This window comes from Chiloscyllium plagiosum, chromosome 39, assembly GCF_004010195.1.
Source record: "Chiloscyllium plagiosum isolate BGI_BamShark_2017 chromosome 39, ASM401019v2, whole genome shotgun sequence".
Lineage (NCBI taxonomy): Eukaryota > Metazoa > Chordata > Chondrichthyes > Orectolobiformes > Hemiscylliidae > Chiloscyllium > Chiloscyllium plagiosum.
Genome location: NC_057748.1, coordinates 8,560,818 through 8,632,906, shown reverse-complemented (window position 1 = coordinate 8,632,906; position 72,089 = coordinate 8,560,818). Strand labels below are relative to the sequence as shown.

Here is a 72,089-nt window from a genome sequence, read left to right as displayed (position 1 = left end):
ACTTGTTGCACACCAAGCACCAAAATAAACTAGCTTAAGCAGTCCCAAATTAATAGGTCAGAAATGCTTTTGTACTAATAGATTCAATAATTAACAACAATAGAGCATCGAGCAATAAAGGAGGAAGAGCTTCTGCAAATCACCCTATACTCAACCATGGTAAGTCCAGCACGTGTGTTTGCAAGAAATTATGCTAAAGTGTTTACATGTGATTTTGACCAAAAATACCAAGTGAATGGCCTCTTGAAGTTGTCACCATCATGGACAACAATGCCCAGGCAACCTGGTTCACGCTACACAGAACAAACTGCACGTCTGATGCTTCAGAGCTGTGAACCAAACTAGATCCCCATCTTGCCAACACTGCAAGTGATTTCTGCTGAAACTATGGTGTTGGCACCTAATGTAGAATAATACCCACGTATGTCATTAACAAAAAGCAAGATTAATCAATTTGGCCAATTTCCACAGTACCAGCTTGCTGCTAGTGATGTGATGGTTATGTAAAGTGTCATCAAGCACTATTTACTAACAAAAAGCAAATACCTGTTCCACTGAGACCACTTGACTCTAGACCATGAATACAAAGTAAGTGATTGATTGCCCGTGGGATCAAGGCCACATTTGGCAGAGGATGGCACCGAGGAATCCACGCAAAACTGAAGTCATTGTGATTGTTTTCCCATGACTGGAACAGGAATGGAACTGTTTGCTTCTGATACTACAACCTAGGGTTCCAGTCTCAAGACCTCTAATGATGCAGTAGCCTCCAAGAAGCATCAAGACTTGGGATGATAAGACATATATGGCATTTGTGTTATACAGTGTCAAACAATGCTGATCACCTACCATTGATATAGCTGATACCTCCACCATTAGCATCCAAAGATTTCTGCATTAGTCAGATGTTTAACAGTGTCAACCATATTAAAACTGCCCACAAGAACCAGGATCCATGTGATATTAAACCTTTAGCATCGACGACTCCAATTAGGAATATAAATGGAATGCTTACTGAGTGTTTGTTGTCATGACCGTAAAGAAGTTTAACACTATCCAGAAGAAAGCATTTGTTCTGTCCCTGCCATTCCTTTCAATATCTGGACTTTCTCTATGACTGCGTACTATCTACAGTGTATGTTGCAGAGGTTCTGCAACCTAAACTTTTTAACTATAATGTTAATAACTGGGCAGGACAATATCAGGGGAATGTCAACATGTTGTAGTTCCCCTGTAAGCAGCATACTATCCTTCTAAGTTATATAACCTGGCCCCTCCACCTCACTTCATGGTTGGATCAATAATGTGGAACTTCCCAACTAATACACCACCATCAATCAGCAGAGATTTGAGGTGGGATTATCAGCACAATTTTGGGATGACTGGTAATGGATAATAAATGCGGGCTTATCAGCATTGTTCACACCTTGAGAAGGCTGTTAAAAATGTTTTAAGAAGTGTTGATGAAATGCTGGAAGATCTATTGTTGCTTGTGATAGATTTCTATTCAACTTCATGCCAACGCACACTGCTGTATCGATATGCTGTAACTACATTTGCTGAAGGGTTTCCACCATTTAACCATAACTAATTAAATACTTAATCTGTGCTGTAACCATTCTATTAAATTATCTGTTTAACATAAAACTTACCTCTTAGATCTTTGAGGTATTGGATAGGTTTATACCATCAAATGTTAGGCATTAGATGTCCATCCTTGGGTGTGTTCTTCGTTATTCATCCTTCATTTATATGTATTTGGAGAGGCAAGGAATGATTAGGGGTAGTCACCATGGTTCTGTGCAAGAGAAATCATGTCTCTCAAACTTGATTGAGTTTTTGTGGAAGTAATCGGGAAAGATTGGTGAGGGCAGAACAGTGAGTGTTATTTACTTGGACTTCAGTAAAGCCTTTGACAAGGTTCTGTGTGTGATTGACTAATTAGTAAAGTTTGATCACGTGGGATTCTGGGTGAGCTTGCCAATTGGATACAAAATTGGCTTAGCGTCAGGAGACAGTGGTGGTGGAGGATTTTATGGACTGGAGGCCTGTGACCAATGATTCCAACTTTTATTTGTAATTTATGTAAATGATTTGGCTGAGAATGCAGAAGGCATGGTTGCTAATTTGTGGATAACACTACAATTGGTGGTATGGTGGACAGTGAAGAAGGTGATCTAAGATTGCAAAGAGATCTTGATCAAGTGGGTCAATCGTCTGAAGAGTGGCAGAGTGAGGAGTTTAATTTGGATAAATGCGAGGTATTGCATTTTGGTAAAACCATTAAAGGCAGGACTTATGCTGTTAAAAGTAGGGCTATGAACAGTGCTATAGAACAGAGAGACCTCTGAGTTCAGGTATATAATTCTTTAAAATTTGTCTCACAGCTAGACAGGGTGGTTAAGAAAGTATTTTTCTTGCTTGCCTTCATTGCTCAGCCCTTTGAATATAGGAATTGGAATGTCATGTTGAGATGTGCAGGATGTTGGTGAGGCCTCTTGTGGATACTGTGCCTAGTTCTGGTCACACTGTTTGCGGAAGCATATTATCAAAATGGAGAGACTTGAAAAAAAATTACCAGGAAGTTGCCTGGAATGGCGGGTTTGGGTTATAAGGAGAGGCTGGATAAGCTGGGACTTGTGACACCCCATAAGAGATTGCGGGGTGACCTTATGAAAGTCTATGAAATCATGAGAGATATAGATGAGGTGAATGGCAAGCGTCTTTCCCAAAGGTTGGGGATTTTCAAAACAAGGGGGTATATTTTTAAGGTAACTGATATAAAAACTACCTGGGGCAACTTTTTTTATAACAGTGGTTCATGTATGGAATGAACTTCCACAGGAAGTGGTGGATGAGGTTACAGTCACAACATTTAAAAGACATTTAGATAAGTACGTGAATAAGAAATGTTTGGAAGGATATGGGCCATACCCAGCCATGTTTAGCTACTTCAGTTTGGGATTATGAGCAAATGAGGACTGCAGATGCTGGAGATCAGAGTCAAAAAGTATGTGCTGGAAATGGACAGGTCAGGCAGCATCCAAGAATCAAGAGAGTGGATGGGACATTCATCAGGATATTCACAATGATGGGCTTATGCCTGAAGTGTCGACTCTCCTGCTTCTTGGATGCTGCCTGACCAGCTGTGTTTTTCCAGTGCCACACTCTAGTTTGAGATTATGGTTGGTATGGACTGATTAGACTGAAGGGTCTGTTTTGTGTTGTATGTCTCTATGACACCGAGACTCAGTTCAGTCACTGACAGCAGAGAAAACAAGCTTTCTGGTCTGAGTGGCTTGGACCACAGATTGTAAAAGTGGTAAATGATAGTTGCAACCAAACTCTACAGCGATTTTATCTTTAAGTAATCCTTACCTTCCTTTGATTTACCTAATGTGTACAACTGAAAAATGTGCAACACACTTTATTCTTGCAGTAACCATTTCAGAACCTTTGTCCAGAGTGCATGCGAAGCCAAGGTCTCAAATTGAGCTTGGATTCCTTTTCACCCTTGGTAATTAGTAGCCTCTTTCACCATCAGGTAAAAATTCTTCAGTTTGTAAATTGGAAGCGTTACTTCATGAATCTTCTTGCTAATTATTACACAGTAGTTTGGTAATGTCATGCAAGATCTTTCAATTTCCTGTGGGTTATCTTCAAAGCCCTAAGTTACAGCTTTGTTTCCTTAATTCCATTGTCACTATGATTTTAATTTTGTTTTTAACACTAGGTGTCCTTTGAGCAGTAGGTCGATTTGGTGTTTTTGGTCATCCATTACTCTGTAGGATTTATTGGTCTGCATTAGTTTCCAGATCTGGCAATGCCATGATTCTCAGCCTTCTTTTAAAATTCATGTTCTGACCTGTCATGACCCAGTTGATAAGAGTGCATTGATAATAGAGTCCCAGCTATCCCATAAGCCATGCCAAATGTATTTGAATCTAATTAAACCACAAATATTACTGACCTCAAATCAGAACCCTAAAGTAGTGCACACCAAGTTTCATCATGAACTGGAAATGTAATTCTGATATAAAAACACTTGTATTTTGAAATTACAAAGAGGATGGATTATAAATTACCAATTACTAAACTATTGCTATCAACTTAAGCTGCATCACTTTTTACTCAAATACACACTCATTCACAAATAACAGAGCAGACAGCTTGACGCATGCTATGAGTAGGGAAATGTTCTGTTTCTATCATATTGATGTTAACTTAATGTTGTTCTGCAAAGCGAGGTACAGTTTTTATTTCATTAGCAGATCACTTGGACCCAGGGTCTCGATTTTTCCTTTCTGTTTTAGAATAATTTATTCAGAATCTCTAAATGCAATTCTTCCTTCTCTTGACAGTGTAGAAGAGACCATTCTAAAGAGAAAGGAAGCAGAGGTGATATTGCACCTGGTTTGTTGAGAAATATAAACACTCAATCCAAAATTGAGCATTTGTCTTGTTGCCTTGAGAACTTTTCCATAATTAGTTTTAATGGACCTCTTACCTCATGACCATAGGTTAATTCGAAGGAACTAAGTACGGTAGATTAATTTGGGAATCTCTGGTAACAAAAATCAGAAATCTAATCCTTTGACCCAATGTTATATGTATTTGTGATAATAGGCTCTAATCAATGTTTTGCTGGTCTGAGGTCCCCCTCGGGTAAACAAGTTCATGTTTGCAGATGAAAGGTGACTTCAGCTGTTTTCTGAGTCTCAATTAACAAGGATGTACTAAATGCTTCTTTAAAAATCACACAACACCAGGTTATAGTTCAACAGGTTTAATTGGAAGCACACTAGCTTTTGGAGCGACGCTCCTTCATCAGGTGATAGTGGAGGGCTCAATCCTAACACAGAATTTATAGCAAATAACTTTTTGCTATAAATTCTGTTAGGATTGAGCCCTCCACTATCACCTGATGAAGGAGCGTCGCTCTGAAAGCTAGTGTGCTTCCAACTAAACCTGTTGGATTATAACCTGGTGTTGTGTGATTTTTAACTTTGTACGCTCCAGTCCAACACCGGCATCTCCAAATCATGACTAAATGCTTCTTGTGTTTATTATCATTAAAGAGTGTTTCAGCAAACCTAACATCTGGTGGTATTGTTTCAGTCTGTGATTGATTGACTTTGTCTAGCTGTTGCTCTGGTCACTACATACAATGAAAAAATATCTGGACCTTGTTCTTGTAATTGTTCTGCCTTTTTAACCTCATTCAGACTTTCTGTGATTATGGGTGAAACTAAAACCATACTCCAGCCATTTCATTCCCTAGGAGTAAGTCGACTTCATTCACAGGTAATTTCTAAATAATTACCATCACTGTTCTGATGATACCTCACAATCTAATTTGATTTTTATGTAATAGAACTAGGTTATATTTTTTGCTTCTGGATCAGTGGTGCCGGAAGAGCACAGCAATTCAGGCAGCATCCAACGAGCAGCGAAATCGACGTTTCGGGCAAAAGCCCTTATCAGGAATAAAGGCAGAGAGCCTGAAGTGTGGAGAGATAAGCTAGAGGAGGGTGGGGGTGGGGAGACAGTAGCATAGAGGGGTGAGTGGGGGAGGAGATGAAGGTGATAGGTCAGGGAGGAGAGGGTGGAGTGGATAGGTGGAAAAGGAGCTAGGCAGGTCGGACAAGTCAAGGGGTCAGTGCTGAGCTGGAAGTTTGAAACTAGGATGAGGTGGGGGAAGGGGAAATGAGGAAGCTGTTGAAGTCCACATTGATGCCCTGGGGTTGAAGTGTTCCGAGGCAGAAGATATCTTTCTACTCGCACTTGGTTTTCTTTGCACTCCTGGAGGAAAGATTGTGTCCTTTCCAACAAAAATGTTTGAGTACCTGCTGTTTTCCTTAATATAGTTATGGTTTTAGCAGTGCCCTTTGAAGGAAGAAGGGATTACTCGTTTGACAAAAAAAATGTATGTCTCTACTGCATTAATAGTCAATGTTTCCTCTAAGCTACATGGCTGTGTACATGCACAACCACTCCAAATGCCTGCATATGGTGATCAGCATGCTGATGCCATTCACAGTTGATTCCAGGAGCCACATCCATGCATGGGTCTTGGAGGTTCTTGCAGAAGAAAGGATATTAACAGGAATTATGCTGCTCGAAGATTTTACCTCCAGTTTCTTGCTTGTAGTTAAAACTATAATTTGGTCTATGGTATTTTCTTTTCGAGTTTCTTTCTCAGGCTCAATCTTAAAAATCCCAATAAGTTCCCTGGTTTTCCACTACTCTGCATGAATGTGCCCCATTTCTTAATGGGAACGTTAAGGCCTTGGAGTTTCACCTCCTCCCTCAGTATCCTGGCAGCATGGTGGCTCCGTGGTTAGCGCTGCTGCCTCACAGCACCAGGGACCCAGGTTCAATTCCACCCTTGAGCGACTGTCTGTGTGGAATTTGCATGTTCTCCCCGTGTCTGCGTGGATTTCCTCCAGGTGTTGTGGTTTTCTCCCATAATCCAAAGATGTACAGGTTAGATGGATTGGCCGTGCTAAATTGCCATTGTGTCCAGGAATGTCCAGATTAGGTGAATTAGACATGGGAAATGCAAAGTCACAGGGATACGGTGGGATGTTCTTCAGACGGTCGTTTTGGACTTGATTGCCTATATGGCCTCTTTCCACACTGTAAGGCTTCTGCGATTCTATTCTCCTTTCTAGTTCGAAGACCTTTTGGGGTATTTCAAGATGTCCCTTCTTTACCCTGAATGCCAATCTTTCTTTCCCTCGCTATTCTACCTTGATTTAAGGGGTGATGGAAACAAAGGTTTATTTTTATGGATTAGCTTACAATTGTCTGTCTTTTCTGCTATCTAGCAGTTGCAGTCTCCAAGTCTTGAACATGGTTGGTAAGATATTTTAAAAATTCTAAGTGACTTACCTCTCTCAGTTTCATATGTGGTACTTAATGACTAATGCCTATATCCACCTTTCAAAATTATTTTTCCTTACCCTTTCACATTCTATATAAATCTGCCCAGACTGTTTCTTAAAATTTCTAAAAATTTGTCTCTATGCTTCAGTACCTGACCCAAGGTACACCTAGAATAGGATTTTGTTACAAAATAATCCTTAGAAAACTTCTCTGACAATGATACATAAACGTCTGTCTGAGCAATGTCAATGTTCTTTTGCTTGATTCAGTTGTTTCAATATTTCTCAAAGAATGTCTCCACATTCTTTTTCTAAAATTATGATGGAGTCTGGACTAACTTAATGATTTCTTTACTGGATCTTAAATTAAGTTCTTAGTCTAACCTTTTCCTCTTAACATTTAATGTCATAACCATTCCTGAATCCATTACTGTGAACATCCTGGAAGTGTTGCCATTCAGCTATATAAGTACTGTGGCTACAAGAACAAGTCAGAAACTGGACATTCTAAGGTGATTAACTCACCTCTTAAATCCTGAGAGCTTGTCCTAAATTTACACGGTACACACCAGTAATGTTTTCTTTCATTTATTTTTTCATGGGATGTGGGCATTTTTGTCCATCCCTAATAACTTCCAGGAATATGGAGCAGTCCAGGAAAGTGACAATGATGTAGATAATCAGGCGTGATGTATTTGTTTGGCGGATCAGGCACAATGCGCTAAATGGCCTACTCTTGTTCCTTGATTATGTTGGATTTTCCTTTGTCACTTACAATGTATTTTTGGCACTGCATGCAATGACTGTGGGTCAGTTGCTTGAGCATATAATCCAGGTTAATGGTCTCAGTGTGATACGATGAAATGATAAGATAATAAGCTGATGCTGTCTCCCCTCGCTAATTTTTGTAGGATGCTTCCATTGTTGACAAGGCCAACGTTTGTTGCTCATCCCTAATTGTCAGGCTTGCTAGGGCTATTTCAGAAGGCAATTTAAAAATCAGCCATATTGCTGAGAGTCTGGAGTCACATGCAAATCAGACCAAGTAAGGATGGCAAATTGCTTCCCTCGAGGACATGAGTGAAACACAGTGGGCTTCTATAGAAATTGCTGATAGTTGTCATGGTCCCCGTGACTCAGGCGAGTTTTAGATTCCAGATTTAATCATTATGTTTAAATTCCATTAGTTACTGTGTGTGTGTGTGTATATATATAAAGATTATATTGCTTTTCAAATAACAACAATGGAATTCTTTCCTTGGTCAATATTTAATTTAATTTAACGCCAATAAAAAATGCAAACTCTCAAGTCATTATCAAATGCTGTTTATGGGATCTTGCTGTGTACACACTAGCTACCATTTTTCTGATATTAAAGCCGTGATCACACTTCTTCTGCAGAACGATTGCATCCACCTGCTGTAGGTTGACCTACAATGCCATTATGGAGGGGATTCCAGGACTTTGATCCAGCCATAGTGAAAGAACAGCAATATATCTCTAGGCAGGATGATGAGTGGCTCTGAAGGGGCTTCAAGGTGATGGTGTACCCATGTATCTGCTGCCTTTGTCCTTTTGGATGTAACTGCTCGTGGGCTTAGAACGTACCATCTGGGGATCTTGGGTGAATTTCTGCTGTGCATCTTGTAGATAGTAAACACTGCTGCTACTTAGTATCAGTGGTGGAGGGAGTGGATGCTTGTGGATATGGTGCCAAACAAGCAGGCGGCTTTGTCCTGGATGGGGTCAAACATTTTTGAAACTGTACCCTTCCAGATAAATTGGGAGGATTCCAGCACACTTCTGACTTGTGCCTTGTAGCTGGTGGGCAGGCTTTGGGAAGTCAGGAGGTGAGTTACTCGCCACAACATTACTAGCCTCTGACCTTCTCTCATAACCACTGTTTATGTGTGAGTCCATTTGAGTTTCTGGTCAATGGTAATCCCCAGGGTGGTGTTAGTGGGGGATTCAGTGATGGTAATGTCATTGAATGTCAGGGGTGGTGTTTAGGGTGTCTGTTATGGATGATGGTCAGAGCCTGGCATTTGTCTTGCAAATTTTACTTGCTACTTGTCAGTCCAATTCTGGATATTGTCTCGACCTTGTTGCATTTGAACATAGTTAAAAATTTTGTACCACCAGGTTATGGTCCAACAGGTGTATTTGGAAGTACAAGCTTTTGGAGCGCTGCTCCTTTGTCAGGTAGCTAGTGGGGTAGGATCATAGGACATAGAATTTATAGTAAAAGATCAAAGTGTCATACAACTGATGTAATGTGTGTCAGTTGTATGACACTTTGATCTTTTACTATAAATTCTGTATCCTATTATCCCACCTCACTAGCTACCTGATGAAGGAGCAGTGCTCTGAAAGCTTGTACTTCCAAATAAACCTGTTGGACTATAGCCTGGTGTTGTGTGATTTTTTAACTTTGTTCACCCCAGTCCAACACCCCCACCTCCACATCATTTGAATAAGGACTGCTTCAGTATCTGAGGAGTCACAAATGGTCCTGAACATTGTACAGTCATTGGCCAATATCACCACTTCTGATCTAATGATGGAGGGAAGGTCATCGATGAAGCAGCTGAAGGTGGTTGGGCCTAGGACACTACCTTGAGGAACTCCTGCACAGATGACCTAGAGTTGAGATGACTGACCTCCAATAACACAACCATCTTCCTGTATGCCAGGTATGACTCAAACTAGCGGAGAGGTTGCCCCTGATACTCCTTGATTCCAGTTTTACCAGAGCTCTTTGATTCCACACTTAATTAAATGCAGCCTTGATGTCAAGAGCTGTCACTCTCAACTCAATTCTGGAATTCCGCTCTTTTGTCCATGTTTGAATCAAGACTGTAATGAGGACAGGAACTGACTGACCCTAGCAGAACCCAAACTGTGTATCACTGAGCAGATGCTGTTTGATAGCACTTTAGATGACAGTTTCCATCACTTTAGAACATAGAACGTAGAACAATACAGCACAGAACAGGCCCTTCGGCCCTCGGTGTTGTGCCGACCTGTGAACTATCCTACATTATCCTATCATCATCCATGTGCTTATCCAAGGATTGTTTAATGTTGCTGAGTTAGCTACATTGGTAGGCAGAGCATTCCACACCATTACCACTCTCTGAGTAAAGAACCTGCCTCTGACATCTGTCTACTTTACTGATGACCTAGAATAGACTGATGGGACGATAATTGGCCTGGTTGAATTTGTCCTGCTTTTTGAGTACAGGACATACCTGGGCAATTTTCCACATTGTTAGGTAGATGCCAGTGTTGTAACAGCACCAGAAGGGCTTGGCTTGGGGATTAGCAAGGTAAAAACAATGACTGCAGATGCTGGAAACCAGATTCTGGATCAATGGTGCTGGAAGAGCATAGCAGTTCAGGCAGCATCCGAGGAGCTTCAGCAAAATCGACGTTTCGGGCAAAAGCCCTTCATCAGGAATAAAGGCAGAGAGCCTGAAGCGTGGAGAGATAAGCTAGAGGAGGGTGGGGGTGGGGAGAAAGTAGCATAGAGTACAATGGGTGAGTGGGGGAGGAGATGAAGGTGATAGGTCAGGGAGGAGGTGGGGGGAGTGGATAGGTTAGCAAGTTCTACGAATGGTGACAATAGTGTCAGTGACGTCTGTAAGGTATGATTCCATGAGTATGACTGTCTCGGACTGTTTCATGATTAGTCTGTGAGCCAGCTGTCCTAACTTTGCCTCTAGTCACCAGATGTTAGCAATGAAGACTTTGCAGAGTCGACACGGTTGTTTCTGCCGTTATCTTTTCCGGTGCCTGGGTTGATGCCAGGTAAACCATCTGGTTTCATTTCTTTGAGACCTTGTTACAACTGAATGGCTTGCTATGCCATTTCAGAGAGCAATAAAGAGTCAGCCACATTGCTATGGGTCTGGAGTCACATGTAGGCCAAACCATGTGAAGATGGCAGGTTTCCTTCCCTGAAGGATGTTAGTGACAATCGACAATGGTTTCACTGTCATCAGTGGATTTTTAATTCCAGCTATCTACTATTGAACTCAAATTCCACCATCTACCATGGTGGATTCAAATCCAGGTCCCCAGAGCATTAGCTCAGTTTCGAGATTAATGATCTAGCAATAATACTAGTAAGCCAACATCTCCCCTGTCGAGCAGCTATGTGACAAGGGAATTCTCTCCGGCATTTAGATACTATCAAGGAGTGCTGTTGGAATTAATGGGATTGTATTTTACTGTGTATTTTAAAATCTTTAAACTCATTTTATATGTAACTGCTTTGGGTTTTTTTTTCTATTTTTGCATGATCTGTCAAGTTAGATTTCAATCTGGAATCTGACTTGTCCAGTCATTACATAAGCTGGGGTCATGACACTTGAGGTAGATGCTTACTATGTGATGGTTGGTCACTGCTATTCACATAAAGCAATGGATATTCCTCAACAGCAGAACATAAGTTCATTGCGTAAAAGAAGGAAAAACAAATCATGTACATGAAGACTGTTGGAATGATTAAATTAGATTCCCTACGATATGGAAACAGGCCCTTTGGTCCAACAAGTCCACACCAACCCTCCGAAGAGTAACCCACTCAGACCAAATCCCCTACCCTATATTTACCCCTGACTAATGCACCTAACACTATAGGCAATTTTAGAATGGCCAATTCATTTGACCTGCATATCTTTGGACTGTGGGAGGAAACCAGAGTCCTGGAGGAAACCCACACAGACATGGGGAGAATGCGCGCACAGACAGTCAGCCGAGGTAGGAATTGAACCCGGGTCCCAGTTGCCTGAGGCAGGAATCAAACCTGGGTCCTTGGCACTGTGTGGCAGCAGTGCTAACTACTGAGCCACTATGCTGCCCACATAACATAAACATGATCTGAACATAAACATCAAAACAATGCTTCAACCTGTTCCCCAATGCCATGTGTTATAGAGACTCAATTTCAGGGAAATATTACTTCTGACTCAGCTTTTTAATTCTTTTCTTAACTGATGCTTTCTAGTTTATTATGCTTGGACTTAGCTTAAGACGTTTTCTGATTCCTTTGTGAAACTGATGACTTGAACCTTTTACAAAATTCCAGATGTCCTAAACTTTCTCGGTTTTAAATAAAAATTTGCATGCAATTTCTCCCTGCTTGGAAACTCCACAAGAGAATCCTTGAGCTGGGATGACTGGTTCCCTTAGTAGGAGAAACCATTATACTTTCTGAACTGCAGTCTGGATTCTTTTGAACTAAAACTTTAAATCTTTCATTCTGAAGTCAAAGCTACGCTAATTGCCTTATTGTGTTTACTGTATCTGTCAAAATCTCACCAGTATAAACATTTCATCCATGAATACCACAGGCACAGGCTAGGCAGATGACTGAAGTCAAATGCCGTCTTAGAATTCATGCACTTGCACCACTGTTCCAAATGACGTTTATCCTGTTTAAAAACAAAACCCTCACATGGCTAATCAAAACCTACCTGCCTCTATTTTTACATCAAAATCAGAATATTTTATACATATTGTGAAAGTTGCTATATAAATTTAAGCCTTGCATTTTTTGATTGATTTTGTTTTATTATTATTGTCACATATACCGAGATATTGTGAAAAATATTGTTTTGAGTGCTAACCAGACAAATCATACTTACTTACATACAGCAGAGAAATAGAACAGAATACAGTATTACAAGTACAAAGAAAGATCAACTCTAATGAAGGAGAGATCCTTTCATAAGTCTGATCACAGCAGGGAAGAAGCTGTTCTTCAATCTGTTGGTACTTGTTTTCAGACTTCTGTATCTTCTGCCTGATGGAAGAGAGCATAACTGGGGTGGGAGGGGTTGTTGATCATCTTGGTTACTCTGCTGAGGCAGTGGGAAATATGGAAAGAGTCAATAGAAGGAAGGTTGGTTTTCATGATGGACTGGTCAGCATTCATAACACTCTCTAATTGCTTATGGTCTCGTGCAGCAGTTGTCATTACCAAGCCACGATGTATTTATAAAACTTGGTAAGAGGCATTAAGGAATGCTGGATTTCCTTAGCCATCTGAGGCTGTAGCGACATTGGTGCACTTTCTTGACTGTAGCATTGATGTGGATGGACAAGGATAGATCGTTGATGATAGTTACTCCAAGGGACTTGAAGCTCTAGACCACATCTGACACAGCACCATTGATACACAGGCGTTTCTCTGTACAATATTCTGAAGTCGATGACCAGCTCCTTCAATTTGCTGCCATTGAGGGATTCTTTTATTTTTATGTGTGCGTGATAGTTATTCTTCCTGTTCAAATATCTTCTCATTTTTCTTTTTCCCAGCGTTTACAAAGAGCATACTTTTTTTTTGTCACACTGTCAGTCTTTCTAAAACCTCCAGACTTTAAAAAAATGCTATGTATGCTAAGCTTTGTTTTATTCCTGGATGTTTTAGCACATAACTTTATGTCCAGCAAGGAGCGACTGCAGACCCTGGCTAAAGAAGAACCCTGGAACTTCTAACTTTATTTCTTATTAACTACTTTTTACTGAGAAGAACTGTAATGTTGAACTTTTAACTTATTTCTTTATTTTTCTACTTTTTAACCGAAGATTTTGTATCTAAGTACCTTGTACCTAAGATGGCACTGTGAATGGTGATGCTGTACACTTTTCACTCCACTCCCCTATCCCTGTACATGAGTATGCATGAAATTAAACCTACTTCTAATTCTAACCTGGAGTCACACAGCTCAGAAGAGGACCGTCAGCATTGAGTCTGCACTACTCCCACTTTCCAACACTTGGCCCATAACTCTGAATGTCATGACATTTTAAATGCTCATCTGTGTACCTTTTTTTTAAAAAGGTTGCAAAGCTTCCCACCCCTACTACCCTCCCAGGCAGTGCATTTGATTAATGAGCATTGCAGCCTTTCTCCACCCATCTTCAGTACTTCGATATGTAATAAATGAGAATAGCCTGAGAATATATTTTTAATGCTCGCTATAACTTATCTACTTGGCTTGATCACAGCCATGGCCAGGAGCTTAATATTCGATTCCTGGAGAATGCAGGGCAAACTTGGATGGTAAGCAATTCTAATCACCTATACAATCCTACTTAATTTACCTGTTTCCTTCCTACTTGTAAGGATTTGTGATGTCCTGAAAAATGGGTCTTAACATGGGTTGCTTAATTTAGGATAAATATGCTGTGGATAGTGAATCTATGGTGGTTTATGGAGAGATCATAATTCGTGGTATTAGAATCTCTGTTAAAATGAGCTAATGTTCTACATTTCTTAAGAAATAGTGAGATCATAACCCCAGTTGTGGTGAGATATGTTTAGAACAGTTCTAAGAGGAGCACATGGGAGGAGAAGTCCTCGTCAATGGACAATGATCGGGGAACGTGTTGTGGAAAGTCAAAAGCTTACAAATTCCATGGAAAGGGCCTGAAGATGTGCAACTGGGAATTCTCCAAACCCCCAGTCTCCCAAGTTACTTCTCAGTGAGCACAGGTGAGAAAAGAGGAACTGGCCAGAATTATTCCTTCAGTCTCAGGATGTGGGGTGAAGTCAAATGAAAACAACTTCTCCAATAGCCTTGCTATTCGAATTGTGTCAGGGCTCCGATCATGCACAGTGTCAGTGATAAACTCTTTAATTCCTTATTTGGGCATTATTGAGCATTCTAAATGTTACAAGTATTGGCTTTCAGTTTAACCCCCATCTCCCTCAGTGGATATATTGGGCCAGAAAACACTAAAGAAATAAAACCAAGGTTTTAATGTTAAGTTCCTGTATATTAAACAAAGAACTTATTTTTAACTTGCAACCATTGTGTGACTAACTGATTTAGTCTATTATGTTGTGAGAGACCGGTGTTAAGAACATTTAACACAATCTCCTGAACTCCTTTCCATTGCCATTTTAACAGAGATGATCACCTATTTTGGTTAAATGCACTAAAGGTTTCCATGCTACTACCCCAAAGCCTATTCTGGGGAAATAAACCACTAGTAAAGTGTTTATAACCAGCACTACAAGACGACAAGAATCAATGCAGGAAGATATAATTTTTTACAAATCAGGAAAAGAACCCACTTTCAACAAAGGGTAATAGTATAACGGAGCACGTTTATCATTAAGTCAGATGTTATAAATGATGAATGAGGCATGTGTGGAAAATGTGATAAATCCAGAATGAACAGACTCAATAGCCTTGCATTATATAGAATTATGTAAACATTTATAGCATTAAGGCAGGCCATTGGGCCTGAGATTTGAGCATCACTGGAGAAGATTTTAATGATGTATAATGGTCCCTCACAGTGCTGCGAATTCTGTGCAATTCTTTGTAAGTAGTCTGTGCTTGTTTGATAATCCATAGGATGCTTATTTAATTTTTAATATCTCCTATTTATTTTTCCCACATCTGTTTTTGCAGCCTTCCTTCAAATGTTGACAAGTAGGTGACTGGAATAACACAGCAAGCCAGGCAGCATCAGGAGGTGGAGAAGTCAACGTTTCGGGTGTAACCCTTAAATGTCAGCTGTACTATTTGTAATGATTGCACGAGATAAACAGCTTCCAGAATGAAACCTGGCTTGTTTGATCACATTTAATTTTTCGCTGTTGGTTAACAGTGTGGTTAGACACTGAAATTACTCAAACAAAGCTGTATGTGTTTTAACAGCAGAACATAAGTTGATTACTCAAAAGTAGAAATAAACTGGCAAGCCATATATACTACCAATTTTAAATTCCTTAATACAAACATCAAAGCATTGTTTTAACCTGTATCCCAAAACAATACATTCAGTGACTCAATCCCAGAGAATGATCACTCTTAGCTTTATAAGTCTTTATCCAATTGGCACTTTTCAGCTTCTTTATCTTGAACTGTAGCAACAATTTTATGGTTCATTACAAAGTCTGCTAGCATAAACTTCTCGATTCTGATACCGAAACCTTTCTGTTTTGACAACTTGAAAATTTCGGTCTAAATTTTCTTGGCTTGGTAGCCTCAGAGATCAGAAGCCATTTCTGCTGAGTGACTGATCACCCTGAACTGGAAAATATGTGGTTCCCCTACCAGGTAAAAAAATACTATTTTATGAACTAAGAGTTTGAACCTTATGTTCTGAAGTCATAACTAACCCAATTACCTTTGTGTTTATTCTGCCTGTCATAAACCCAACAGTCTAAGCATTTTATACATTAACCTCACAAGGGCTACTCGGAAATTGGCTGAAATCATCTCTTCTTGGACATGAGGTATTTAGGTTACAGATTCAAAATGGCTTTCACTAGAAGACAACATTATATAATTTATCAAAATCCATCTGTCTTAATTTTGGGATTTGGATTTCAAAATAATAACATATTATACACTTTTCACCACACCTCCCCTCAAAAAATAAACTGAAGAAGTAGCTTTGAGAGTCATGGTACATCAGTTGTAATAATCTATTTAATATAAGTATAAACAGGATCTCATAACCATGTTCTCTGCAAGTTTATGTTAATCATGGCATACGATTTCATTGAAATTTGGTCTTGACAAAGCATCTGCTATAATATTTTTTCAGAGTCATTGGATACACAAGCATCAAGTTTCTTTATGTTTAACGCATGATTCAGTGTTTCTCCACCATTGAATAAATCTGTTAACAAATATTCAATTTCCTAGAAAAGCAACTGACTATTCAACCTGTGTCTCATCATTTTGTAGTAAAATGGTTCCCACACTAATGTCATTTGCATCAGCAGCTGGTTTGAATGGCTTCTCATAATTACATGCTGTTCAAACTGGTGCAGTTATCAATATACTTTCAAATTGCCAATGGCACTCTGACATTCTTTTCTCCATTAAAATTTCTTGCCTTCAGTAAAGTTATCAAAGGAGCCATGACAGTGCTGAAATTCAGAGCAAATTTCCCATCAATCCAGTCATGCAACTATGTCACAGAATTTCACGATGTGAAGAGCTGGTGTTGGACTGGAGTGGGCAAAGTTAAAAATCACACACACCAGGTTATAGTCCAACAGGTTTATTTGGATGCACTGGGGAGCAAAAATTAGTGTCATGCAACTGAAATGATATATTAAACAAACCTAGATTGTTGTTTCGTCTTTCATCTTTTAGAATGGGTTACAGGTTTCAGTTCATTAATATGTAAATCCCTTCTAAGTCACATTCTCAAGATAAGTTAAGGTTTTATAAAAAATAGTGACATCTCAGCTTAGACAATGCTTTAAAGGTGTGAGCCTGTCTGTATCCCAATCTTGACTCAAATTCTATCCCAATCTCGATTCTATTTCCAAAGTATTTGGAAATTGTATTTTTTGAGCAAAATAGATTGTATCTGTAAATGTAATTCTGCAAATACAAATTCACCCCATGGACTTATGTGTGTGCTCTTGCATGAGTGTGTGTGTGGAAGCTTGGTAAAGTGTGTGAGAATGTGATGGGGTATGAGCCTATGAGAGGGTGCGTGTGAGAGCGTGTATGAGAGAGAGAGAGTGTGTGTATAAGTGAGGGTTTGCGTGAGTGTGTGTGTGTGTAGTGTAGTGGGGTCTGTCATGAATTTATCTCTTGCCTCACTTGAGTACATCTTTGCATTGAGTCTGGAAGGAGTGTTTGCATAAAGCATTAACATCATCTATAACCATACAGCCAAAGATCTTTCTCCTGGCCTGTGCACACCAAATGATTTATAAGAATGTAAATTGAAAAATCAGTTTAGTATTTTCAAGAAGCTAGCAAAACATTCCATATAACTTCCTAATCACCCCTATTATACAGTATGATTATTGAAGGTTCAGTGTTTGAATTTGCATTTGTTTGTTCTCCAATTGTTCTGGTATCTTCATTCCCCATGTCTTTCACGGCAATAAGCACACTTGTTCACTGTCTATCATTCAAATACCTCTTTAACATAGTAACATGACACACTGGTTGCTTTTTTTCTCCTGTCCAGAATACTCACGATGTAATTCACATCATTGAGTTTGTTTTTGGTTGGTAAGATCTGGTGAATCTTGCTGCTTTTGGTTCCCCAGAGACCGATAATAACACTAATGCCTTGATTCCAGTGACACAATTTTCACTTTTGGCCTTTTTATCAGCTTTAGTTATCATTGTTTTTTGAGTAATTTTCAAATGCTTTTTTGGATAACTCTCATGCTGTGCTTAGTTTCTGTCTGAAACTTTAAACATAAGCAAGAAGTGATTTTTCTCTGAGCTTTAGCTATTAAAATTCTGGTTGATCAATTTAAGAGGTTCTCCCACCTCATATGGAGTTATGTGTATCAATTTAAAAGAACTGGGTCCTGTGGACTCATTAGGAGCATACTAACAATAACTTCATCCCAGTTGTTAAGGCATTCCTGAAAATAAGTTCTAATCATGGTTTTCTAAGTTTAATGCCATATTTTTAATGTTCCTTGTGATCTGGATGATAAGCTGAAGGTGTAAATAGTTTTATTTCCAAACTGTTAATTGTTCTTTGAATATTTGTAACACCAAACGTGAACTTTGATCTGATTGTATTTTTTGGGGTAATCCACATCTTGTCCAGTACATTTTTGCTGTAAATTCCCCCAAAGGTAACTGCTTCAGGTAATCTTGTCAACAGATCCATAATTATTAATCTATAATGAGTGGCAGAGCAAAGTGTGTAGAGGACTATGAAACTTTGCAGAGGAAGATAAATACTTTGAGTGAGTGTGCAAAGATCTGGCAGATGGAGTACAATGTTAATAAATGTGAAGTCATCCATTTTGGTAGGAGTAGCAGTAAAAAGGATTATTACTTGAATGGTAAAAGGTTGCAGCATGCTGCTATGCAGAGGGGCCTGGGTGTCCTTGAGCATGAATCATAGAAGGTTGGTCTGCAGGCACAACAAATAATTAGGAAGGCAAATGGAATTTTGTCCTTCATTGCTAAATGGATTGAGTTTAAAAGCAGGGCGGTTATGTTGCAGCTGTAAAAGGTGGTGGTTAAGCCACACCTGCAGTACTGTATGCAGATTTGGTCTCCTTACTTGAGAAAGGATGTACTGGCACTAGAGGAGGTTCACTAGGTTGATTCCGGAGTTGAGGGTGTTAGTTTATGAGGAAACACTGAGTAAACTGGGATTATATTTATTGGAATTCAGAAAAATGAGGGAGGCTCTCATAGGAACATAAAATTCTCAAGGGAATAGATAAGAAAGAAGTAGAGAGGACGCTTCCACTGGCAAATGAAACTAGGACAAGAGGGCATAGCCTCAAGATTAGAGGGAGCAAAGTTTGGACTGAATTGAGAAGGAAATTCTTCACCCAGAGGGTTCTAAATCTATGGAATTCTTTGCCCAGTGAAGTAGTTGATGCTAATTCAGTAAACGGTTTTAAAGATAGACATTTTTTGAACAATAAAGGAATTGAGGGATATGATGAGAGTGCAGGTAAGTGGATTTGAGTCCACAAAACGATCAGCCATGATCTTACTGAATGGCGGAGCAGGCTCGAGCCAAATGGCCTACTCCTGCTCCTAGTTCTTATGTTCTTAAAAGATATATCATATCTAGTTTAGATAGGGTTTCTACACATTCCATTAAGACCCTGCTGAACAGTCCTTCAAAAGCTGATATTGAAATTAAAGGTTTAGTTGAGAGTAGGGGTTTCTTCTAACTGACATGTATGATATATCTGGTTTAATAAAAAAGACCATGTTCTTATATGATATCAGCTAATACGATGCATTAGAATTTTAGCCTGTGTTTTTCTAATATACAAGTGACCTGCCATTGGAACTTGAGCCAATCTTAAAATTTCATTATAATACTGAGAGAGGGCTACCACCTCATTTGGTAATTGAGGCGGACTCAGTTTTCTCATTAACATTTTAACCTGACTGTCAGGTATTGCTCCTGATTCAAGTCTTGAGTAGGCAATTTGATATTACTAGTATGATTCAGAATTCATTTGTTGCACTTCTCTTAAGACATGCTAAACATGTCAAACTCATTTTCTTTTCTTTCATCCTTCTTATTTAAATTTTCAAAAATTGTATCAACACTTGATTTTCCAAATCATCGTCCTTTGTCACTGATTCTACTCTTTCCTGTCTAATTGCGGTGGGCCTGAGATTTAATCATAACACATTCAATATGGTCCTCCTGTAGTGTTTCAGTTACTTTGGTTTCTACTGGTTTTTCCAACAACCTTAGTGAGATCAATATACGTGAACCAGTCAGATCATTCTCCAGGATGAAATCGGTCCGTGCCGACTATGTTCCCAATGTAAACTAGTCATACCTGCCTGTGTTTGACTCGTATCCCTCCAAAACTTTCTTATTCGTGTACTTATCCAAATGTCTTTTAAATATTGTAACTGTACGTACATCCACCACTTCCTCTGGTAGTTCATTCCACACACTAACCACTCTGAAGCAATTTATCAGGAAGTTGCAGCTCACGTCCTTTTTAAATCTTTCTCCTCTCATTTTAAAAATATACTTTTCAGTCTCGAAATCCCGCACCATAGGGAAAAGGTCCTTGCTATTCACCTTATCTATGCCCCACTTGATGTTATAAACCTCTATAAGGTTACCGCTCAATCTCCCACGCTCCAGTGAAAAAAGTCTCAGCCTACTTTTATAACTCAAACCCTCCATTCCCGGCAACATCCTGGTAAATCTTTTCTGAAACCCCTGCAGTTTAATGATGTACAGAACCGTACACAGTAATCCAAAAGAGGCCTCACCAACGTCCTGTACAACCTCAATATCACATCCCAACTCCTATACTCAAGAGGTCTGAACAATGAACACAAATGTGCTAAACACCTCCTTAACCACCCTGCTTATCTGTGATACAAATTTCAAAGAGTTACATTACCTGAAGCCTGAGGTGTCTGTTCTACAACACTACCCAGGGACCTACCATTAATTGTATACATCTGCTGTTTGTTTTACCAAAATAACAACTTGCATTTATCCAAATTAAACTGCATCTATCACTACTCACCCCATTGAGCCAATTGATCAAGATCTCTTTGTAATCTTAGATAACCTTTTTCACTGTCCATTATACCACCAATTTTGGTGTCATCCACAAACTTACTAACGGATGCCTCCTATATTTTATCCAAATCATTTATATAAATAACAAACAAAAGTGGACCCATGCCGATTCCTGTGGAACACCGCTTATCACAGGTGTCTACTCTGAAAAACAGTTCTTGGTATCCACTCTCTTATCTCTTACCATCAAGCCAATTTTGTACGTCATTGGCAAGCTTACCCTGAATCCCATGCAACCTAACTTTACTAATTAGTCTACCATGCGGAATAAAATTGGCCTAACGGCAGGAGACACACCATAATGGTGGAGAGCTTTTCAGACTGGAGGTCTGTGACCAATGGTGTTTCACAGGGATTGGTATTGGGTCCACTTTCCTTTGTAATTTATAAATGACTTAGATGAGAATGGGGAAGATATGGTTGGTAAGTTTGGATGACACCAAGATTGGTGGTGTAGTGGATAGTGAAGAAGATTATCTAAGATTACAAAGGGTTCTTGATCAATTAGCTCAATGGGCTGAAGAGTGGCAGATGGAATTTAATTTGGATAAATGCGAGGTAATGCATTTTGGTAAAACAAACAAGGGCAGGACTCATACATAATGGTAGTGTTGTAGACCTGAGAGACTTAGGGACTCAGGTAAATCATGATTTAAAGTTTGCATCATGTATAGATTGTGTGGTTAGGAAGGCATTTAGCATGCTTGCCCTCATTGCTCACACCTTTGTGTATAGGAGTTGGTTATATTGAGGTTGTACAGGACCTTGGTCAGGCCTCATCTGGAGTACCTAGTCCAGTTCTGTTTGCCCTATTATAAGAAGGATATTATTAAGCTGAGAGGGTTCAGAAGGACTTTGCTGGAAATGGAGAGTTTGTGTTATAAAGGAGAGGCTGGGCGGAATCAGAATTCCTACAGTTGTGGAATAAGGCCATTTGGCCCATCAAGTCAACTCCAATCCAGCATCCCACCCAGTCCATCCCTATCACCCTGCATTTTCCATGGCTAATCCACCTTGCCTGCGTACTTTGGACAATTTAGCATCGCCAATCCACCTAAACTGCATATCATTGGAGTTTGGGAGAAAGGCAGAGAATCTGGAGGAAACCCATGCAGGTAGGGGTGGGGGGGAGCGGAGAAAGGGTGTGCAACTCCGTGCAGATGGTTGTCTGAGGGTGGAATTGAATCCAGGTCCCTGACCCTGTGAGGCAGTAGTGCTAACCACTGTACTATAGCTAGAAAGTAGATGTCAAGGTGACCTTATAGAAGCTTATAAAATTATAAGGGCTCTAGATGAAGTGAATGTCCTTTCCTTCAGGTAGGAATTTCAATACCAGGTGACATTTTTTAGGTGAGAGGAGAAAGATTTTTTTAAACTGCGTGAGAGTAAGATTTTTTTTATACAACAGTTAGTATGTGGAGTGAACATCCAGAGGAAGTGGTGGATGCAGGTACAGTTACAATGTTTAAAAGACATTGGAGTAAGTACATAAATAAGAAATGTTTGGAGGGATATTGGCCAAGTGCAGCTGGGTGTAAATTATTTAGTTTGGGATTTATGGTCAGTATGGATTAGTTGGACCGAAGGGTTTGTTTCCATGCTATATGATGCTATGACTGTATGATAAACTCAAGAGCATTCAGTATTGCTTTTTAACAATTTCATAATTTGAATATTGTTCTTGAAAAGCTGGTGTACACATTCATAGCTGTACTTTGTCAAATGTAAGTTAAAGAAAAACATCATTTGGCCACTTTATGTGTCCATTTACCTTCTCAAATAAAGTGAAATGTCTTTCCACAGCATGATATGTATGTTTAGGCATAAAAAACAAACTTCTAATTGTATCAAATCCTTCACTGGAATCAGAATCAACAGCTGAGCTACTATCCCTTCTTTCGTCCTTTACTCTGAACTCTTCTCTGGTTTGGTCATGTTGTCTGATTTCCTTATCTGTCTGAGGCATAAGTTTTTAAATGCTATTACCATAATGTGTTATTTCTCCTTTCTACTTTGCTTTATCTTCACATTCCAATTAATGCTTTCTAATTTAGTTATTTTCCTCTCTCCTGCCTTTCCATTGTTCTTTTTATTATTTTCTGTCTCTATTGCTTTTTTTTTCTTTTTCTTCTGATTCAAGTTTTTTTCATTTCTCTTTCTAAGTCAAGTTTTGTTTAATTACTATCTGAAATTTAACTAATTGCATTCCTTAGCCAAACACATCAAGTTTAGGTTTCCTTCCTTCTAATTCTATTGCTTGGTAATTACTTTTGGCATCTAATCCTTATGAGGTCCACTTTTATTTTTACCCTCAATTTATCTGCTAACTCTTTCAGTTTAGTCTTTTATTATGCAAGTGTAGAGTTCCTGTGCCATTAAAAGAGTTGAAAAGCTAGCAAGGCCTGCCTGACACAACATAAAGTGTTCTAAACAAGGTAACAATGTAACATTTGGTCGAAACAGCTAGCAGTAGATGGATTGCCTTAGACAAAAACAAATTCAAATTCAGCCAATCAATTTAAGTTATGCCCCAAGATACCAAACTCCAATCAAGTTTGAATTTGGCATTTTGATAATATTAAAACCAACGAAATGATCCGATATTTTGGGGTATAAAACCAAACATTTGCACATTTAGAGGGAGAACTGCCACAGAGACTGCTAACTCAAGAGCTGTTGTGGTTATGTTCGCCGAGCTGGGAATTTGTGTTGCAGACGTTTTGTCCCCTGTCTAGGTGACATCCTCAGTGCTTGGGAGCCTCCTGTTAAGCGCTTCTGTGTTGTTTCCTCCGGCATTTAAAGTGGTTTGTCTCTGCCGCTTCTGGTCGTCAGTTCCAGCTGTCCGCTGCAGTGGCCGGTATATTGGGTCCAGGTCGATGTGTTTGTTGATAGAATCTGTGGATGAGTGCCATGCCTCTATGAATTCCCTGGCTGTTCTCTGTTTGGCTTGCCCTATAATAGTAGTGTTGTCCCAGTTGAACTCATGTTACTTGTCATCTGCGTTGGTTTTGCTCATGCTGGGTATCGGGTCCTTTACCCTGGTGAGTTGTCTGAGAGTGGCTGTTGGTTTGTGTGCTGTTATGAGTCCTAGTGGTCGTAGTAGTCTGCTACGACTACTACGACCACTAGGATCCATAACAGCACACAAACCAACAGCCACTCTCAGACAACAACTCACCAGGACAAAGGTCCCGATACCCAGCATGAGCAAAACCAATGTAGTGTACAAAATCCCATGCAAGGACTGCACAAAACACTACATAGGACAAACAGGAAGACAGCTAATGATCCGTATCCATGAACACCAACTAGCCACGAAATGACACGACCAGCTATCCTTAGTAGCTACACACGCAGATGACAAGCAACATGAGTTCGACTGGGATAACACTACTATTATAGGGTAAGCCAAACAGAGAACAGCCAGGGAATTCCTAGAGGCATAGAATCTGTGGATGAGTGTCATGCGCAAACACATCGACCTGGACCCAATATACCGGCCATTGCAGCGGACAGCTGGAACTGACAACCGGAAGTGGCAGAGACAAACCACTATAAATGCCGAAGGAAACAACACAGAAGCGCTTCACAGGAGGCTCCCAAGCACTGAGGATGTCACCTAGACAGGGGACGAAACGTCTGCAACACAAATTCCCAGCTCGGCGAACAGAAGGGACTTGCAACAACAACGAGCACCCCGAGCTACAAATCTTCTACAAACTTTTAACTCGAGCTTTCTGAGAGATACCTGCCTGGGGAATGAGTTTGCACAGCAGATAATTGAAACTGACCTGGAGAGAAGCTACAGAGGAAATTTGGCAAAGCTGATTGGTTTTGAAACGGGATTTTTTTTTTGTGTAAATCCTAATCGGGATTTTTTTTTATCAGACTAGTATTGTAGAGCGTGAGGTAAAAGATAGGTTTAAGAGAAAGGACTTGTAAATAGATATTGGTTTTAATAATCTCTGCTGGACTTCAAGAGTAAAGTTGTTAATTTTTACTCTAAATAGTGACCTCTGGGATAACTCTTTGCCTCTTGAATTTTAACAGATTACAGCATGAGGTGAATCTTTTCTTTGTTGCTGGCTTAAATTAGCAGAGGGGTTTACCCTGTGTCGTATCAGTTTGGGGGCTCGTCACCAGGATTTGAACAGTTTAGGTTTTGGATTCGTGGTTTGAACAGGTTTAGATAGATCTAGTCTGATATTTGGATAGATTTGGGGTACGAAAAATGCCCAGTAGATTTAAACACTTGCTGGTTAGTATTCTACACCTTTAACTAAAATGTAAGTGAGACGATTTGTTTAATTTCAGTGACTTGTAGTTAGTTAAATTAAAAGTGAGAGAAATGGCTCCTAAAGTTGCTAAAGAGGTTCTGGGGTTTCAAGATGATTCTCAAATTTGCCAACATAGTTTAGAAGGAAAGAAAAAGGCCATACTTCTTGAATTAGCAAAGAAGTTAGATTTGGGTTTAACCAAGGACAAAAGTAAAACTGAAATTGTTAGGCAATTACTCAAACACTTATGTATATCAGAGAAACAGACAAGTGCAGTAGAGGTAGAAAAACTTAAATTATAATTAAGGAAAATGGAGTTAGAAGATAAAGGGAGGACGATAGAGAGAGAAGAAAGAGGAAAAAGAGAAGGTTCTTAGCTGAGCAAAGAGAGAGAGGGAATTTGAACTTGAGACGTTGTGACTTAGTCAGCAAAGTCAAGTTAACAGGATAGAAATTAAAAGAGAAAGTAGTCAAATATACAAATATGTCAAAACTGCCACATTTTGATGTGAAAGATGTTGAGCTTTCTTTATTTCATTTGAAAAATTGGCTAGGCAGATGGAGTGGTCTGAGGATTTATGGGTAATGCAAGTTCAGACTAAACTGGTAGGCAAAGCTAATGAGGCATTTGCCATGCTGTCAGATGAGGGGGTCAAGAAATTATGAAGAGGTCAAACAGGCTATGTTAAGTGCTTATAAATTGGTACCAGAAGTGTATAGACAGCGGTTTAGAAACATAAAGAAGGAACCAGGTCAGACTTATGTTGAATTCAAAAGAATTAAACATAGTCATTTTGACAGATGGGTATGTGCTTTAAAAATAGATAGGACCTATGAGGCTCTGAGAGATTATTCTGCTGGAGGAATTTAGTCCTGAAAGACAAAGGGACTTGCAACAGAAAGACGATAAAAGATATATATGTGGGTGCGTACTCTGAAAAGGGGGCACAGAATATTCCTGAGGGTTATTATCTGAAAGATAGAATCCTAAGATGGAAATGGAGACCAGGGAAGGTTAGTGCAGAGGAGAAATAGGCCAAAGTGCACCACTTTTGTTGCCGATAGCATACAGACAGGAAGTGATACGGGTAGCAAGTGAACTATCTGCAGGAGGTCACCTAGGGGTACGAAAGATTCAGGCTAAGGTACAAAAACATTTTTATTGGCCTGGAATGCACAAGGATGCGGTTAACATTTGCCGTACATGTCATACATGCCAAATGGTAGGTAAGCCACACGCGGTCATAAAACCAGCACCTTTGTTGCCAATTCCTGCTTTTGAAGAACCTTTCATGTAGGTTTATAATTGATTGTGTAGGTCCCCGAGAACCAGAAGTGGGAACCAGTCCTTGTTAACCATAATGGATCTGAAAATGTGTTGCTGGAAAAGCGCAGCAGGTCAGGCAGCATCCAAGGAGCAGGAGAATCGACGTTTCGGGCATGAGCCCTTCTTCAGGAATGAGCAGGAAGGGCTCATGCCCAAAACGTCGATTCTCCTGCTCCTTGGATGCTGCCTAACCTGCTGCGCTTTTCCAGCAACACATTTTCCGCTCTGACCTCCAGCATCTGCAGTCCTCACTTTCTCCAACCATAATGGATGTATCTACCAGATTTCCCGACATAATTCCATTACAGAGTATCAAGGCCAAAATGGTGGTAGAGGAGTTAGTAGCTTTCTTCACGTGGTGTGGGCTACTCAGAGAGATTCAGTTGGACAAAGGGTCAAATTTTACTGCTAGGCTGTTTACGGAGGTTATGGATAGTTTAGGTCTGCAGCACTTTAAATCCAGTGCATATCATCCTGAATCCCAGGGAGCTTTTGAAAGGTGTCATCAGGCCTTGAAGACCATCTTGAGAGCATACTGTCAGGATTACCTGAGTGATTGGGATAAAGGTATCCCATTCGTATTGTTTGCCATTAGAGATACCCCAAATAAATCTACTCTGTTTACTCCCTTTAGTTAATATTCAGATATGAGTGAGAGGCCCTTTGGACTTAATTAAAGAAAAATTGACAGGGCCAAGTGTGAGATCTCACACTTAGATTATGTATCGGAGGTGAGGGAAGGATTAAATTGAGTAGGTGAGTTAGCTAAACAGCATCTCAAGAGGGCACAGCATTGAATGAAGCAGGTGGCAGATAAAAGCTCTGATTTGTTTTCCCAAGGGGGTGACATGTTAGTACTGTTAGCAGTGAAAGGAGATCCCTTCAAAGCCAAAGTTATAAATCACACAACACCAGGTTATATAGTCCAACAGGTTTAGTTGGAAGCACTAGCTTTCGGAGCGCCGCTCCTTCATCAACCACCTGAAAGCTAGTGCTTCCAATTAAACTTGCTGGACTATAACCTGGTGTTGTGTGATTTTTAACTTTGTGCACCTCAAGCCAACACCAGCATCTCCAAATCATGACTACCTTCAAAGCCAGGTTTAGTGGTCCCAATCAAAATGTGAAAAAGTTGAGTCAGGTGAACTATTTAATAAAGATGTCAGGTAGAAAAAAATGGTATCACATATGTCATGTGAACATGTTGAATACTGGAGAGAAAGAACTGGAGAAGCAGGTTCATAGTTACTACCCCACAGAGTGAGGAATCAAATCCAAATGGTGTGGAATTTGATGTGCCTCAAAATAGATTAAAAAATGAAGAAGTCCTTGAGGAGTGGGATAGGTTAGTAAACTGTCTGTCTCAGGAGCATGAACACAGTTGAAAGATTTGTTATTGCAGTATCAGGACATATGTAAGAATTAGATGGGGAGGACTAATGCTGTTGTACATGAAGTAGACGTAGGGAATACTCCTCCAATGAAACAACACCCTTATCGGCTTTATCCTTACAAAGCCAGACAGGTCCAGAAGCAGCTGGAGGCCATGCTCAATGATGACATTATTGAACCGAGCCAGACAGAGCAAGTGGAGTTTGCCAATCGTCTTAGTTCCCAAACCAGATGGGACTCAACGATATTGCGTGGATTATTGGAAGGTCAATGCCGTTACAAAATCGGACTCGCGTCCAATTCCAAGATTGGAGGACTGTTTCGAGAAAGTTGGACAAGCCAGTTACGTCACCAAGTTGGACTTACTGTGTGGTTACTGGCAGGTACCTTTATCAAATATGGTGAAACAAATTTCTGAGTTTGTAACCCCAAATGGGCTGTATCAATTTAAAGTGATGCCCTATGGAATGAAGAATGCACCTACCGCATTCTAAAGACTCATGAACAGAGCTGTGGCTGCGTTAACAAACTGTGCAGTCTATTTGGACAATGTAATCAGTCCTGGAAAGATCACATGGTTCAGTTGGCAGGGATCTTTGAATGACTATGAGAAGCAAAACTGGTAATAACCTTCAACAAAACTGAATTCGTGAAAGTGGAGGTGACGTTCTTGGGACATAACATTGGTCATGGAAGGTTGACAACGCAAAGACAAAGGCCATCAAGGAATTTCTACAACCAAACTCAAAGAAAGAGCTGCTTTGATTCGTGGGCCTTAGCAGATTGTATTGGAAGTTTGTTCCAAATTTCAGCAGGGTAGTGGTACAGGTAACCGATTTGCTGAAGGAAAGCATAGCGTTTCAGTGGACAGAACAACGCCAGGATGCATTTGACCATTTGAAAGCAATATTAACCACCAAACCAGTTTTAGCTACACCAAACTTTTCAAAACTTTTTAAAGTTGCCATTGATGCTAGTGACATAGGAGTTGGAGCTGTACTGCTACAGGATGATGATGATGGGATTGAACTGCCAGTTGGTTATTTTTTGAAGAAACTCAACATCCACAAGAGGAAAATTCCACAATCAAAAAAGAGTTTGGTACTGGCCTTACAACATTTTAATGTTAATGTCACAAACAATGTGTTGGAGATGGTTGTATACACGGATGACAATCCTCTTACATTCTTGGAATGCTTTAAAGTCAAGAATATGCAACTATTTTGTTGAAGTCTTATGTTACAGACTCTTAGTTTACATATCGTACATGTTGCGGGTCGTAAGAATGTAATTGCAGATGTGTTACTGTGGATTTAACTGATAAAGTATAGATAAGACTGATATCTGTTCAATGTTATATTTATGGGGAAGATGTTAATATGAACTTAGATTAAAGTCATATGTATGTCATGGTATTGTAGTTAACGATTAGGGGAAAAAATGAAGCTATCTTTTCATTATGATGGTTCATTTTTTCTTAAGTGGTGAGGTGTTATGAAGGTGTAGAGGTCCTGTGCCTTTTAAGAGAGTTGTAAAGCTAGCAAGGCCTGCCTGACACAGCACAAAGTATTCTGAACAAGGTAACAATGTAACATATGGTCGAAACAGCTAGCAGTAGTTAGATTGCCATGAGACAAAAACAAATTCAAATTTAGCCAATCAGTTTAAATTATGCCCCAAGATACCAAATTCCAATCAAGTTTGATTTTAGTATTTTGATAATATTAAAACCAATGAAATTATCCAATGTTTTGAGGTATAAAATCGGACATTTTGAACACGGAGAGGGAGAACTGCCACGGAGACTGCTAGCTCAAGAGCTCTCTGACAGGTACCTCCCTAGGGAAGGAGTTTGCACAGCAGAACATCGAAACTGACCTGGAGAGAAGCTACAGAGGAAACTCGGCAAAGCTGACTGGTTTTGAAACAGGATTTTTTAAAAATCGGACTAGTGGGAGGTAAAAGATAGGTTTAGGAGAAAGGACTTGTAAATTGATGTTAGTTTTAATATTCTCCATTGGACTTAAAGAATAAAGTTGTTAATTTTTACTTTAAATAGTGACCTCTGGGATAGCTCTTTGCCTCTCGAAATTTAACAGATTATAGAACAGGGTGAATCTTTTCTGTGCTGCTAGTTTAAATTAGCAGAGGGGTTTAGATTTCAAATGTATGGCTTTCACTACCAGAAGAATCTTAGTAATAATCAAAATGTTTTGAAAATTCAATCCATGAAATAAATTTCACCACAACACTTCTCTGTTAAAGGCAGGACCTGTCCGTACCTTTTATTTCTAAAACGGCTGCAGATGTGAATTCTGATTCGTAAAGAAGCTCCACTTTATGATCCCAGCCAATGGTAATATTTGGCAAGTCAGAATTAAACTTGGCTTGATAGATCATATGTTTAAGTTTTAAAATCATTTAATTTTTGCCCAACATAGTGTTTAATCACAGAAACCATCACAGGAGACTGCAGATGTTCTTTAATGACAGAATATAAGTTTGTTACACAAATGAAATAAATAGACAAAGCTAGATACTATGTACACGAAAAACAGTAAGATCAAAGTCGAAATATCAAAACGAAGATTCAACATGATTCCCAACACCATCTATTAGAGACTTAGTCCCAGAGAAATATCACTCCTCTCTCAAGGTTTTATATCTTTACTTGATTAGCATTTTCTAATTTCTTTATCTTGAACAATTTTTTGATCATTTTTTTGAGTTTACTGAACCTCTCACATTTCTAGGCCTAAATCTTTTCAGTTTTAACAATTTGAAGATTCCTTTCCAAATTCTCCAGCTTGGAAGCTTCAAAGAATGGAAACCACTTTCTGCTGAAGTGACTAAACTGAACTGGAGAAAAAAGGTTTTCCTCATAACTACTCTGCCTTCTGAAGTGAACTCCAGATTCTGCTAAACTAAACCTTTGAAGCTTTTTTTGTGGAAGTCAAAGTTAAAGTAATTGCCCTATGAAAATCCAACAGCATAAATATTTTATCCATTAACACCTCAAGGGTCTGCTATGAATTTGGCTGAAGTCATCTGCCGCTTTGGAAAATATGTATATCAGTTATTGTTCCAAATTGACTTTCTGACCTATACGAAAACAATATTCACAGATCTGACCAAAATCCACTTGCCACTATTTTGAAATGAGTATTCAAAAGTACAATATATATGATCAACACTTCATCACATATTCACCTCAACTACTATCTGCAGCAGCAAATTCTGCATTCTTGCCATCTCAAGGTAAAGATCTTTCTCCAGAATTCTTTATTTCAAATGACCATTGAAGTGAAATCAAGAACAAGAGTGTTGATTAATGTCATCTTTTATCCACTTCAAGACGCTAAGGTCTATCATTAGTTGCAAAAGCCTAATGAATGCTCCAGTACCTCAATGAGACAGGGTGCCCTGTTATAATTATGGTCTAGTGCTAAATAAAATAGGAGTTTCAAATTTGTTGACTTAATACAGCAAGCCATTTATTAAGTGGCACCATAGGACCAAGAGTGTACAATTGATTAAATATACCAGTTGATCAAGAGTTCCATGTAATCAGTGTAAAAACACATACTAAGTAAAAGAAACGTAATGGCAGGGGTATACACATCACTTTTAAATTTTATTTACAGCACAAATCACTTAAATAATAAACCAACTTTACCATAAGTAAAACGTCTCAGCACAGAGCGTTCTCCCTTGCACCCTCAACTGAGTACTCGGATATTGCAGAGATCGTGATAATACAGTAAACTCTGGTAATTTAAATATATAATTTTTGCCAGTTTATCAAGCGTGCCAGGTCATAAGGTACTGGTTAAAACAAATTTTGCAGTACATTATTTCTGTGGAAAGCTGGGATGAAAGGGTTGTCTTCTGAGGAAAGGTCTAACACGGAGTTTCAGAGAAATGATCTTATTGAAATATATAAGATCCTGAGAGAGATTGACAATGTAGATGTTAAGAGGATGTTGCGAGATCCAGAACTGGGGCCACAATTTTAAATTAGACAGGGGAAATTTCTTCTCTGAGGGTTGTTAGTCTTTGAAATTTTCTTCCTCAGAGTGCAGTAGAGGCTGGATCATTGAATATGATCGAGGGCAAGATGGAAAAGAGACTGGTCAATAAAAAGGAGGAGGGATATGGCAAGTATGGACAGCTAGAATTGAGTGAATCCCTTGGACTATAAGAGCAATGGAGTATACTCAAAAATCAGGAGGGCAAAAAGGAGACATGAGATAGAATTGGCCAATAAGGTAAGGAGAATCCAAAGAGATGCTATCAATACATTGTGCAAAAGAGTAGCTAGGGAGACAATAGGGCCCCTTAAAGATAACCCAAGCCAAATCATTTGAGGAACTGCAGGAGAAGAGTGAGATACTAAATGAGTATTTTGCATCAGTATTTTCAGTGGAGAGGCATATGGAAGCTACAGAACTTGGAGAAATAAACATTGATATCTAAAAAGTGTTCATAATAAAGAGGAGGAGGTGCTGGATGTCTTAAAATGCATAAAGGTGGATAAATCCCTGAGACCTGATCAGATGTATCCCAGAACTTTGTGGGAAACTAGGGAAGTGATTGGTGGGCATCTGGCTGTATCATTGATAGCCACAGAAGAGGTGCCAGAAGACTGGAGGATGGCTAATGTGGTGCCATTATTTAAGAAAGGTGGTAAGGAAAAGCCAGGGAACTGTAGACAGATGAGCCTGACGTCAGTGGTGGGTACGTTGTTGGAGGGGATGTAAAGGTAAGGACTGATTATGGATAGTCAACATAGCTTTGTGCTTGGGAAATAGTGTCTAACTAAAAGTGATTAAGTTTTTTGAAGAAGTGAAAAGAGTATTGAAGGCAGAGTGGTGGATGTTGACCATATGGACTTCAATAAGGCATTCGACAAGGTTTGTGCATGGTAGACTGGTTATCAAGGTTGGATCACTTGGAATCCAGGGAGAGCTAGCCGTTTGGATACAAAATTGGCTTGCAAGTAAGAGACAGAATGGTAGAGGAGAGTTGTTTTTTTAACTGGAGGTTTGTTACCAGTGGTGTGCTCCAAGGAGAGGTGCTGGGCACAATACTTTTTGTCATTTCTATAAATGATTTGGATGTGAATATAGGAGGAATGGTTAATAAGTTTGCAGATGACAGGAAAAGTAGTGATGTAGGGGACAGTGAAGAAAGTTATGTCAAAGTACAATGGGACCTTGATCAGATGGGCCGATTGGCTAAGGAGTGGCAGATGGTGTTTAATTTGGATAAAGTGATTGGTGGGCACGTTTTGATAAAGCAAATCAGGGCACGACTTATACACTCAATGGGGAGTGTTGCCAAACAAGAGACCTTGGGGTGCAGGTCCATTGTTCCTTGAAAGTGCAGCCACAGGTAGACAGGGTAGTGAAGAAGGCGTTTGGTATACTTGCCTTTATTGGTCAGTGAATGTTGTGATTGACCAGGCGACTTTTGGAATACTGCATTCAATTCTTGTCTCCCTGCTTCCAGAAATATATTGTTTAAAGTGAAATGGTGCAGAAAATATTTACAAGGATGTTGCTGGGATTGGATGGTTTGAGCTTTCAGGAGAGGCTGAATAAAGGCACAGATGTACAACATGGAAACAGACCAACTTGTCCATGCCGACCAGATATCCTAACCTAATCTAGTCCCATTTGCCAGCACTTGGTCCATATCCTGCTAAACCCTTCCTAATCGTATAACCACCCAAATGCCTTTTAAATGTTGTAATTGTACCATCCTCCACTGCTTCCTCTGGCAGCTCATTCTATACAGACACCACTCTCTGTGTGAAAAAGTTGCCCCTTAGGTCCCTTTTATATCTTTCCCCTCTCACTCTAAGCCTATGCCCTCTAGTTCTGGACTCCCCGACCCCAGGGAAAAGACCTTGCTATTTTTCCTACCCCTGCCCATCATGATTTTATAAACCTCTATCAGGTTTCCCCTCAGCCTCCAACGCTCCAGGGAAAACAGCCCCAGCCTATTCAGACTTTCCCTATAGCTTAAATCCTCCAACCCTGCCAACATCCTTGTAAATATTTTCTGAACCCTTTCAAGTTTCACAAAATCCTTCCGATAGGAGGGAGACTAGAATTGCTCACAATATTCCAAAAGTGGCCTAACCAATGTCCTCCCAACTCCTATACTCAATGCTCTGACCAATAAAGAAAAGCATACCAAAAGCCTTCTTCACTATCCTATTTACTTGTGACTCCCCTTTTCAAGGAACTATGAACCTGCACTCCAAGGTATCTTTGTTCAACAATGCTCCCCAGCACCTTACTGTTAAGTGTATGAGTCCTGCCCTAATTTGTCTTTGCAAAATGCAGCACCTCAGATTTATCTAAATTAAACTCCATCTGCCACTCCTCATCCCATTGACCCACCTGATCAAGATCTCATCATACTTTGAGGTAACCTTCTTCGTTATCCACTACACTTCCAATTTTGGTATCATCTGCAAACTTACTAACTATTTTCCTATTTTCGCATTCACATCACTTAAATAAATGAAGAAAAGCAGTGCACCCAGCACCGATCCTTGTGACACTCCACTGGTCACATGCCTCCAGTCTGAAAGACAACCCTCCACCACCACCCTCTGTCTTCTACCTTCGAGCCAGTTCCAAATAGCTAGTCCTTCCTGTTTTCCTGAACTCTAATCTTGCTAAACAGTTTATCATGATGAACTTCATCAAGCGCCTTACTGAAGTCCATATAGATCACGTCCACCACTCTGCTCTCATCAAACCTCTTTGTGACTTCTTCAAAAAAACTCAATCAAGTTAGTGAGACATGATTTCCCATGCACAAAGCCATGTTGACTATCTCTAATCAGTCACAGAATCATAGAGATGTACAGCACGGAAACAGACACTTCGGTCCAACTCGTCCATGCTGACCAGATATCTCAACCCAATCTAATCCCACCTGCCAGCACCCGGCACATATCTCTCCAAACCCTTCCATTCATACACCCATCTAGATGCCTTTTAAATGTTGCAATTGTACTAGCCTCCACCACTTCCTCTGGCAGCTCATTCCATACACGTACCACCCTCTGTGTGAAAAAGTTGCTCCTTAGGTCTCTTTTATACCTTTCCCCTCTCACCCTAAACCTATGCCCTCTAGTTCTGGACTCCCTCATGCCAAGGAAAAGGCCTTGTCTATTTACCCTATCCATGACCCACATGATTTTATTAACCTCTATAAGGTCACCTCTCAGCTTCCGACACTCCAGGGAAAACAGCCCAGCCCATTCAACCTCTCCCTATAGCTCAAATTCTCCAACCCTGGTAACATCCTCGTAAATCTTTTCTGAACCCTTCATAGTTTTGTAACATCCTTCTGATAGGAAGGAGACCAGAATTGCACGTAATGTTCCAAAAGTGGCCTAACCAATGACCTGTACAGCTGCAACATAACTTCCAACTCCTATACTCAATACTCTGACCAATAAAGGAAAGCATACCAAACGCTGCCTTCACTATCCTATCTATCTGCGACTCCACTTTCAAGGAGCTACGAACCTGCACTCCAAGGTCTCTTTGTTCAGCAACACTCCCTAGGACCTTACCATTAAGTGTAGAAGTCCTGCTAAGATTTGCTTTCCCAAAGTGCAGCACCTTGCATTTATCTGAATTAAACTCCATCTGCCACTTCTCAGCCCATTGGCCCATCTGGTCAAGATCCCATTGTAATCTGAGGTAAACTTCTTTGCTGTCCACTACACCTCCAATTTTGGTGTCATCTGCAAAGTTATTAACTATGCCTCTTATGCTCACATCCAAATCCTTTATGTAAATGACGAAAAGTAGTGGACCTAGCACCGATCTTTGTGGCACACCACTGGTCACAGGCCTCCAGTCTGAAAAACAATCCTCTACCACCACTCTCTGTCTTCTACCTGCGAGCCAGTTCTGTATCCAAATGGCTAGTTCTCCCTGTATTCCATGAGATCTAACCTTGCTAACCAATCTCCCATGGGGAACCTTGTTGAACACCTTCCTGAAGAACATATGGATCACCTCTACTGCTCTGCAATCAATCCTCTTGATTACTTCTTCAAAAGATTCAATCAAGTTTGTGAGACATGATTTCCCACGCACAAAACCATGTTGACTATCCCTAATCAGTCCTTGCCTTTCCAAATATATGTACATCCTGTCCCTCAGGATTCCCTCCAACAACTTGCCCACCACTGACATCAAGCTTACTGGTCTATAGTTCCCTAGCTTGTCCTTACCACCCTTCTTAAACAGTGGCACCACGTTTGCCAACCTCCGGTCTTCCAGCACCTCACCTGTGACTATCGATGATACAAATATCTCAGGAAGGGGTCCAGAAATCACTTCCCCAGCTTCCCATGGAGTTCAAGGGTACACCTGATCAGGTGCTGGGGATTTGTCCACCTTTATGCATTTTAACACATCCAGCACCACCTCCTTGTAATATGAACATTTTTCAAAAAGTCACCATCGATTTCCCCACTTGCTATATTTTCCATGTCCCTCTCCACAGTAAACACTGATGCAAAATACTCATTTAGTATCTCCCCGATCTCCTGCGGCTTCACACATAGGCTGCCTTGCTGATCTTTGAGGGGTTCTATTCTCTCCTTAGTTACTCTTTTGTTCTTAATATATTTGTAGAAACCCTTTGGATTCTCCTTAACCCTATTTGCCAAAGCTACCTCATGTCCCCTTTTTGCCCTCTTGATTTCCCTCGGTGGCACAGTGGTTAGCCCTGCTGCCTCACAGCGCCAGACACCTGGGTTTAATTCCCACCTCAGCGACTGACTGTGTGGAGTTTGCACGTTCTCCCCGTATCTGCGTGGTACTCTGGTTTCCTCCTACAGTCCAAGAATGTGCAGGTTAGGTGAATTGGCCATGCTAAATTGCCCGTAGTGTTAGATGCAGGGGTAAATGTATGGGAATGGGTCTGGGTGGGTTTCGCTTCAGTGGGTCGGTATGGACTTGTTGGGTCAAAAGGCCTGTTTCCACACTGTAGGGAATCTAATCTTACTGCCTTTATACTTTTCTAAGGATTCACGCAATCTCTCCTGTCTATACCTGACATATGCTTCCTTCTTTTTCTTAACCAAAACCTCAATTTTCCTTGTCATCCAGCATTTGCTGCACCTCCTAGCCTTTCCTTTCACCCTAACAGCAATATACTGCCTCTAGATTCTTGTTATTTTGCTTTTGAAGGCTTACCATTTTCCAGCCGTCCTTTTACCTGCGAACGTCTGCCCCCAATCAACTTTTGAAAGTTCTCACCATCAAAATTTGCCTTCCTTCTATATTGGAACTTCAATTTTTAGATCTGGCCAATCCTTTTCCATCACTATTTTAAAACTAATAGAATTATGGTTGCTGGCCCCAAAGTGCTCACCCACTGACACCTCAGTCACCTGTCCTGTCTTATTTCCCAAGAATAGGTCAAGTTTTGCACCCTCTTTAGTAGGTACATCCACATACTGAATCAGAAAATTCTCTTGTACACACTTAACAAATTCCTTTCCATCTAAACCCTGAACATTATGGCAGTCCCAGTTTATGTTTGACAAGTTAAACTCCCCTACCGTAACCACCCTATTATTCTTACAGATAACTGCAATCTTCTTACAAGTTTGTTCTCAATTTCCCTCTGACCTATTGGGGGGTCTATAATACAATCCCAATAAGGTGATAATCCCTTTTTTTATTTCTCAGTTCCACTCAAATAACTTGCCTGGTTATATTCTCAGGAATATCCTCCCTAAGTACAGCTGTAACACTATCCTTTATCAAAAACGCCACTCCCCCTCCTCTCTTGTCCTCTTTCTATCCCTCCTGTAGTATTTGTATCCTGGAACATTAAGCTGCCAGTCCTGTCCATCCCTGAGCCATGTTTCTGTAATTGCTATGATATCCCAGTCCCATGTTCCTAACCATGTCCTGAGTTCATCTGTCTTCCCTGTTAGGCCCCTTGCATTGAAATAAATGCAGTTTAATTTATCAGTCCTACCTTGTTCTTTGCTTTGTCCCTGCCTGCCCTGACTGTTTGACTTGCTCCTTTTCCCATCTGTACTAGTCTCCCTGGGTCTCCCCCTCCCCAGGTCACTTTTACCTCAGAAGAGATTTCAATGATCCAAAAATGTGCAATTTTTCTCCCATACACCAGGTCCTCAGCCATGCATTCACCTGCTCTATCCTCCTATTCCTACCCTCACTAGCTCATAGCACCAGGAGTAATTCAGATATTACTACCCTTGAGGATCTTCTCTTTAAATTCCTGGCAAACTCTCTATATTCTTTCAGAATCTCATCCTTTTCTCTTCCTATGTCATTAGATCCAGTGTGTACAACAGCCTCCGGCTGGTCCCTCTCCAATATAGGCTGGGACTGTTTTCTGTGGAGCATTGGAGTCTGAGAGTGACCTTATGGAGGTATAAAAAATCATGAGGTTCATGGATTGGGTGAATTGTCAAGATCTTTTCCCCATGGCAGGGAGTCCAAAACTGGAGGTTATAGGTTTAAGGTGAGAGGGGAAGGGACCTAAGGGGAACTTTTTCATGGAGAGGGTGGTGCATGTATGGAATGAGCTGCCAGAGTAAGTGGTGGACGGCTGGTACAATTGCAACATTTAAAATGCATTTGGATGGGTATATGAATAGAAAGGGTTTAGAGGGATATGGGCTAAATGCTGGCAAATGGGACTAGATTAATTTAGGATATCTGGTTGGCATGGACAAGTTGCACCAAAGGGCCTGTTTCAGTGCTGTTCAACTCCATGACTCTATAACAGGTAATTAATCTGCAATTAAGGAAATCAAGGAGGACAGAGTGGAAAATGAACAATGAAATCAGTTACTGTCTTATCAAAAGGTGGACCAGGCTTCCAAAGGCAGAGGATTCCATTCCTTTTCCTAATACTTCTTCAAACCAATCACTTTGGGTGTGTTATGACGGATTTCAGAGGCAGCCTGCCCTGAGGTGGGAGTTGAACACACATTCTCAGGTAGGGACACTGCGCCACAACACTCTCTTCCATTGTCTGTGTGGTGAACAAAACTCTTCAATGATAGAAGCCACTGAAAGTCAGGATGGGAACAGGTGTTGTTTTTACAGTATCCACTGAGGGCTCCTGTGAGTGTGTGGTCTGCAGCGGGCAGGGGGAGGTGGCGACATTATTTGTTTGGGAGGGGGCGTGGTGTAGGATCGACATTGAACATTTTGCAGGATTCCCTGGAAAATGTGCACATCTGGGCGAGGATTGAAAAGCAAGTGCAGTAGCGGCTTGAGATCACTGGGGAAATCAGACGCGAGTACAGTTTGCGAGACGATTTGGTTTGCAATTCTGGCTAGTTTACATGGTTGGAAAATCTAATATAAATGTTTCTATTGCTCTTTGGGAAAGGGGGAGATTTTCCGTTCACACTTTTAACTTTTTCAGTTTGTCTTTCCCAAAAACCGACAAAAGACTCTTAACTCCCAGAAATGTTGATTGTGCAATGCAAAAGGGGATTTTTGAAATAAACTCCACAGGCTCCACCCACTTACATATGGATATTTTAAAAGCACGCAACGACACCAGACTGGGCTCAGAGAGGAAGCGGGAGTAAAGAGGTCGTGTTCATAAAGCACCGCTCTGTCCACCAACATGCACACGCTGGAAACACCGCAGTAAGTACTTGTAAACATAGGAAAATCCAAAGCTCTATTTAAAACGCCTCCCCACTAAACACTGCATCAACCACTGGCCTATCCAGATGAACCTAACACCACCAAAACATCCCTTGTTTTTAAAAAAAAGATAAAGTTTAAGGCTTACTTTTTTTCAATGTTGAACTGAAAGATGATTTTGAATTGTCATGGTGAGAGTCTAAAAACATTTTTTTTTGAAGTGATAAACTTTTAATCGGTGCGAGGAATCTAGCTGTAAGGGTATTTTTTTAAATTGGCAGATGGACTTGGGGTGCCAAGATTACTGTCAGTTATGGCTGCAATGTTTCATAGCGTTTCAGTAAGAGTGAAGTTGCTGTTTCATGGGGAGTAAAGTGAATGATAATCAACGCGTTTGAACTTCGAAGATTGGATTGTTTCGAATAGGAGTTAAGGACAAAATGTTTATGATCTTTTCGACAGGTTGCTCTAGATAGTTGCACTCCTGAGCTGCGTGTTTATGTGTACAGTACGGAGGTGCCTGTTTGTAAATCGAGTTGTAATCTTGGCCGAATGAGTTCTGGCTAAATAAATTGACTCACACACTGGTTCCCTCAGAGTTACAGGTTCCATTTGTCTGCTTTCGATTGTGGAACTGCAGTTTTGGGACGCTGGAAGCTGATATCTCCAGCATGTTTTAAATTGGTGAAAACATTCTCATCTGGAGCACCATTCTGTACAATTTGAATAAATTCTGCGTCTTTTCTCGCACTAAAGAGGCGGCAAGAGAAGGAAATAAGCAAATGTGATGAGCAATCACATTCCTGACATTGCCAGGGTTTATGCCAAGAAGGTTAATTTCAGTGTAAGGCAAGAAAATAGTGTTTCTGTCACCTATAGGCACACTATGATAGTATCGATACACACAGCCTACTAATTGACACATTCTTCGATGTCAAATGTTCACAATAATTAATTAGATTTGAAGATTCGAGAGACTTAAGTTAGTAAATACAACATTATGCTTTGCCAGGAACTTCCCACAGATAGCAACAAGCTTGACCTGTTAATCTGCTTTCTGATGATGTTTGTTGAAGGGGAAATTTTACTAGAACACTGGAAGAGAATTGTGTTCTTATGAACTGTTTTGTTTTATCATTAATATCGGTGATTATAAATAGACAAGTATTTGCATATGCTTTTGTTTCTTGTAGAGGTTCCTTTCTCGAAAATACTTTTTTGCAGTCACAAATATGTTGTACAGATTTTCCATCTAACTTGGCAATACTTGGGTTTGCTTCTGTATTATTCAATGCTTTGTAATGTTAATAAATTATCAGACAAGAAAAAAATTCAGGATTAACAAACAAAAAGTGAAGGGAGGGTTTTTCTTTTACCTCCACCTTGTGGGCAAATTGGGAACTGCATGGGTTAGTGAGTTGTAGAGACATGCGGGTCTCTGGCTCAAGCCGTAATATCAGCTGAGCTAATTTAGGATGTTGTACCTGGCCTCAGTCCGCAATCACTTGGCACCAATCACACACTATCCATCAATCCCTCATGAGAAGAGGGATGATGGGTGAAGATGCCACTATGCTCCATTCATTCTCAAAAAGGGTGCTAGTAGCTTCTATCAAGTGACTGCCTTCAGATGGAGGGGTCAGAGACAATTTTGAAGGTGATCCAATTATTGAAATGACCAAAAATTGTTTCCGGGCCACCTGTCCCCATATTGAACCGTGACTTAAATTAATTGCCGACTATGTGTGCCTGATAATGGCAGTTGTTTACAGAGAGAGAACTATTTGCAGCATCTGTGACAACCACAAGACATTCCAAAGCACTTTACAGTTAATGCACTACTTTGGATGCGTAGCCATTGCTGTGGTTAAAGAAGCTCAGCAGCCAATCTGTCCACTGTCCAATCCTGGAAGACCAATGGGATAATGACTTTTTACGTACAGTTCTAAAGGTGCATATGCTGCTGTTTTGCCTCTGATGCTGCTTGTTTTGGGTAAAACTGTTCAAAACAAGTGTATTTTCTTAACAGTAAAAACAATGCTTTAATTATAGCTTTGTGCATCTTTCACAGATCAAATCTATCTCCTCATCTTGGTGTCGCATGCTGGGAGTTGCCTTGAATTTTACTTTTCGTGATTGTCACCAAATTGTCAGTCTCTCCCTTTCTCTGCAAACTTCGACAGTCCCACAATCCTCTGAGAAGCTGACATCCTGTCTATTTGAGTGTCTTGAGCATTCCTGATTTTGATTGCTCCACCATTGGCAGTGCCAGCCTCTGCATTCACCCCCCACCCCCCGCACTGCTGTGCCATCCCTTCCCTAAACCACTCTACCTATCCAGCCCCTCTTTTAAGATTCACCTTAATATCTCTGGTCAAGCTTCTGCAAACCTGCCCCTTGTATGGTTTGATAACTGCTCCTCTGAGCAGATCTTACTATGTCAAAGGCTGTATATAAATGCAAGTTGTTTTATATCCATTGAACACTACTCACTATCTTCAGCAGTCAGTCTGCAGTCACTAGATGAGAGGGAAGACGTGTGAGTATAAAGGACTGCATCTCTCATTGGAGTCCTTCTTCCAGCTGTAATATTGGGCTAATTGCACGACTGAATTAACATTATACCGGACAATTCCAAAACTGAATGTTATGAAGGAGAGTTCAAGAAATGTGCAAAGCATTTGTTCATTGACCACACACAGCAACTCTCAACTAATTCTCAATCCTCCTCACCTTCAGGAGTAAGTCAGTTGAAAGGTCCTGCAGACCACCAGCAATACACCAAGCTGGCTACCAGGAGGCACCAAAGGGTGACTCACATTTTCGGGGAGACATTTGGCCTTGTTTTATGCCTTTGTGCAGCTGAATTGAGAAACTAAATTGAGGTTGATGTCATAGACAGACAGACACACACACACAGTTATGTTATGTCATGGTATTGAATCTTAGTGCCACTATGGACTGGCTCATAGGGAGAAACAAAATTGTTCTTGACTGGCAGTAGTCTTCCAGTTATTGATATGGCCTATGAGTGATAGTGTTTACCACTGGGTAGGGGAATGGGAGTTCTCATTATGACCCCAGGATGGTCGAACAAGCAGGAAATTTACTGATTGGAAAGTGCAAATAAATACTGCAACTAGTAAAACTTCCCTTTATTGCAGTTTCTGAAGTGGGGGTAAATTGTCATATGACTACACACTCTGTTTTTGTGGTCAACTGGACAAGAATATTACTTCTCAAATGTAGCAATGGGCTTTGGATATTATTCATCATCAACAGCAATGTAAAATTGCCTCCACGAAACATATGTTATGCCTTCACATACTATGGTCTCCGACTACAGCTGTATCCTGTAGCACTGTGCTATCCAACACAGCAGACAGTCCCAGGTAACTGGATGAAAGGCCCACCTATATCTTTAATTTCCCACCAGATACTGTTGTGGGAGTCGACCTATCTAAAATGCAAAGAAGAGGTCCTCATGATCTCTCCACTTGCCATCTCCTAGCGGTGAGCACAGACTGGCCTCACTGATAATGTTCAAATCCTGAGAAAAAAATAATTTTCAACTAAGGAATGGTTGAAAATTGGTCACAGTCCTGGAAGCTGATAATAAAGTTGGTTATATTGTCCAAAATGATAAAGCATTCCTTGTTTTTTTTAATTTGATGGTTTACTTTATAGTTCAGAGGAAAGGGCACTCGAAGGGAAAGAGGTAATGGTGATGTTGTTGGGTTTGTAATCCAAAGGTGCAGGCTAATATGTTTCAAATCCCATCCTGGTCTCTGGTGGAATTTAAATTCAATTAATAAATCTGGACTATAAAGCTAGCCTCTACAACAGCAATCATGGCAATCATCATCAGTTGTTGAAACCGTCTGGTTCACTAATGTCCTACATGTGACTCCAGACCCACAGCGATGTGGTTAACTCTTAACTGTCCTCTGAAATGGCCCTAGCATTCCACTTAATTCAAGGAAAATTTGGGATGAAAGAATAAAGGGGAGAAAAGCCAAATTAATCACTAAGTAGTTGTGTCAATTGTTAAGGAAGATGTATGAGATTATTTGACAGGGAGGGTGTCTGAAAGGGACCAAGAGGGAGGTGGACAGTATTTGCTCGGGAGTGTGCAAAGAGGTTCAGTATTTGACAGGGAGGGTGTGAGAGGCAATGAGAGATGGTATTTGACAAGGAGAGTGTATGGTGGAGGCAGAGTGTGATAATGTGAATGAGTGTGACACTCCCTGTCCTTCCCTCTTGCCCTGTTTCTCAGGGTGATTGCTGCTGTTTCATTTAATATAGTGCAGTCTACAAGGAAAGGTTTGACTGTGCAGCCTTCTGAATCAGCAATACCTGCCCCATCTTTAATGGTGCAGTGGGCTGCTGTTTGCTTATGGTCCTGAAGGTCACTATCCTGAACAAGCTGGAAGACCCCATTTCTAAAAATCAACAACTTGCATCCTTAACATCAAATGAAATGGCCCAAAGTGTTTCACGGGGAAGAAATGGTGTAGTGGTTAGGTCAGCAGGTTACTAATCCAGAGAGGGTGGAGGCTGGGTCGGAGGCTGACGTGTGACCTGATAGAAGTGTATCAAATCATGAGAGGCCTGGTTAGTCAGGGTCTTTTTTTCCCCAGGGTGCAAATTTCAAATCCTAGGGGTAGTGGGTTAAGGTGAAGGGGGAAAGTTTAAAAGAAATGTGCGAGGCCCGTTTTAGCACAGAAGGTGCCAAGGTTGGGGGGTGGTGTTCGAAGCAGATAGCAGAGTTTGAGGCATTTAGACAGGCACACTAACAAACAGAACAGAGAGAGATGGGCCATATGCAGGCAGATGGAATTAGTTCAGAATAGCATTGTGGTTGGCACAGGTATGGTGGGTCGAAAGGCCTGTTGCTCTGCTGTACTGTTCTATGTACTAACCCCAGGCTATCATTTGGGACTCGTGGGTTCAAATCCCACCATGGCAGAACGTGAAGTATAAATTCAATAAAACTCTGGAATACAGAGCTGGCCTTATGGTGATCATATAACCACAGATGATTATTGTTTAAAAACCTATCTGACTCACTAATGCTCTGTAGGAATGAAATGATCTGCCATCCTAACCGGGTCTGGCCTACATATGACTCCAGACCCACAGCAATGTGGTTGAATTGTAACTGCCCTCTGGCCATTGAGAAGTGAGTTATAGAAGCCTGGCCAGTGATACCTACATCCCCTGAATTAATTTTTTTTTTAAGAAAGAGCAAAGTTTGACACCAAACCTCTTAAGGGATGTTAGGTCAGATGATGAAAAGCTTGGTCAAAGGGGTAGGTTTTAAGGTGCCTCTTAAAGGAAGCAGAGGTATAGGGAGGGAATGGCAGAGTTTGGGCACAGCCAGCTGAATGCACGGCCACCAGTGGTGAAGCATTCATTATTGGGGAAGCACAAGAGATTTCACAATTTTAGGGCGGCACAGTGGCTCAGTGGTTAGCGCTGCTGCCTCACAGCACCAGGGTCACAGGTTCGATTCCAGCCTTCGGCAACCTGCCTGTGTGGAGTTTGCACATTCTCCCCGTGTCTGTGTGGGTTTCCTCTGGGTGCTCTGGTTTCCTCCAACAGTCCAAAGATGTGCAGGTTAGGTGAATTGGCCATGCTAAATTGCCCATAGTGTTAGGTGCATTAGTCTGGGTCTGGGTGGGTTACTCTTCGGCGGGTCGGTGTGGACTTGTTAGGCCGAAGGGCCTGTTTCCACACTGTAGGGAATCTAATCTAAATAAGGAGGGGCAAAGACCATGAAAGCATTTGAAACAAGGATGGGATTTTTAAGATCAGGATGTACACAGTAGCAATTAGCAGTCTCCAGAATTTGGCAGTTGCAGTCGCTGGGCTGGAGTGGAGTAGGTTACCCCTGAGTTGACCGTGTTGACGTTCAGAACAAGAAAGTGCCAGGTTCAGAATTAATCACCATAGTCACGTGATGTACTGGTAAGATTACTATAAATGGGCTTTGTGTCTCGTAATCAGCCTAGCTTCCTGCTCTTGAAGCACATAACTAGCAACTATTAGAATTAGTGTTGACAGCAATGAGGGGGTCAGCTGGAGTGTGCTCCCGCTGTGAATAGGCAACTGCCAGGGCTAGCAAACCAAGGTTGGCCAGTCGAGTCTTGTTTTGCAATGAGACCTTGAGGTTGAAGTCTTCAAGGGAAGAAGAGAGGGAGGTGAAAGCAGATGATATTGATGTTTAAGCCACCTAAGCCTAAGGAGTCTGTGTAATCATGATACAAGAGTCCAGTGGGAGGAGTTCAGCTATCATTGGCAGGATTCAAGTGTAATTAATGTTGTCCTATCATTCTAATTTTCTCTTTTCCTCTTCTGAGTGCTCAAATGCAAGATGTAAACTCCCTCTGCTCTGGGCCAACACAGTGAGTGAAAACTAAGTTACTTTCATTAGATAGATCGATTGGAGATGTTGGGTCTGTTTTTGTCGAAGAAGAGAAGGTTTAGAGAGAGATCTTCAAAGTCATGAGGGGTGTGGACAGTGTGGAGAGGGAGAAATTGCTGCTGCTCAGGACGATCATGAAGAATATGAATGTGCAGATTGATGGGAATTGGCAAAAGAAGCATTGATGACTCAAGAAATTTTCACGCGGTGAGTGGTTAGGGTCTAGAATGTAGTGCCTGGGGGTGTGGTCGCAGCAGGTTCAATTGAGGCTTTCATGAGGGAATTGGATTAATATCTGAAAAGGAACAATGTGCAAGGTGACAGGCAGAAGATGGAGGGCTGGCATTAGGTGAATTGGTCGCATAGTGGTAATGTAATTGGACAAGTGATGCAGATGCCTGTGCTAATGTTCTGTGGAGATGGTTCAAATCCCATTGTGGCAGATGGTTGAATTTGTAATGTCTGTATTTAAAAGCTGGTCTAATGGCAATCATGTAACTGCTGTTTTTGTTGAAATGGTTCACTAATGTCTTTTAGAGAACAAAATCTACTGTCTTTACATGGTCTGGCCTGCATGTGACTTTCACTCCCACAAAATTGTGGCTAACTCTTAACTGCCCTAGTTCAAGGGAAATGAGAGATGGGCAACAAATGTTGGCAACAGCAATAATGCCCACATCCCATTCAAGCGCTTGTAAAACTGTTCATTAGGAGTGCTGGCACTGACATGATGGGCCAAATGGCTTCCTTGTTTGCTGTGACCCTCTGTGTGAAATTCTGTGTTGAAATTTCCATGATTGCTAATCCCAATGGCAATTACTGTACATGTTTCTCTACACACCACACCTTTTGTCATTGACACTAGTGACCGAAGGAATTGTCGAGTGGATGGGCCTCACCTCTCAATGTGGAAATTACCCTTTTCCCACCCCAGCTCTGCCCGTCACAATCCTGAGTGAGATGGACAATTGAATGACAGATGCCAGCCTCCCCCTGGACTGGAGTCTGGGGGCTGATCAGTCTCATTTCACACGATGACCCTGAAAGCCAGCAGACAGAGAAAACGAGAATCTCGTCCCCAGCAGCTATTCTCATCTTGAAGGTGGATCTGAACTTATCCTTGTGGTTTCATACAAGTGGAGGCATTCTGTAATATATGCCTCTTTGTGTGTTTGTAATGTGATCCTTAATCATCCGAGAGTCTCGCTGCATGTGAGTCAACAAATCTTTCGGACCGTGGGTGGGGGCGGAAGGGAAAGGTTCACATGATGGTTGGGTTTCTTGACTCTGACCTCCAACCTGATTTTCTGCCTTTAAAACTTCTGGTAGTGCGAATGGAAAGTGTGTTTCAGTGGCAGGGGTGAAAAATGCAAGCTTTCCTATTGAAATAGGAAAGGAAGAGAGATTGGATGAGTTCAGGATTCTCCGAATTCCTGCCACCATTTCAATAAATGCAAGTGTGTTCTCACCATTCTCTAGGTTAAAAGAAAAAGTTTCTGCTGAATTTCCTGTTGGATTTGTTAATGATTATAAAATCATTGAATTTACGGAATTGGGAGTTCTACTACTGTTTCCTGCTAATGTAGGTGCTTCAGATGAGCCTCCAACCACCTCTCTTCAACTAACCCTATCACCATATTTGTTTTCATTCCTGTCTCCCTCACTTGCTTATTAAGCTTTCTGGGAATGCAGCATTGCTGGTCATTGTAACGATCCCCCCATTTCTGTCGCAATAAATGGTTCCATTGGAATTGCCTGCCAACCTTGTTGAATCCCTTCATTATCTATTGGTCATTGCCCCTCACTTATGTTGTCTGGAGAGATAAGCCTCAGACTGTTCAATCATGCCTGACAGTATGAATTCTGGCACCAACCTTGCAAAGCCAGGGTTCTGCGATAAAGGCAGGTAGCTGAAAATAAGATGCAGGTCACTGATGATCGAAATGAATGGAGGGGTAGGCTTTAAGGTGTGAATACTCTTTTCCTGTTCATACATTCCTAAATGTTGCTTTGAACATGATCGTGATTATAGAAACCCTTAAAAAGAACTGCTATTTTGAAATTGTGCTGATTTACTTAGATCAATCCCATCCCTTTTTATCTTGTCTGATTCCAATCGCATTTCCTATTAATTTCTTTGAATTTTCTGAAGCAGGAGCCACTTTACTCAAGCATTACTCAATGGAGTGAGCCATTGCAATCTTGCTGTCAATAATTCAGCAAGTCTGGTGAGGAATGGTTGGAATGCCTGATATACGCAAACGTGCGGAGTCAAATATTTACCACGTCCCAACCCCACGCAGCATTCTCCAATTACGAGGGAGGTGGCGCCTGGATAGTAATGGAAATGGTTATGGCCCATTCACACATTCTCTCTGTATGAGGGTTTCAACTCGTAAAGTCATTGCCATTGCTAGTGAGCTCTTACTTGATTTAGTGAGACCAGAGGAGCTGAGGCATCTCCCATGAGAGCAGCTTAGTCTAGGTCGACAAAATCATGAAAAGTTCTGATTACACAGATTAGGAGGAATGATTCTCACCTATATTCAGGATCAATGGCCAGAGAACACACATTTAAAATCATTGTCAGAGAAAACCCATAGAGAGGAGACATGTTTTTTTCATAGGGAATTGGTTATAGATATTTTCTAATCAAACTGTTCACAAATGTCACAATACATCTCTGGAGCAAGTGGGACTTGAACCCAGGTTTCCTGGCTCAGAGATGGAACAAGAAAATGAACAAAACTAACCCAGGAAAGATGGACTGAATGGCCTTCTCCTGAACTGTATGATTCCATTCTGGATTGATGCCAAGTAATGTTTCCCATCACCTTCACCAGTTCTTCCCCCTTCCTCTGCTGGAGACATTGATGAGCAGATGCCAAAGACAGCTGTGTGGTTGTAAATCTGGGCATTCAGTGTTGACTATTTGGCCTTTGAGGGCATTGTGAACCGGATCATCTCCTGGGGTATCCATGTGCAGTTGTTTGCCTTTCTTTACATACATGGTGTCTTGCGACAGTACAGCTTTACTTTTCCAAATGCCTTGTTGTTGTTATTGTTCAAAATGTGAATGTCACAAATTCCCAGATAATAGGGATGTGCTGCGTGGGCTGTGGAGCCTTAAGTATTCCTCCTCCTGCCTGCCCCTGCCACCCTTCCTGTTGCTTCCCCCTCACTCCCCTTTCCCACTCTTTCTCTCTTGAGGTGCATGTGGCAGGCCACATGCACAGTTTTGCCACACGCTCTGCCAGACATCACAGGGCATTAATTCCAGCAGTACGTCTAAGCAGAACTTTTTGATTTTGGCTAACATTCTAATGTGTCTTATTTTATTCCTTCTCCATAGGATTGAGCCATCACAGATTTCTCTGGTAAGTATCATGCATCTTTAAAAGTTTTGAGTGCTTTTCTTTACAAACCATTGAATGTTTACATATTTTCACCCTTAATTGATATGCTCAGACTTGCCAAATTTGCCATATCTGAGCAGAAATGAATCTGAATTTAATAAACTACTGGAAAGCGTCTGAGAAATCTGACTCTCTGTTTGTTTTGTTCTCTTATGCCTGCATTTATTGCCCATCTCTAACTGCCTGTGAACTTAGAGGCTTGTTAGAGTTATTTCAAAGAGCAGTTAAGAGTAAACCACATTTCTGGGTCTGGAGTCACATGAAAGAACAGCAGATTTCTTTCCCTAAAGGGCATTCATGAACCAGACAAGATTTATTTTAAAATCAGCAATAACTTCCTTTTAATTCAAGATTCATTAATTAAATTTAAAATTCTACTCACTGACATGATAGGATTTGAACCCATGTTTCCACACTCGTACCTGGGTCTTGTGATTACTGTTCTAGTGACATTACTGCTGCACCACAGTTTCCTAATGTGCTAGGTCTAAAACAGACCAGTCTATCTATAATATCTGGCTGGAGATTTTATCTGCACACTGGCTGGTATAATTCACATACCTCTCTGAAACCCCTCAGCTCCGTCATTTCTTGTATTCTACAAAGCCTAATGCTCAATTTAAATGTTGTTACTTTATTAATTACATCTGGAGGAGCCTGTTTGGCACAGTGATAGGGCACCAATCTTAACCCTGTCTTTGAGACAAGGAGACCAGAGGTGTGTCATAACATCTCTGAATAAACTGATTAAAGATATTCTAAGTAAGTCTGAATAGAGAGCTGGTGCCAGTAATGGACCCATCTGGCTCACTCATACGCTTTGTTCAGGAAGGAAGTCTACCATCTTTACTGAGGCTGGCCTACATGTGACTCCAGACCCACAACAATGTGATTGACTCCTAACAATCCTCCCATGACGTCCCATTAAGATAATGAGTTGTATCAAACACTGCATTGACTTAAAGAATGGAGCTTGAGCACTTCTATCTTCATTAACTTTGATCCTGTTATGCTTTTGATAAGTACAGACAGGCAGATGATTCAAACCAAGAGCAAGCGAGGGGAACTCATAAGAACATAAGAAATAGGAGCAGGAGTAGGCCGTCTGGCCCTTCGAGCCTGCTCCGCCATTCAATAAGATATGGCTGACCTATTCATGGACTCCTCCAGTCTTGTCCTGTCTGAGCTATCAGCAGTGCTGTTTGGACTCAATTAATGACAATCCACGCACAATGTTTAAGACATTTGTCTATGATAAAGGTGCTATAAAAATGTAAGTTGTTGCAGCAGGCCAGTACAGATACAATGGGCCAAATGGCCTAATTCCTTGCTGTAACCACCCATTGGTTCCATGAATGCTTGGGAGCATGGGGACTGAGACACAACATGGAGAGCTTTACCCTGTGTCTAACTGTTATCTGAGGGTCCTTATTAATTGGATCTGCATCTGTGCACTGGACTATCTCAAATAGTCGTCCACCTGTGTTCAAACAGACACCTTTTCTTACTTCTGTCAGGCTGCAGGAAGCCTGGAACATACCTTAGGATCCTAAAGTCAAGTGGAGCTCAGTCAGTCCATAAAACCAGTGCTGACCATTTAGCAGCGCTATCTACATTAGACCCATTGCCCTGATACGTTTTCAAACCATTGCTTTTTCAAATATGAATGCAAATCCCTTTAGAAAGCTCCTATTAAATTTATTCTGGGCAGTATATTCCATAGGTCTGCCTGTCACCCCTCTGGTTTTTGTTGAGATACTTGGGTCTGCCTGATTTCCTGTGAGCACAGTGAGATCCAAAACTGGAATATGCAGCATTGCCTGAAGGATTCAAGGGAAAGCAACCAAGGTGATGGGCTGAATGGCCTCTTCCTTTGTAGTATTGTTATCCGATTGGATACAAATCTCCTCCAGTTTCCAGTTGGCAGTGTTACCAGAAGGAGTTCTGAATGGAGGCTGATTGACTGAATGGTGAACATGATTAACAGACTGCCCTCACGGGGCCCTACCTAATAACAGGAGCAACCTCTGCAGATTGTAGTTCAGACCATCGCTAAGCATGGCTGAGTGGATTGTAACTTTCTATGAACTGGGCACCGTCAAACATGCAGGATTGAGGCAAGAGACTGGGTGGTGAGGCCAGACTCTGTATTCAAATCACTGACACACTCCAGTTGTTAATCACCCCCTCCCCTCCCCACCATGGCCACGTGCATCCGTACAGAGGGTCCCTGGGGTGACAGATAAACAGCCGAAAGTGCTATGTGCATGAACACGAAAAGGAAACAGATGGGAGCACGAGTTGAACTCAGGCTGAAATAGACTCTTGACTGGTCGGGGAATCAAGGGTGATGGGGAAAATGCAGGGAAGTGGTCATGAGGTGTGTCAAATCAGCCACGATCTTATTGAATAGCAAGAGTAGGCTTGAGAGGCCGCATGGCCTGTTCCTGTTGCTATTTCTTCTGGTCACCAACCTCCTGAGTTATCGCAAAAGTTAACTAATTAACCAAGATTGTCAAGGCCTATTTACGATAACACTGACACCTCTTTTGGAAGAATTCAAATAAGCTGTCGACACCATGTACTTGGACACATGAGCTGAGCTTTTGCAAATCCACCTCATTTGTTTTTTTTTCGTAAGCCAGTATTATTGCCCTTGGCAATACCTGGCATAGCCCACTGTGGAACTGAAAGCACCCAGACTGCTGTTCTGAATCAGATCATAATTTTTTATTATTCTTTTCTGGGATATCAGTGTCATTGGCTGGGTCAGCATTTATTACCTGTCCCTAATCACTCTGGAGTAAGTGGTGGTGAACCGCTGTTGCCCACAGAGTTGTTACGGAGGGAGTTCCAGGGTTTTGATCCAATGATGCACACCTTGTCTACAGTCTCAGGCAGATGTAAGGAGTCCCACCTCCAATAATGCAATGGAGATCAGGGGGCATCCTCCTAGTACCCTGAGAAAATATTTAGACCCCTCGGCCAATGTAAAGCTAAAAACTGTAATGAAAGCAAAAACTGTAGATGCTGGAGTTCAAGATGGCTGGAGAAACTCAGCAGCTCTTGCAGCATGTGTAGAGAAGGAGAAACTTCAGATTTAATGCCTTGAGTCCAATTCTCTGCTTCTGTCTCCCCAGATGTTGGCTAGATGCACTGGGCTTTCCCACCACTTGGCTTATTTGGTCTCTGAAAACAGATTCCTCTTATTTAACTATTGTTTGCGGGAGATAGCTGTGAGCAAATTATCTGTTGATCATATTGTGATAGTTTCTGCAGTTCAGCCAACACCTGATTGACTGAAGACTCTGAAAAGGGGGATGGTGTATGTGTGGTGTTTCAATGTGTGTGGTGTTTCTGGAGCGGGAGATGTTAATGTGCTGCGTTAGTGCAAGTCACAGGAAGTCTAAACTGTGAGGTGGATGGGGATATGAAGTGAAAATTAGAATAATCCTGACAGTTCTCTTCTCTACAGTATCCTGATGCAGTGTCATATGAAACAGATACATACAGCAAGCATCCAGCTCCTTTTTGTTCCTACTATGTTGCTGATCCAGAGCAATCTACAGGTCAGTGATTTGGATGTTGATGCATATTGAAAGAAGGCCTTTTTTAAATCTCTCTGCTAGCAATTGGACTCTCCTGTCTCGTCACTGGAACTGAGAGCCCAGTTCAGCTCAGAGCTAATACAACAGCCTTGCAGTTAAGGAAGACTTGACTCATAGACTACAAGGACCTCTTGAATAACATTTTTAAAAAATCAGTCTTCAGAAATAAGGGCACCGCTACCAAATCCAACATATATTCCAAGTACCTGGTTCTCCTTTGAGAAGTTAGTGGTGGGCCAGCTGAATTCATAGAGTATTGGTGCATCCACAGGGAGGTAATTTCAGGCTGTTAGCTCTGCAACAGTGAAAGAAGAACGTTATACTTGCAAGTAAGGATGGTGAGTGGCTTGGTGGGGAACTTTCATGTGATGGTGTTCCTAAGTATCTGCTGTCCATATCCACCTTGATAGTTAAAGTTCCGGGCTCACTAAACCAGGTGAGATGAAGATGACTGGGAGGAGTTTTGAGTAGGACTTGAACAATGACACAGATCTGATGAGCCAAATGGTCTGTCTCTCTGCTGTAAATTTGATATGACTTTCTTATTCATTTAAATATTTAATAATTCAAGGAGAGAATATTCTGCACATTAAAAGCAAAAGGTTACAATGTATTTATATTTGAGAAGATTGTCATTATTATCACCTTATCCCATGGCACCTTTTCATCCATCAGAGAGTTACCTGAAGCAGCCACATAACAGTAGTACTGGTGTGTAGCATGTATGAGATACACTGCAGCAACTCACCAAGTCTCCTTCCTCACCTTCCAAACCGATGACTGCTACTATTGAGGAGGGTACAAGAGGGCACCACCATCTGCAAGTTCCCCTCCAAGCCACCCCAATATTCTGACTTGGAAATAAATTTGCCTTTCCTTCACTGTCACTGGGTCAAAATCCCGGCAGTCCCTCTTTAACAGAACAGAGAATGTCCCTGAACCATATGGACTGCAGTGACTCAAGGAGGCAGCTCTCCTCCAACATTTGGAGGGCAATTAGGGATGGGCAGTAAATGCTGGCTTAGCCAATGATGCCTACATCCTGTGAAAGATTAAAAGTAATATCTTGCAAGTTCTGTTTCAACAGTGCATGTGTTGTTTTGTTCACCCTCTCAGAGACCTAGTTTAATCCTGTCTATATTGTGGCCTGCATGTTGAATTATTGACTGGTGTTGGAGGTGGCTAGTGAGACTGAGTGCAGGGTCTAAGGGCAATAATGTTCTAGAAATATCCAAGGTGTCCCTCCTGACAAGCTGCTTCTTTGTTTAGATCATTACTGGACGGGCTCTGAACATCACAGCCTGAGCTATGAGCATTTCGACGGGGGGCAGTTCACCCAGCTTCAGAATGTGGCAGTCTCACACTTGCAGAGTTTGTACCCGCAGTTCCCACTGGAGGTTGTCAGCACCCCAGAGCCCTCACTGCCAAACCACAGCACCTGCCCACTGGAGGAGGACTACAACCAGGTAACATTTCAGAATGGGCCAATAGCACCAACCTTGTCAGTGTGGCAAGGGGTGCCGATGTTACTAATGGACCGCAAACTGATATGGAGAGCCCTGCAGAATGGGCAGATGGAGTCTAACTAATGCGTTTTGACAGAAGGAATGGGGACCGGCCATATCCATCTAATGGCACCGTCTTAAAGAGCGTGGAGGGAAAGAGGGATCTGGGAGTTCACGTGAATGAATCTTTAAAGAGTGTAGCACCAGGTAGCATGGTGGCTCAGTGGTTGGCACTGCTGCCTCTCAGTGCCAGGGACCCAGGTTCAATTCCAGCCTCGGGCGACTGTGTGGAGTTTGCACATGCTCCCCGCGCCTGCATGGGTTTCCTCCCACAATTCAAAGATGTGCAGGTTAGGTGGATTGGCCGTGCTAAATTGCCCGGGATGTTAGGTGCAATAGTCAGGGGAAACGTGGGGAATGGGTCTGTGTGGGTTACTGTTTAGAGGGTCAGTGTGGACTTGCTGGGCTGTAGGGGCTCTAATTCTTATAATGGCAGCTGTGTAACATTGCTGTTGTGTCAGAGACGAGAGTGAGAGACAATTGATGGTATGTTAACGTGAGGGCCACCACACCTCAGGCAAGGGGACAGGTTGCGAAGGTGGTAATCTGAACTAGTGCGGGAATTGAACCTGTGATGTTAGCATCACTCTGCATCGCAAGCCAGTCATCCAGTCAACTGAGTGGGGCAGGTGGGAACTGTAGCAAAAGAATGGTTAGCAGAGTAAATTGAATCTTGAGCATCATAAATAGGGGTATTGAGTTAAAAAGCAGGCAGCTAAGGCGAACCTTCATAATGGTCTGGATAGGCCGTAGCTAGAGAATAGAGAAGCAAAGATAATGTTTCAAGTCCAGTACGATTCCTCTCCAGAATTGATGACATTGATGACAGTTGTGAAGAAGAGTCATATCCGACTTGAAACATTAACTCTGTTTTTCTCTCTCTCTCTGCAGCTGCTGTCAGCCCTGCTGGGTTTCTCCAGCAATTTCAGTTTCTATTTCAGAACCTCAGATTTTCCTCTGTCTTTTTCAGGGCAGGGAAAGGAAAGGGCAGATTTTGAGACAATCCACGTATGAAAGAGTCAAGTTCTAGAAGGAAACCTGGGAGGGAATTGAGCAGAACTAGTTTAGCTTGAGATTCTGGTCGGCATGGACTGGTTGGACAAAAGGGTCCATTTCGTATGACTCTATAACTATCTTGTCTTTAGATTTTGGATATTATTTACTGGAGAAACAAGCACTTTAGAAGGGAAAAGGAGGTAATAAAATGTATGAAGAGAAAGAGAAAGGCTTGAGAGAGAGAGAGATGACAAGGCCTTTTCCCATCATGTAGTATATTTGTTCAAGGTAAAGCTGTAAAAGTTTTTCAGGGAATTGACAGAACATTCATTGCCAGTTCCTGCTCCCAGTGTTGTAGAGAAAGATGGACCAACACAGTGATGCAGCTGGGAGGTAAACACTGTGCCACTGGATATCAACAGGAACATACATGAAATGAGAAACTTCCAAAGCTATTGCTGATTTAAAATAAATAACATTTTCTTTCTCTCTCTCTCTCTTTCTTTGAGCTTCTCTCTCAGCTCTTTTATTTGCGCTGTTCTTTTCGATTTTTAATCTTGTATGTCTATTATTTGTCATTTTTAATGCATTGTCCTGATGGATTTTTGGCACGGGGATTTTATTTTTCCGTTTTCTTTCACACTTCCCTCCCCAGCAGGTTTTCCCCATGTTGTACCCTTCCTTCCAGACACCCACCGATTTGTCAAGCCCTTCGATATCCGAGGATGATGACTATAACCTCGGCAGCCCCGTGCTGGAGGTTTCTGACAGTGAGTTTGACGAGAATATCCCTCCCAGAGAGTCGTCCACGCACGATGGAGGTCAGTGCAGGCCCTGATGACAGGTCAACATAAGAATCTGAGAGGACGTCAGTTAGTGAATGGAGTATTGTATTCATTCTGGGGGAGAGAGGGAGTGGGGGAGAGAGAGAGAGAAAGAGAGAGGTGGGAAAGGAGAAGGAAGAGAGAAGAAGGGAGGGAAAGAAAGAGAGAGAGAGCCAGAGAAAGACTGAGGAAGAGAGAGGGGAGGGGAAAGAGAGACAGGGAGATGGAGAAAAAGGTAGGGGAGGGAGGATAGAGAAAGAGGGAAGAGGTGGGGGAGAGGGAGGGGAGAGAGAAATAAGGGAGGCAAGAGTGGAAAGGGGGAAGGGATGGAAGAAAGGGTGAGAAAAATGGGGAAGGGAGGGAAGAGAGACAGAGAAAGTCGGAGAAGGAGAGTTTGAGAGACTGCAAGATACTGATGGGCACTTGACAATGTGAATAAAGAGTCATGGTGCTGTGATGAAGTGGGATGCTGCAAATAGAAATGTTAGTCCCCTGAGCTGGGCACCAGTCTCCTGGCAAAGACTTGTGTCTCCATATCCTCCTCCATCCCGAATTAAATTATGAAATCCAGCTGCTGCCAGTTTTGCTGGGTTGGCAGTGGGGATGGGGTTAGAGGAGGAAAACCGACATTTCCTACCAGTTAGTGCAGTCAACTGTGACAGAGTTGGCTTTGCTCGACTTGGAGTGAGGAAAGTAGCAAAGGTTTAGTTGGTTTGTCAAAGTTGGGTGAGTGCCCAGTTGAACTTCTGGCTAATTCCAGAAGAATCCAATGTGGAATTGGGTTGCTGTTTGTCTTTGTGAACATCTTTGGCGAAGCCAGCATTTGTTGCCCATCCCTAATTACCCTTGAACTGAGTGGGTTGGTCAGCTATTTCGGAGAACAGTTAAGAGTCAACCACATTGGCTTGGGTCTGGAGTCACATGTAGTCAAGACTACGTCAGGACACAGATTGCCTTCCTAATGACCCAGATGGACTTTTACAACAATTAGTGATTGTGCCATTACTGAAACTAGCATCCAGCGCTCATTTTATTAATGGAATTTAAATTCTTCTTGGTAGACTCTGAGGAGTGACCTTATAGAGGTTTATAAAATCATGAGGGGCATGGATAGGGTGAACAGACAAAGTCTTTTCCCTGGGTGGGAGAGTCTACTGTGGTGCATGTTCCTACAACGTTCACTTTGGCCTTGGTAACTTTATCACCGCTTCCCACATCTCCCATCTTCGCTCTTTGAAGTACAACTAATTGAAAGCTATTTCTAAATAAATAGTCAATGTTGCCATTTGAAAATTAATTTCAGCAGTCCAGCACACTTTTCCTTTCTTGGAAGGAATTGATTTCACTGGTGTTCCTCAGTTTGGAGCCATTGGTCCTAAAGGTGCTGAGTCTGGTATCGGGAAGCCAAAGATTCTGCCCCAGTCTCCCTCAGCCAATACTACACCATCCCACCCTTTTGCCTCCATTTATGATCTCACTACCTCCCTTCCCACATGGCACCATTACCTTATCCATTCCTTCTGCCTATTTGGCAGTGGGGGAAGCTCACACCTGAACCTAAACCCATCCCCACCGGTTACTGATATCCTCCAACTCCCCTCCAACAATTTTCTTGTTGTTTGTTGCATGATCGTCCTCAAGGGACCAGACCCTGTCATCCTCTTGCGCTGATGCTCCAGCTTGTGATTGCCAAACCATCTTGCTCTTCCATAAGGGGGTCCTGTGGTGCAGTGGGTAGAGTCCCTGTCTACAAACCAGAAGGTTGGGATTCAAGTCCCACTCTGGGACCTGCAGGCCAGGGAGCATTCATGGGTAGTGTAGCCAAACAGGTAGATGAATTTGCACATCCCTCCAGTTTGGCTGAGAGCAGGAGGAACTCTTAATTTACGAGGATGTTCTCCAGGGTTGGAGGATTTGAGCTATCGGGAAAGTCTGAATAAACTGGGGTTGTTTTCCCTGGAGCGTCAGAGGCTGAGGAGTGACCTTATAGAGGTTTATAAAATCATGAAGGGCATGGATAGGGTGAACAGACAAAGTCTTTTCCCTGGGTGGGAGAGTCCAGAACTCGAGGGCAAAGGTTTAGGATGAGAGGGGAGAGATATAAAAGGGATCTAAGGGGCAACTTTTTCTTACGAGAGTGGTACGTGTATGGAATGAGCTGTCAGAGAAGGGGTGGAGGCTGGTACAATTACCACATTTAAAAGGCAACTGGGTGGGTATATGAATAGGAAGGGATTAGAGGGTTATGGGTCAAGAGCTGGCAAATGGGACTAGATTAATTTAGGATATCTGGTCAGCATGGATGAGTTGGACCGAAGGGTCTGTTTCCATGCTGTACATCTCTATGACTCTATGGAATGCCCCTTCATTGGCATTGGCTAAATTGACACAGGAGGCCCTCTTAAGTCGTATGACTAATGTACTTCCCAACTTGTGCAGGTGTTCGGAAGAAGGTGCGCCTCTATCAGTTCCTGCTGGAGCTTCTGAAGAGTGGGGACATGCGGGACTGCGTCTGGTGGGTGGACCGTGAGAAGGGCACTTTCCAGTTCTCCTCCAAGCACAAGGAGGTGCTGGCTCATCGCTGGGGAATGCAGAAGGGCAACCGCAAGAAGATGACCTACCAGAAGATGGCGCGGGCCCTGAGGAACTACGGCAAGACTGGCGAGATCCGCAAGATCAAGAAGAAGCTCACCTACCAATTTGATGGCATGCTGCTCTCTCAGAAGAAATCTGAATGTAAAACCAGCTATTTGCCGTAAAGTCGGGGGAGGGGGCCCTTTTCCCTTTCCTTTTGGACTCTTCCATCTTGGACTGTCGATGTTTATTAAGACGTGAAGGCTGGGCTTGACACTGCACTTACTTCCTTGTTTTTGCGTTGTGTTTCTGCCTTGGTTTTCAAGAGTGCTGTTGAATGCCCATTGCTTGTCAATGTGAGACATACCGAGGCTCACAAACTGGACGCTACCTGCTGCTTTCCCAATAGAGCTGTGCAGCACATTCTGTTTCTCCAGAAAACCTCTGAAGGCCACTGGTTATCCAAAAGGAGATTGCCCCTCATTTTACCTCCCGCACCTCCCTCCCTCCCCCCCCCTCCTAGGGGGCTCGGGCTGGTTGAGGGAGCCATTTACAGGAGAACTTTGAAAGGACGTTCATTACAAACCTCTGTGCTTTGGAGAGAACGCTTTTCCACTGCTTGGGGCAGGGTTGGGGAGAGGGGTTTCCAGGGCCTGGGGACATATCCATAGGAGAAAATTTAGGAAAAGCTTCACTTCCATGAGAATAAATTCCTGCACAAAAGCAGCCCAGTGGTAGCTCAATTAATCAGAAATGGGCACTGCTGGCTCAGGATATTAGGAAATGCAGAGCTGGGGCCCAATACAGATACGGATCTATCATGATCTCGCTGATTGGCAGAACAGAGCCTCTGTTTATACCTTTTGGCCTGTGCTCACCATCGGCCCTCCATCAGAATGATGGTGCAGGCTTTGGGAGTGTTGGTGGACAAGTTAAAATGATCAGATTCCCCTTGCTTTAGGTTGGAGGACGTCAGCTTCCTGTATCCCGTTGATAAAAGGCGCTACCTGCAGGGTTTGTTGTGACTAAGTGCTGCTTAAAGCTGTAGGGCTGGAGGTTCAACTGGGTGGAGGAATGATCCTGGAGAGGTTGTGGCGAGCTAAGACCCAAACACACATGGCCCTTTTGGGAAATGCAGCCGACTGGGGGCTTTGCTGTGTTCTCCTTTTGTTTTCCTACATTTTTTCATGGGAGGAGGCGTATGTTGGTGAGGCCAGTGTTTATTTATTGTCCATCAGTCATGACCCTGGAGAAGGTAATGGTGAGCCATCTACTTGAGCTGTGGCAATTCCATTTGGTTTCATTACACTGCCAGTGCTGTCAGAGAGGGAGTTCCAGGATTTTGACCCAGTGACGCTGTAGGAACATTCCAAGTCGGGATGGCGTGTGGCTTGGAGGGATATTCGCAGGTTTTCATGTATCTGCTGCCCTTGTCCATTTAGACAGTAGAGGTTGTGTGGTCAGCAGGTGCTGCTAGATGAGCTTTGCTGCAGTGCATCGTGTGGATGGTACACTGCGCGTCGGTCTTGCAGGGAGTGGATGTTTAAGTTGGCAGATGGGGTACCAATCCAGCGGGGGCCGATTCGTCCCATTGCAGTATTCTGTTTATTTTAGAAAGCGTGCTTTTGTTGTAAATTTTATGTTAAAGACTCCGTTTTTTTTTTGTTAAGAGGCAGGTTAGGGCCTGCAAGCTGCAGTGAGAAAGTGCATTTCTCTTTCCCAAAGTGACATCAAAGGCTGCACCCCACAGAAAGCATTAATGGAATGGCGCCGCGCTTGGGGAAGCAAAATTTAATTCCTTGAACACATTTCAGAAAGTTTAAGATGTATCTGTATATATTTTGAAAGCAAAGCAGGCGAAGGTAAGGGAGGGAAGGTGGGGTTGGAGTCGGTAACAGGGGAGGTGGGATGGGTGGGGGGGGGGGGGAAAGGTGCACGGGGTGCTTGAGAAGAATCTGTAAAGTGTCCGAGGAGGTACCCGCGCAGTTTCTGGGCTTGGTTTTATCTTGTGTAGATTGTGTGCGCTGAATCGAGTTGTTTTGAAGCCCAAATATTTTTGTCTGTTGCTTTTTTAAACACCGTTCAATGCATTGGAAAACTATGTTACACACATCAGGGATGTCCAGCCTCCCAGTGTAGCTGATGTGGTCATTGTATGTGTGTGGTGTGTATGCATAATTTTTGAATGAGTACATGTGTTTGTGTGGTATGTGTCTGCGTATGAATTGTGTACATGAGCTTGTGTGTGTGTGCAATGTATGTATGCATAATTTGTGAATGAGTACATGTGTTTGTGTGGTATGACCGTGTATGAGTTGTGTACGTGAGCGTGTGTGTGGTATGTGTGCGTGTGTGAGTGTCTGGCAGTCCTATTCTGCCAGTCAATGCCTGGCGCTACAATGGTGCTGGGTGCCAGCACAACTGCGGGTACCATTATCCCCACAATTACCCTCATGTAAATAAATGTAAATAGAAGAAACGTTAGTTGATACTAACAGACCAGGATCAGATGTTGTGGGACGTTTGGCTGTTGAACAGAATTAAAAGGAAAATAAAAATCCTCTAATTTTCATAGCAGGAGCTGATCTCTGTTATTCTTTTCAAAAGCACAAGGGTAGGATCACCATTATTTTGGAAACTTTTCACTTGTTTTATAAATAAGATTCACTCAGAGAGACATGAAACAGACCGTTTGCTCCTCTGCCCATTCCTGAAGAAGGGCTAATGCCCGAAACGTCGATTCTCCTGTTCCCTAGATGCTGCCTGACCTGCTGCGCTTTTCCAGCAACACATTTCCTCCTCTGCCCATCAACCTTTCTTTTATTTTGCAGTCATAATAACTAGGAGCAGCAGCAGTCCATTTGACCCCCACAACCCCGTATGTGATGGATTGGATGTGATCTTATCGGTCACATAGGGGCTCTCTGTAAATACTTGACCTGAGTGACTATTAGGCCATTTTGGAGGTCACATTGCTGTGGGTCTGGACACACATTTAGGCCAGGCTGGGTTGGACAAGAATAGTTCTATATTTCAGATTTTATCAATTGAAATTAAATTCTACCAGCTATGCTGGGGGATCTAAACCCATGTCCCCAGTGCTCAGTAACAATACCAAGACTCCACTGTCTCAATCCTGTGTTTTGTTCATAGCCTTTAATTCCCTTTATATCTGACTCTATCAACTGGGGTCAAGTTGGAGAAGGAAGGGGAGAAATCACGGTCCCAGAGAAAGCCGCTGCCCCTTTGTACCTCAGTCCTAATTCTCGTACGAGGAAGGCACTTGAGGTTTGCCAAGGCCCTGTTTGGTTTCTGTACTGCATTTAACCCAAATAAGTTCTGTAGACCCTCCACAATCAGAGCTCAATCTGGATCCTATCCCCACCCCCTCTGTCTTTCCCCAAATCCCCTCCTCCTCCCTCTCTGTCTCCTTCCATACTTTCCCCACTTCCTCCTCTTCCCGTCTCCCCTTCGCCCTCCCTTTCCCCCAGGGATCCTGTTTTATCGAAAGCTGTAGACGTAGGCAATGGAAAACTACAAGTTTGAGAAAAGAATCAGAAGTTGGGTGTTAAGAGTATGTGCAAGGACTTCGAAACCAAGCGTCACGAGTTTCAAAATGAGGAACTTGGGATTAATTAGCGGAGTCAGCAGGAAAGTTCGACATGCAAAGGGGAAATGGACTTGGCTCAGAGGTTACTAAGGAAGACCAGAGTCACAAAGCAACATGGGAGCCACAATTAGTACAATGACTGTTTCAGTGCAGAAGGTATCTGTGGCGGAGTGGAGGTTTTATTGGAGGTTTTGGGAAGGTTATGATGTTTATTTGGGTTTCTGTTGGTATTAATGGGTTTATTGGGGTTATGATAAGTTTAGGGGTGATTATGGGATGGTTATGGTAAGACTGAGGTTCATTGTTGAGTAGGAGTTGGTGTGAACTCACTCTGAATCACTGAATTGTTACAACACAGAATGAGACCATTCAGCCCACCATGTCTGTGTTGACTCTCTCAGCAATGCACCTAGTGTCGCTCTCTTTACCTTCTCCCTGTAACCCTGCACATTGTTCCTTTCAGGTAATTGTCGAAATTGCTTGATCGAACCTGTTTCCATCACTCTTTCAGGCAGTGCATTTCAGAACCTAATCACTCACCATGTGAAAGTGTTTCTCCTTATTTCGCGTAGGAATTAGGAGCGGGAATCGGCTATTGGGCTCCTTGAGTCTGCTCAGCCATTCTAAATCATGGCTAATCATCTACCACTGTGCCATTTCCCCCATGCTATCCACATCTTCCCGATATCTTGAGTATCTAGAAATCTATTGATTCCAGTCTTGAACATGCTCAATGATTGAACTTCCACAGTCCTGGGGGGTAGAGAATTCCGAAGATTCCCCACCCTCCTAGCAGAAAAAGAATTCTTCCACCCCTCTACTGTCACACACTTGGTCACTTCCCATCACATTCCGTCTAGCTTTTGCTTCTCGATCCTCCCAGCAACAGGAACAGTTTTTCCCTTTCTGCACTGTCCACGATTTGAATACCTCGATCACATCTCTCCAAGAAAACACTTCCAAGTGTCTCTAGTCCTGTATCCATGTTACTGATTTTTCTCAACTCTGGCTCCACGTTGTGTTTATTGATGGGGGCGGGGTGGGGGCTTGGGGATGGACAGCTATGATGACATTGAGTGATACGGTGAGATTGAAAGGAAAGTCTTCTGAGCTAGGTCTATCTATCAACTTATGCAGGCCAGAAAGATCATTTCCATTTGCTTCAATATGCTTATGCTGTGAAGGCAGCGTAGCCCAGGGCAGAGGATGCCACTTGAACATCTCAGTTCCCAAAATTGGATTTCACTGAAACAATATGTTTGCTCTTGGCAAAGAAGCATTTTCAGAAAAAGGGTTTTGACAGATTTTGCCTCTGACTTCATTTGGGGTTGATATCCAGCAGGGGGCAATATTGCCCAGGCCTTTGGCATTGCACAAGGTTGAGGATCTGCTGAAGGCCTGAAGTTGGTGTGATCTCGATCAGAATCACAGAATTATTCCAACACAGAAAGAGACTGTTTGTACCAGAACTTGCTGTTCAAATGATCATCATTAGCTTGTGCCAACTGTCTACTTTGTCCCCTTGCACAGGTGAGTTACCTTTACCTACAGCTTTACACACACACACTCCCACACCTGTACACTTTACACACACACCCTCGCACACTTTACACACAGACAGCTTTGCATACACACATATCTCCACACACACCCACAGCTTCACACAAACACCAACCCCCCCTACACACAGCTTTATATACACAACATCCACACTCACACACTTTACACACACACAGCTTTACACACCCACAGCTTCACACACACACACACTCACCAACACTCGCACACTTTAGACACACACCCACCCACAGCTTCTCTCTCTCTCACACACACACTTGCTCACTTTACACACAACCACAGCTTCTCACACACCCACACAGAGCTTTATACACACACACACACACACTTTCCATAAACAGACATGCACGTGTGTATACATGTACACACACAGTGGGAGAGCCAGATGTTTGGTTTTGTACTAGACAGTCCAGTGTTTGGTCAGTGTGGCCACTATCAAATGCAGGATGGCTTCCCACTTGGCTTTCTGACCCTTAGTTCACTCTCTCAGTAAAGGGGCTGAGGGAGTGAATGATTGTTCTGTTCCCATCTGCAGGACCCTCGATGTAAAGGAAATACAAAAGTCAGGGCTTCTTCTGTAAAGATGATACTTTGTCTATATGAACAGATTCAGTTTTGATTGCCTCTGGAGCTGACCACCCTATCACACTCACACTCGCGCGCACGCACACACACACACAGATATACACACAAAGACATATACATACAGACACACACACACACACAGCTGGACAGACATTGATCAGATCTTGGCTCTGCTGTGCTGTCACATTCTGTTGTGAATGGTGGTGCCCAATTCAACAACTGTCCCTGCCAACATTGTTCCAATTGTACTGCTTCAAGCCAAGCTGTACCAGGACTGACATCTACCCGGCAGGCAACATGGGAAATTACCCAGACATGTCCTGTAAAAAAAAATCAAAACAAATCTAACACAACTGGACTGTCCATCAGTGTACTCTTGATCAAACCATACCATCGACCAGAAGCTAAACTGAACTCACCACATAAACACAGCAGCTACAAGAGCAGATCAGAAGCTAGGAGCCCTGATCTGACCTAACTCACCTCTTAAGTCCCCAAAGCCTGTCAAACATCTACAAGATCGGACCTGTGATGGAATACTCCTCAATTCCCTGGATGAGTGTAGCTCCAACAACACTCAAGAAGCATGACACCATCCAGAACAAAGCAACCTGCTTGATTGACACCATATTCATGAGTGTGCACTCCCTCCATCACCGACGCTCAGTAGCAGCAGTTCATACTATGTACAAGATGCACTGTAGAAATTTACCAAAGATTGTTACCTTCCAAACCTGTGACTTCCATTACCTGGAAGGGTAAGAATAGTAGATACATGGGAACCTTTTACCATCTGCAAGTTCCCCTCCAAGACACACATCGTCTTGACTCAGAAATATATCACCATTCCTTCAGTGGCACTGGGTCAAAATTCTGGAGCTCCCTCCCTAACAGTGCTGTGGGTCTACCTACACTAATTCAAGATGGCAGCTCACCTGTACCCTCTCAAGGGCAACTAGGGATGAACAATAAATGCTGGCCCACCCCATGCTGCTCATGTCCCATGAATGAAGAAAACAAAATTCCTTTGTGTGCATACTCAGCAGACCTGCACACGCAAACTTCTTGACATAAAAATTGAGACGGAGGTAAACAGGTTTTTAATCAGTCGGGGTGATGGGAAAAAACCTGGGAAAGTAAAGATGAGGATTATCAGGTCAGTTATTCGCTCCTACATTTTATTGCTTAAATATGCACAAGCTTCCATACGTACACACATCCTTTGCAAGTGGAGTAATGGGAAATGGTCTGCTGGTTATTTATTTTTCCCCTCTTTTCCTCTGATGCTGCTTGTTCCTCCCCACCTGCCTGTGATCTGTTAATGTGCCACTGATAGGTTAATGAGTGCTTCTGAAGGGGACAATGCCTTTTCCCAGTGCACCATTGGGTGGCGCCATTTCTCACTTTAGCAAATGGAACGTTAGCGAGGACAGTCTAAAGGAACAGAAACAGAAATTACTGGAGGAACTCAGCAGGTCTGGCAGCATCTGTGGAGGGGGGAAGCAGAGTCAACATTTCGAGTCCAGTCATCCTTCCTCAGAACTGAGTAGCCTGATGGAATAAAAACCGAAAGGATTGCAGATGCTGGAAATCAGAAATAAAAACAGAAATTGCTGGAAAAGCTCAGAACCGGGGGAGTTCTGAGCAAGGGTCACTGGACTCGAAATGTTAACTCTGATTTCTCCGTACAGATGCTGCCAGACCTGTTGAATGTCTCCAGCAATTTCTGAAGGAAATTTTGAGACTGAAGGAATAGGTGTTCCAAATTTTGGGTAGCATGGTGACTCAGTGGTTAGCACTGCTGCCTCAGCGCCAGGGATCTGAGTTTGATTCCACCCTCGGGCGACTGTCTGTGTGGAGTTTGCACATTCTCCTTGTGTCTGTGTGGGCTTCCTCTGGGTGCTCCCACAGTCCAAAGATGTGCAGGTTAGGGTGAATTGGCCATGCTAAATTGCCCCATAGTATTCAGGGGTGTGTATATTTGGTGTATTAGTCAGGGGTAAATATGGGGAATGGGTCTGGGTGGGTTACTCTTCAGTTGGTGTGGACTTCTTGGGCCAAAGGGTCTGTTTCCACATTGTAGAGATTCTATCAAGCTTGTGTACCCTTAGATTTTCTGGAACTCAGCACAGACTCAACCTTAAAGCCACATTCCTAACACGAGCTCCCAGTAGGGTTTTGATATGACTGAGGGTACTTCACTGTCAGGAGCTATTTAAATAGATGCAGAACCAACAGCATTGTTTTTACAAAGGCTACATGGGAGACTCACCTGGAGGACTGTGATTATAATCTGGGATATCTCCATTAATTTGGTGTGATGGTGTTCCATCATATTCTGCACTTGTTTGGATAGGTGCAGCTCCGACAACACTCCATATGCTTGACACTGTCTGAGACAAAACATGATCACCACCATGTCCACCACCTTAAACATTTACCGACACTTAGTAGCAGCAGTATGTACCATCTACAAGATGAATAGCAATAACTCAACAAGGTCCCTTTGACAGCACCTACCCGACCTGCAACCTCAATCAGGTGAACCAGTGCCTCCCAAAGTGGAAGTCAGACCCCCAGGTGGGATCACAAACTGATTTCCTTCTCTCACTCCCAAAGGTCTTTTCCAGCCTGGAATAGGCTTGAGGGGCTCCTCCTAATCCTGTATTCATCCTATTGTGAAACCAGAACAGTAACAGCTTCTGCTTCTGTAGCATTTACAGTCAGAATAGGTCAGGGATTTCCCACGTTGGAGGGGTATAGAACAAGGTGACGCAGGTCAAAGGTCAGAAGAAGTGGGCACATGAACGGAGAGAGATTTTCACGCAGCAAGTGATTGGGGACTGATAGAGGCAGCTTTAACTGGGACAGTGAAGACAGTTTGGAAAATGAGTCATATTGAAATGTTAATTCTGATTCTCTACAGAGGCTGAGTTTCTCCAATAATTTCTATTTCTCTTTCAACGGGAAATAAGATTGTTATCTATTAGAAGGATCCAGAACATAATGGCAAAGATTTGAAGGGGTTCTTGCATGGAGGTGTATTGGGGGCAGAGATGAGTGAGGCATTACACAGGGCACAGGATGAATATTTGAAGAGAGATGATGGGCAAGGGTGAGGGCAGGGGAATGCCACTGGGTGATAGTGCCCGTTGGAGAGCAAGTGTAGACAAGATGGGGCTGGATGTTCTCCTCCTGTGCTCTAACAACACTGAGATTCAGTGCAGAGGGAGAAGGTGCAAGGTTGTGGGGAGAAAGACTTTAAGAGAATTGCACCGCCAGAGAGCAGACCCAGTCTCAGTGGGCCAAATGGCCTCCGTCTGTGTTGTAATCATTATGTGATTTTATCTCTGTCACCCTGCCTCTGTAGAGTCATACAGCATGGAAACAACCCTTCGGTTCTAGTCATCCATGCTGAACATCATCCCAAACTAAACTAGTTCTGCCTGCCTCCAACAAAAACAGAAATTGCTGGAAAAGCTCTGGCAGCATCTGTGAAGAGAAACCAGAATTAATATTTCAGGTCAAGTGACCCTCCCTCAGAACATTTTCCTGCGTTTGGCATCCATCTCTCTAAACATTTTCCTGCGTTTGGCATCCATCTCTCTAAACCTTTCCTATTCATGAACTGATCCAAATGTCTCTTAAATGTTGTAACTGTACCCGCATCCACCACTTCCTCTGGCAACACTAACCACTCTCTGGGCGAAAAAGTTGCTCCTCGGGTGTTCTCCTCAGAGAAGGGATGGCTGAGAGTGATCTGTTAGAGATTTTCAAAATCATGTGCAAGGCTGGATAGAGTAGAGAGGGAGAAATTGCTTCCGCTTGGATAGCGAGTAAGAGGGATAGAGTGATGTGCAAATGACGCAAGGGTGATGTGAGAATAATGTTTCATTCAGTAAGTAGTTAGGGAATGGGATGTGTTGCCTGGAAATGTCGATCAATTGAGGCATTCAAGAGGGGAATTGGAGCAAATTACTGCGGATACTGGAACCTGAACTGAAAACAAAAAAATGCTGAAAGTCACATTGGGCCAGGCAGCATCCAGGGAGAGGGAGCAAGCTGATGTTTTGAGATTAGGTGACTCTTCATTGGGGTATTGGAAAGATCTTTTGGATAGAAATAGAGTGCAGGAAAAGGTAGGAGATTGACACTAAGTGATGGAAAGATGGACTGCGTGGTCTCTTTCTTATCGGAAGGATGTTGTGAAACTTGAAAGGATTCAGAAAAGATTTACAAGGATATTGCCAGGGTTGGAGGATTTGAGCTATAGGGAGAGGCTGAATAGGCTGGGGCTGTTTTCCCTGGAGCGTTGGAGGCTGAGCGGTGACTTTAGAGAGGTTTATAAAATCATGAGGGGCATGGATAGGATAAATAGACAAGGTGTTTTCTCTGGGGTCGGCGAGTCCAGAACTAGAGGGGAAAGATATAAGAGGGACCTAAGAGGCAACGAGGGGAAAGATATAAGAGGGACCTAAGAGGCAACTTTTTCACGGAGAGGGTATACGTGTATGGAATGAGCTGCCAGAGGCTGGTACAATTATAACATTTAAAAGGCATCTGGATGGGTATATGAATAGGAAGGGTTTGTGGAGGGATATGGGCCGGGTGCTGGCAGGTGGGACTAGATTGGGTTGGGATATCTGGTCGGCATGGACAGGTTGGACCGAAGGGTCTGTCTCTGTGCTGTACATCTCTATGACTCTATGATGCTATCAATCTGTTTGCCTGTCTGTCTCTCTCTGTGTCCAAGATCCTCACTGAGTCTGGCACAGATCCCTCTGGAGACTAGTCCCTCCCTAGGGGACTGCCCCAACCATCCAGCAGGACCCGGGGGAGGGGACCGAGTGGCTGTGAGCCTCTCTGTGATCTGAAAGGCTCTTATCTCCCAGAGCGGAGCTCAGTGGAAGCGGAGCAGCACCGAGACCACACACCATGCCAGAACCGAAGAAACCAGGTGAGTAACCAGGACTCCCAGGGAAATGCTGCCTCACTTCCCCAGAGAAAGAGTTTGCAAACTTTTACCATGACGTCTTTTTGTGTGTGCTCTTATTTGTCAAAACAGGAATAATGCAAGTTATTTTAAATTAAATCTGAAATCCAATAAAGAGAATTGTTTACATTTTTGAATTCCATTAGTTCTGGAGCTGCTGCAAGTTTTGGAACCTTTTTAAGGTGATTCTGCATCTTGCAGTTCTCACAGGCTCTCTTGTGAATTTCCAGCAGTGACAGCATTTCCCCCACCAAAAAGGACTGGAGCTGCAGACTGAATCTGGCACCGAAGGGGTTAAGGGAATGTTGCTTTTAAACATGTTTGCAAACTGAAGTCTGTTCGGTGTCAATGTTTCCAAAACAGCCTGTCTCGATGATGGCAGACAATATAGGAGGTTGGGGTCTCTTGTGAACTGGGATGGGCTATTTGTGGGGGTGGGGGGGACCAGATTCAGTTGTAACTTTCAGAAGGGAATCAGAGCAAAGGGGAAAATAATGGTAAGGGTCTTTGAAGGAGCAGTTGGAATGTTAAGACATTAGGTCACTCCTTCCAAGAGCTGGCACAGAGACCGTGGGCCAAATGGCCTCTTCTTCCCTTCTCTGATTCCCACTAGGTTTCCCATAGCAATGTTATACTTGTGGTTTTAGCTAATCCCTTCAAAAGTGGGAGAAACGATTTAAATTGGGATATTTGATAGCATCTGGGCATGTAAGTTGGGATGAGAGGGGTGGGGACTGGTGTTGAGTTTGAGGGGTGTTTGAGATGGTGCGTGGTATGTTGGCAGTTGCAGCCTCCGCTATCTTTTTTGAGAAACAATCGCGGTCAGCATTTATCGACCCTCCCTAATTACCCCTAGGGTGAGCCGCAGCAGTCGGTGTGGTAGAGGTTCTGATAGAGAGGGCTATCAGAGTGTCCAATGCCCCTTTAACAATATCAAACTACAAGACAGTGATGAGACGATTTTTTTTGGTGGGGGGAGAGGGTGTTTTGGGGGAGAACAGCCCACGCGCGATTATGTACAAGAGTACCCAGACGTCCACCGGACCTGATCTCCCAGTCCGATAAAGTTACCAACACCACCCCCACCAACAACAAGGTGTCCCACTACATCCCCTCCCCTCAGTATTAACTTATCTACCCAGACCCCACAATGCTGCCCTGACAGAGGGTCAGTCAATTGGCAAATGAAGAAAAGTACCTTTAGTCAGCACTGAACCCCATTGATGCCAGTCTCAACCTGCGGAGCACCGTTTGTTCGTACTGAGTTATCTGTCCATGCCTTGAAAGCTGGGAAAACAATTCCTGCCTTTTTGATCCTTTTTGCTTGGTTTATAGAATCTTAGAGATATGCAGCATGGAAACAGACCCTTCGGTCATTGACCTACTTGCTGTTTGGACTGAAATATTTCCACCTTTGCCCCTCCCTCCCTCTGTACTCTCTGCACTCTGAGCTGTTTGGGATGTACCCACGTGAAGTGTTAAGCCAAGAGTCAGCTCACTCAGGTGAACACACCTGACCCCGTGGTCACTAGATTTCAATGGTGAGTGAGGGAGGAATCATAGAACCCCAACAGTGTAGAGAAGCAGGCCATTCAGCCCATCCTGACCCTCTAAACAGCATCCCACCTAGACCCATTCCTACCCTAATCCTGTAACCTTGCCTTTCCCCTGGCTAATCCATGTAGCCTGCCCATCTCTGGATACTACCACAGTGTCTACCTCAATGTTTTTACCTCCAGCAATGTTATTTAAGAATATCTTTCATTTAATGCTGGGCCAGTATTTGCCCCTCATTCCTAATTACCTTTGAATTGAGTGCCTCACTTCAGAAGCGAGATAAGAATCATCCAAGTTGCTATGAGTGGAGTCACTAAAGGGCATCTAAATCTTAAACCGAAACCAATTTTACAACGATTGGTGATGATTCACCATTCTCAAGCTTTAATAATTCCAGATTTAATTTTATTTTCATGACTTAGTTTTAGTTCTCCTAGATATTTTCCATACAGAGATGTTATTGACACACCTTGGGGGAAGGTGGAACTTGGACTAGACCTCCTGGCCCAGGGGGAATGGGCACAACCACTGCGCCACAACAGTCCTAAGTCCGGTTTAACTAATTGAATTAAAGCTCCATCAGCTGGGTTTGTGGGATTTGAACCTGGTCCCCCCCCCCAGCGACCTCCTGGCCCAGGGGGAATGGGCACAACCACTGCGCCACAACAGTCCTGCTAAGTCCTGGTTTAACTAATTGAATTAAAGCTCCATCAGCTGGGTTTGTGGGA

General features: G+C 42.3%; 2 protein-coding genes across 5 annotated transcripts in view; both read left to right on the top strand.

Annotated features, from left to right (window-relative positions):
* The first annotated feature begins 39,525 nt into the window (after window positions 1-39,525).
* On the top strand, window positions 39,526-61,615 carry LOC122542200 (transcription factor Spi-B-like). 3 transcript variants are annotated; one of them, XM_043679662.1, is made up of 6 exons: window positions 39,526-39,628; window positions 49,408-49,432; window positions 52,947-53,040; window positions 54,349-54,545; window positions 56,299-56,461; window positions 58,904-61,615. In XM_043679662.1, exons 1-6 carry the CDS (start codon window positions 39,606-39,608, stop codon window positions 59,221-59,223), a joined length of 822 nt encoding a protein of 273 aa, XP_043535597.1. In that variant the 5' UTR covers window positions 39,526-39,605; the 3' UTR covers window positions 59,224-61,615. The 3 variants fall into 3 exon arrangements, with proteins under 3 accessions (XP_043535597.1, XP_043535598.1, XP_043535596.1); XM_043679663.1 differs by having other exon boundaries at window positions 39,527-39,628; window positions 56,296-56,410; XM_043679661.1 differs by having other exon boundaries at window positions 39,528-39,628; window positions 56,296-56,461.
* Window positions 61,616-69,638: 8,023 nt separating this feature from the next.
* mybpc2a (myosin binding protein Ca) overlaps window positions 69,639-72,089 on the top strand; it is an 86,030-nt gene continuing 83,579 nt past the window's right edge. The window contains exon 1 of one of the 2 annotated variants that reach the window (XM_043679657.1): window positions 69,639-69,768. In XM_043679657.1, coding sequence (XP_043535592.1) covers window positions 69,747-69,768 — 22 coding nt within the window. In that variant the 5' untranslated portion in view covers window positions 69,639-69,746. The remainder of the gene's footprint in view (window positions 69,769-72,089) is intronic. The other variant, XM_043679656.1, reaches the window with a different exon arrangement.

Coding starts and splice junctions, on each gene's coding strand:
- LOC122542200 (XM_043679661.1), top strand. CDS start 39,606: ATGCACACGCTGGAAACACCGCA. Junction 49,433..52,946: donor AGCCATCACAGATTTCTCTG/GTAAGTATCATG, acceptor TCTTCTCTACAG/TATCCTGATGCAGTGTCATA. Junction 53,041..54,348: donor TGATCCAGAGCAATCTACAG/GTCAGTGATTTG, acceptor TTCTTTGTTTAG/ATCATTACTGGACGGGCTCT.